This window comes from Spinacia oleracea, chromosome 5, assembly GCF_020520425.1.
Source record: "Spinacia oleracea cultivar Varoflay chromosome 5, BTI_SOV_V1, whole genome shotgun sequence".
Lineage (NCBI taxonomy): Eukaryota > Viridiplantae > Streptophyta > Magnoliopsida > Caryophyllales > Amaranthaceae > Spinacia > Spinacia oleracea.
This window is the reverse complement of record NC_079491.1, coordinates 14,344,475-14,416,563: the sequence shown is the minus strand read 5'-3', so window position 1 is coordinate 14,416,563 and position 72,089 is coordinate 14,344,475. Positions and strand designations below refer to the sequence as shown.

Genomic DNA, 72,089 nt, shown 5'->3' with positions numbered 1-72,089 from the left:
GGAAATACTTGAGATCAGTAATAGTAATAATCAACTCTTTGATTTCACACCATTCAAGAGGTTCCACCGCAAGCACGTCCCCGTCCGGCCCGAACCCGAGATTGACCCGCTTTACGGCGCTGAGAAACGGTTGGTTCCCACCGGTCCAAACCCCTTACACCATTGATACATTCATTTTAAGGTTTTTTTTTCTTTTTTTTTTCTAATCATCTTTTGTAGAATTGTAGAGTTCTTATTTTTGTTTCTTTTGTATTGATACATATGTTTTTAATTACTAGTAATAATTAATTAAGTGCTTTAATTATTAGAAAATCTAAATTTTGTTTCCTACAATTAAAGAGTTATTTTCTTCTTCCCCAATTTATTAGAAATAATTTATGGTCCTATATTCCGACTCTTAATTTTTGTATAGTTTAAAGACAAAGAGATTTTAGTTAGAGATATCTATAATTCATACGGAGTACATTATATTTAGAGATATCTGTAATTCATGTGTGTTCTTAATTATTTAGGAACGGCAGGAGTATTAATTTCAATCTTCATTTAATTTTCTCAAATTCTCTTACGAATAAAATTAGTATGTTAACCTATGTCAAAAAAAATTAAAAAAATTAGTACTGTTTTTTTAAAGATTTATTTATTTATTTATATATTTTGGGGCCAAACACTAAATATGAATGCAATAATTACTCCCTACGTTCATGATCACTAAGTTATATGCATGTGGGGATTACAAATACAAGTACCAATACATGAAATTTATGCTTATATTCCTTAATTCCTTCATTTTATATTAAGGTATTTACACATATTTTTAATAACTTTTAAATATAATCTATTAATTATTAGATTCAGGAAGATATTACGCAGGCACTACGGCAGGAATAGAGTACATAAACATAAGAGAATAACATTAATTAAAGTGCTCCGTAATAAGAAATTTCCTAATTAAGTAGTACACGTACATTTTATAATTTTTATTTAATTTTGTTGTAAATTAAAATTACCATAGTTTGAAAAGAAGCAAAAGAGTGGTTGGGACGGCACGTCAAAATGGGGGAAAATGAGGTTTTAGCTGAAATTTGTTATATCTAACATAAAATAAATAAATTTAACATAAAAATTAAAATAATTTGTTTATTGGGTTAGTTAAAAGGGTTGACTATTTGTAATGAGCAGATAAAGAAATTAAAGATCATGATGTCATGTGAGTGAATAAGACCTTTCCTATATTTCACTACATAAAGTACCTTTTTATCATCTTCTATTCTATATAGTTGATGGCTATATTGCGCTCAATCGTTGTGATTGTCATGAATATCATCTCCAACTTACATAAAAGTCACTCACTTAACAAAGTAGGAAAAACAAAAAGAGATGTAATGGTTCCAACTGGATCGATCGATCCTTAGTTAAAACACATTAGGTAATTAGAAATAGGGAATACGCGTGAAAATTTTTATTGGGCCAAAAACAAGTTGATGTAGAAGAGAGTTTGACTACACACGTACACATGCCTAACTTAACAAACTAAGATTTATCAATTGGTGATAGTTGGAGTAACCTATCGATGTTATTTGTACTTAGTCATTTTCTATTTTCATGTGGGACGCCGTGTCATTAAAGTATAGATCGACGTCGTAATATTATCATGTATATCAAATTTACACCATTGAGTACATCGATCACATCATTGATATCATTACATGTGATTTAATTTAGACCATAACAGATTGAGACTGTATGTTAATTATTAGTTTTTTGATTCGGTCATCTGCTTATATATGTTGAAATTATTATATTATATTATAGGTATGATGTAATTGGTTTGAAATGTGGGATTCCGGATCTATAAGAGTCCAGTAAAGAGAAAGCTGTAAAATTAGTTAAACAATAAATGAAAGAACATGATACATGAAACATGCAATGTTAAGCACTGGAAGTGGAAGAGTGTTCCTTCTGTCATTCACATGATCTCCGCGGCTATTTCTGACAACTCTCCGCTGCTCCTTCTTCTCACCAGTAACTCACCGTTGCATGGAGACTTCTTAACGTACACCATGCATGCTAATATGCTATCAAGTGGCCGGGTTAGAACTACGTAATATTTACTGGGGTCAAAATAAATTTGATCAACTTTTAAATTAGTGGGGCTAAATGGTACTCCCTCCGTCCCAGATTAGTTGTTACACTTTCCTTTTTCGTTCGTCCCAGATTAATGGTTACACTTCTAAATTAGTAATGACTCCACAATTATTATGTTGTCTCTCTCTTCCTACTAACTTTTTTTTTTGTCCCCACACCCTCTCTCATTCAATTAAAAAAAATACCTCACTAACTCCTATCACATCTACTTTTTTTCAATAAAATAACAATTGATAACCAAACAACCACTTATCACCTAAAACTTTGTGCAAAGATAAGTGTAACGACTATTCTGAGACGGAGGGAGTAGTAAATTTTACGACAAAAACTCCCAAAATTTAGTCAAAATAAGTCTAATAGAATGGAGCCTTAAGTAGTCAGTTGTAATACTTCTGTCATTCAAAGTTTGTAATCTTGACTGAGATCAGTGTTCACTTGTTGCCTACCTACGCAGTAGTGTTATTACATGTCCGGCTCATATAAGACTCTTACAAAAGATGGACGGTAGATTGATAGTTACACAAGTAAATAACTAAAGATGCGATGAATTGATGATAATAAAGAATACACGCAACTACACAAGAGGGGGCGATCAAGTACACGAAGTATATAGTTAAGTATACGAGTACAATTAAGTAATCACAAATTCACAAGGTTTATTCACATAATTCGATTGTTCATTTGATGAAGCAACAACAAAAACTAATGCCAGTGAGATTTGTACTAATTGGGAGTACTATTTTGTATTTTGTCATGTGAAAATGTGCGGGAAGTTCGGAAATGGATGGGTTGATTTGATTCCAAAATAGTTTATTGTTTTATTTGTTAACCAACGTATTTAATTTTTAAATTTTAGATTTGGGCCAAGTACAATGTTTATAAGCCCCGATATATTGAAATTAAATTGGGCCTTTCCCATGACATTTTACACAAGGTCGAACTGAAAATTGATTCGTAATCATGTCATTATAATAACAGTCCGTTAGTAGCCGATAATAAATAAGGGTAACGGGAAAGAACTAAACTGTAAATTGAGAAGAAAAGTAACGCCATAATATCAATGGTTATATAATTGATCAACAAACTTGAGTTTTTCTTCACAAATGTTCATTCTCATCCAATACCAACCCAAATAACAATGGATGTTAACAAGATTCATATACTTGGTATAGAAAAGTGCAATTATTAGGTGAATGACCAGTTCCATGGACACAAGTGTATCCGTGTACGATTTTTCTTGCATATTCACCGCCTACTAAACGAGCCGTAAGGTCACAAAGTCACGCCTAATTAGTCATTTAACGGTTATAATCAAATGGGAAAACACATCCACAAACTTATTTTGGAGGAAGTATTGAAAATTTCCTCGATTGTTTGAAGTTAAGAAATTAATTGGGGTTATATAATCTAAACTCTATAGTTGTTATTATGTGGTTTAAATATTCAGCAGTATACGTCTGTCTAAATAACTCACTGGAAGCTTTGGTTTGGGCAAAACAAAAGTTCATGGCTCTCCAGGAACTAACTACTCCTACAGAGCACAATACAGTTATAAAATTTTGCAAAGAAGAATCAATAAATCAGAGTGGCGCAGCGGAAGCGTGGTGGGCCCATAACCCACAGGTCCCAGGATCGAAACCTGGCTCTGATAGTTTGAGAGAAAAGCTTCCCCGCAACCTTTGTTTTTGAAACACCAAGCATCGCGTTAACTTCATTTATGCACCGTTCTCGCCACCGTGTACCACCTTAACTTATAATTTATGCACCGTTCTCGCCACCACGCCTCATCAACTAAACCATCACATTATAAAATACCAACTTAAAACATCGGAAATTGCTGAAGAAGTATAATTTAATTCAAACAAAGAGGGGCTAAAAAATCCCAAAACAAACATTAGCCAACTAGATATCCTCAACATCAATAAGGGAAAATGACAGAGAACTAGTTAGTAGTACTCCGTAATTGAGTAAAATCGGAATACAAAGTTACTAGGGGTGTGAGTGGATTGAGAAAAGTCCAATCCAATCCAATCCAGTCCAAACTTGTCAGACTGGATCGGACTTGAAATTTTTTGGATCGGACTCGGACTCAAATTACCAAGTCCAATTATTTTTGGACCGGATTTGGACTCAAACTTTCGTTGTCCAAAAATCCAATTAAGTCCAAATTTTTATGCTTTTATTTATAGATAAACATATGTAATTTAAAAACTATTGTGAATTATGTGATATTTGAGCTTTAATAACTATGTGAAACAAAAAAACAATCAAACATTACACTCCATATAAAACCCATATCAACTACTTTTCCTTTCGTTTTCTCCCATTGGATGTGATGGTTGATTATTGAGCTTTAATATATTTTAAATTTTTTGTTCTTTTTAAGAATTAGAACTTTTTTTTTGGCTAAGTATTTTAATGTGTAAGGCATACTATTATATACAATTATATCTATTGCTTAATGGGTATTTATTTTCCCTTTACGAAAGAGTGACTTGTAGTTATAGGTGTTAATATATTTCATACCTAATATTTAATACTCATATATTTTATATTATGTGTCAAAAAAGTTAGCCGGTAACAGTATTGTTTGCATTATGATCGAACTCCTTACCTTCAAAAGAAAAATAATTGTTTTTTACTTTTTATAAAAAAAGAAAAATAAACTTTCTTTTCTAAAAAAATTCTGGATCGGACTGGACTGGATTCGGACTCAAGAATTTTTTTATGAATTGGACTGGATCGGACTCGAAAAAAATTTAGATCGAATTCGGACTCAAATATTCAAGTCCAAAATTTTTTGGATTGGGTTTGGACTTGGCAAAGTCCAATCCATTCCATCCAATTTACACCCCTAAAAGTTACAATTAATGCTTAAACCATCAATCCAAAAAAATTACGTACACGAAAGACTGCCAAATTTACCTAACTAGTTGAATGGAAGTTTCGTTTCAATGTATAATTACTGAGGCTATGTTCGGTAGGGCGTAAAATGTTTTCATTGTAAAATGATTTTCCATGGAAAATAATTTTCAAGGGAAAACACAATTCCAAACTAGTTTTCCTTTGTTTGGTAACTTAAAGGAAAATGGGAGAAAATGGTGAAGATTGAGGGGAAGAAAGGAGAGGGAGGTAAGGAGGAAAGAAGGAAAAGTGATTTCCCTCCCTTTCAAATGGAAAAGGGTTTTCCACATTTGAGTGAGTCATGGAAAATTGTTTTACATCCCTTATCCAACCAAACAACGTAAAATAATTGAAAAGGAAAAAATCTTTTTCCATGAAAATGTTTTACGCCCTACCAAACGGAGCCTGAATATTACTTGATAAGTTGATATATAAGAAGTAATGTTTAACTACTAAACAAATTTATTGATAAAATGGAACTGTAATCAATAGAGTGAATCTAATTCGTTCAACCTCTGCAATTGTTTGTTTATTAAGGGCATATTGATATCATTTTTAGTTTTTATTTGTTGATTTTATGATCTTTAAAGTCAATCAATGTATGATTTAGGTTGAATTATAAACTCGAATTTTGTTATCCCTAACTATAATAGTTATATTAATTATGAAAACTGAAACATAACAGTCACAAATCACATCAAAAACATATTGTACATTACACGACATTGAAAATACGTAGCATTTCCAAATTAAGTTACTCCCTCCGTCCCGGAATACTCGACCCGGTTTGACCGGCACAGAGTTTAAGGGATTTGAATTGACTTATTTAATTTAATAGGTAGTAGTTGATAGTGGGGTATTATTTTAATGTAGTTAGTGGGAAATGAGAGTAGGTGTTGAATTTTTAATTATTTTTTGTATGGAGTAGGGGGTAGGTGGGTTAATAGGGATGGAGTGAGAAATAATATTATATTGTTAGAGTATTTCCATTTTTAGAAACAGGTCAAGTATTAAGGGACGGCCCGATAAGGAAAACAGGTCAAGTATTCCGGGACGGAGGGAGTACATACCAAGCTAAGAAATAATAGTGACGTCTACGACAAGCACTTGATGAAGAATGTCACATAATGGCATCATGCACCGCCGCAAATATAATCGCAAGGCATGTTTTAAACCAAGTGGACTTAATTAAGAGTCATTTTCCAAGATTAATTATATTAATGAATTATCAAGTAATAATAATAATGTGATTATGTAATCTCAGTTTAACCTTACACAAGTGTAAGGGAGTATGAGTACGAGCACCGACCTTAATCACATTTGCGTTGACTATATTTTTATGCCCTTAAGTGCACTTGAAAGAGTTAGTCAACGCTACTATGCTTTCATGCCGCCTTTTTTCTTGCCTAAATCCAAGTAAGTGGCTTCTAGGTGTAGCCGAAGTTTATAAACAATATATGCAACTTTAGTTATGACACTACACAAGAAGATCGAGCTGAAGAGGTCCTCCCATAAACATACAAAAAGAACGCAAGATTCTACACGTGAGTGTATAATACATATTCAGCGTGTTTTCATTTCCCTCAAAAAAAGAAAAGAAAAAGTAATGGATTAAATTTAACGGTTTTTTCATGAAATGTCCCTGAGTTTTGCAATAATGCATCAAATACCCTCGTGTCTTTCGAATCACATAATATACCCCTATTTTTGCCTAAGTTTGCACCAAATACCCCTAATCCAACCTTCCGTTAGTCCTCCGTTAAGTCATGTTTATAATTCACAAAATGCCCCTATTTATAAACTTATTGCACAATATACACCTATTTGTAAAGTTATTTGCACCAAATACTCAAATTGCACGAATTGAATCTAATGGCTAGTTTGAATCTAGTCACATTGCCTCCTCATAATTCATCAGTTTCAATTTTCAGAAGAGCAACTCAAGGTAGTTTGAACCTTCTAACTCTATCATGAAATGACTAAATTAGGCTACGTCAACAACTTGGTTGTTCTGAAGAAAAAAAACCCAAATATCATGAAACTAAATTAGGCAGAGGCAACGAATTTCACTGCCAATAACAGGTTTCCTTCCGTTATTGAAATACTCATAGTCAGAGAAACATTCTGAACAACTCTAATAACATCTACAAAATAAAATACAAGTAATTGGTATTGTGAGAAACAAGTGTTGTTGTTAAAGGCTGCATTTCTTACCTACAAGATCCTTTCCATCAACATGTATACCCAACTGATCAATAGGAACAAAGTTGAACTTTGTTTCAGGGATATATACCCTTTCAACACTGGCTACCTCAACAACTGAGTTCTCATTGATGGTCATCTCGTAGTCATTTTTAGTCGTGTTGAACCTCTTGTTAGCAACTTCAAGAGATCCCTTTGAGATGTATTAAACCTTCCCTACTTCAAAGGTGTCAAAGAACTTCTTCGCTATCGCTTTGAACATTGTCGCTTGTATTTGAGTACCCTACATTCATGAAATACTATATGAACAACTCTCAATTCAAACATGAAAGTGTAAAACATAGAGTTTGACTCATTCTAGATTATGCTTACATATTCATCAGTTAGCTCAACATTGAAGACATTCCCTTCTCCTCTCTCATTATAGAAGGTTCGTAGTGTCCCCTTGCTGGTAACTCGGACTTTGATGGTCCAGTTCCCTTGGTAAGGGTTCAAAGAACCAAGAGGGTACACTCTTCTAGTCATACCCATTCTTGCAGCAGGTGCAGCACTTCAACACACATAAAAGCACCATAAACACTAACCAAAACACTCACACTAAAACAACCATATATAGACACTAAAACAACCAATTTATAGCAAAGCAAATTGGGAAATAAGCACAAGTAACTGGAATCAGTTTGATAACTAATGATTTCTTCATTAATTAAGAAGCAGATAAAGAATAAGAATTAATCTGAAGTTCAAACATAAACAAATCTTAGGAATTAATGGTACTTTACTGAATTGATAAAGACAAATCAGGATTATGAAATTACTAGAGTCGGGATCGATCGTTTTGAAGGAAATAATGCCCTTGGTCCAAATTTGCATTTAATGTTAAGTCTAATAAATGCGGTTCAGTATTTATTAACAAGTTAATAAATTCAGTGAGATCAAGTGAACTGAATGCCTAGCTAGAGGCCGCTTCAGTTCAAGTGGAATTAATGATTTAATCCACAGCTTACTCTTGACTGAACTCGTAGGCTCACACAAATAGTACGTAAACGGATCAAGTATTTAATGACATTAAATACTCCATCTATGGATATTCGGAATCGACGGATCTTGGTTTCAGTGGGAGCAAAGATCGTCAAAGGCAAACAATGAATACTCCGGAAACGATGATATTGCCGGAAACGGAAATATGGATCGTATCGGAAATATAAATATTATCCAAGTCGTAGATGTTGCCGGAAACGGAAACATGGTACGTATCGGAAAATATTATCGGAAATGGAAATATTGCCGGAATCGGAAATATTGTCGGAAACGGAAATATTATCGGAATCGGAAAATAATTCCGGAAACAGAAATATTAAATATTTGTTCGAAACGGAAATTAATTCCGGAATCGGAAATGTTAAATATTGTTCGTATGGGAAATGAATTCCGGAATCGGGAATTTAATCGGAAGTGAATCGTACGAATTAGCATCGGACGAGACTTGCTAGACGAAGGCCCAACACGAAGCCAGGCCCGCGTCCAGCAAGCCAAGCACTCGACACAATGCTGCCAAAGCCTCGCCAGGCCCAGCAAGGCCATGGTGCGCGCAGCTCGTGGGCTGTGGGTTGTGCATCTCGCGTGGGCCGCAAGGCTGTGCGGCTCGTGCTCATGCTCGTGCTCGTGCAACGCTTGTGTTCCATACGAATCCTAAAGCTAATAGAATTCGTTCTATGATTAAATCCTAATCCTAATAGATAGAATTTGTTTAATAGAGTTTTAATAGGATTCTAATTAAACTAATTGGTATCCTAATAGGATTCTAAATCCCTTTCCATGACTCTATAAATATGTGCCTAGGTTCACAATTTATAGATGAGTAATTCAAGTATTCAAAGGTAAGATTTTCAAGCAAAAATCAGCCAAACACTTGCCCCATATTAGCCGAAATTCTTAGTACCTTAAGGGCGATTCTAGTTGGTCAATTTTAAGGCGGATCTGGACGTGCTGTGGACTTTCTACGGAGGGACGACACTTGGAGTCCTAAAGACTTGTTCTTGTTCGGTTCAGGCGCAGCTAGCGAGGGCACGCTACAAAGTGTATGCATCCTAGACTAATTATATGATTATGTGCAATTAATATGATTCCTGGCATTAAGGTTTTTCCGCATGATTATGTTGTTCATATGTATCATAACCTAACAGTGGTATCACGAGCCTCTTATTAATTGCATGATCAATTTTTATTAATATGGTTAAATTTTACAAATTTGCAAAGAATTAAAAGGGGTGATTAATTTTCGTAATTGTTAATTAATTGCAAATTGCATTTATTTAATTATATGTACGAAGTTTTTCGGCAGTTTCTTCGTTACTCAACGAAATCGAGTGATTTTTGTGTCAATTCCGCATGTAAAAGACATTCTAAAATATTGACAAAACTACTAATTTTTGGCCGAACCCAGAATTCCCAAATTCGAAGCCTAACTATGACTTTTCGGAGGTTTTAGTTTTTCGAACGCAAAAGTTTGTAATTTTAAGATGTTATATTGAATATTTGCGATTCTTGATGTTAAATCTTGAATTTTTTATTGACCTACTATATGTTTAACAAATTTGAATGCTTGTTAATTATACAACCTAATTTGTAATTGTAATTAATTTGTTGAAATTCGAATAATTTAGAATTTGATTTGATTTTCATAATTAATTGACAATTTAATTAGGTTTCCATGATTATAAACCACCATAAAAATATTGTTAATTTGTGATTTGATTTTTATGACCTAGATTTGAATCCATGTTAATCGGAAATTAATTGATTAATAAATTTTCAATTCTTCGCCCTAAAATTATGAAAATAATATGATTTATTAATTTGTGGTTAATTTTAAATTAAAAATTTTAAATTTTTATGAAAATCGCTCATAAATGTTGCACGCACAAAGCAATGGACGCTACGTGTAACCCTTAAGGGGTGTTGTATAGTGCGGGCACGCGACGACGAGCAAGGGAGCTCGTCGCCCGTGCGGTACGAATGCAACGAGCAACAAGCTAGGCAGCACGCAAGGCTCGGAGCCTAGGCATGTATGCTAGGCGATGAGCGAGGGCAATGGGCAAGGCACATGCGACGAGCAAGACGCGTGTGGGCAGCGATGTGCTGTGCCACAGCGCGCCAGGCTCGCCAAGCAGGCAGGCAGCCACGACACAGCACAAGGTTGCGCGCAGCGTAGCCAGCAATGGCTGCATGTAAAGATGGTTGTGGGCCGGGTCGGGCCGTGCTTCGTGCCGAGCCCATGGGCCACGGGCCTAATCGGGCCGGGCCCACTCCAAGCCCACGTTGTTTCATGCCGTGTCGTGCCGGGCCGAAAAGTTAAAAACAAGGCCCAGGCCCGGCCCAAGCCCACGTGCTTTCGTGCCGGGCCGGCTCGTCGTGCCTAAGACTAAATTTAACGTGCTTTGTCGTGCCGGGTCTAGTTGTGTCGTGCCTTGTCGTGCTTTTTCCAAAAACCTAAGGCCCAGGCCCGGCCCACGGCCCACGACTTCGTGCCCGTGCCGTGCTTTTTGCGTGCTTGTGCCAGGCCGTGCTTTTTTCGTGCCGGGTCGGGTCGGGCTTCGGGCCGGCCCGGCCCACAACCATCTTTAGCTGCGTGTGCGTGTGGCATGTGGCTGAGTGTGCGGTGTGGCTGCGCAAGCCTTGTGCAACGATAAATGGTCCGGGGCATAGGGGCCTCGTAGCTCGATGGGGCTTGGGCGCAAGCCGAAGTGCCTCGTCTTGCGACGATTGATACGTTTTGTTTTTAATTTTATATTTTCAGTTCGGAAATAATTTTAATTAACTTTAAAATTAATAATTTAAATTGTTTTCTCGGAATTTAATTTTGATTATTGTAATTATTATAAATTTTAATTTATACTAATTATTTTACTAAAATTAAAACCTTGAATTAATTTAAATTCATTTAATTCAACTGGAAATAAATTAAGCGGATTCAATTATAAGTTTATATGAGCTTTAAATTTTAATTAAATTTGTATGTTTCCGGTTAGACTAGGAAATACAATTTTATGTTTAAAATTAGTAAAGCATATGAATTTATTGGTTTAAGTGGGAGCAATTTTTAGTCATAAACTCTTGATTAGGTCTACAATCCTTTAAGGTTAAAACAACTTGACTAGAATTAATAAGGACTGGATAATTGGTAGATTATTGGTGCCCTTAATTAATTGATGCAAATATTTATGTGATGCATAACAATGTGTTTGACTAACCAGCTATGTGGGCCATTTATGATAATAAATGGGTGAATGGTATATATATATTGTATATGTACTGTTTTGCAGGTTATTGAAAGTGACTAGTATGGCCCAAATAGGATAGAAAATATGGTCTACGAACCATTAATTTGAATGTAATTGGTCTAATGCACCAAAGTTTATTTTTCAATTCAAATATGGTCTGCGAACCATCAAATAGTTGTAATTAGTTTAATTATAGATTATCCTATTTGAAGAAAATGAAGCCTCCCACGGTGAAATTCAAGAAGGACTTTGAAGTTGAAGCTTCAAGATGAAGTCGGGCCATACTAGATCACATTTATATCTTATGCATGCTTTAAGTTATTTATTTCTTTAAATATGTCTTAATTATGCATGAGATTGTGGCTTGATTATGTTGCATGATTAAGGATTTTAGTTCACTTAAAATCTAACCAACATAGTATGAGCCTTAAGTTCCAAACTTAAAAATTGAGTTAAAAGGTGCCATGCCAAAATAACACTTACTTGGATAACCTTTACATCAATCTTAGTAATAGTTTTCCGCCATAGCGAGGTGTTACTTATTGATTCTAAAGGGGTAAGGTACACAAATAATTGTGACTACATGTTAGTTTTGGTGAAACTCAACGATATAAGTAAGGAGTCCTTTTATGTCGTGGAAAATTCGATAGGTTTACCTAATAAGCTCTTAGACGTACCTATCAACCAAGAGTAGTTTCTAGACTATTAGCAAAAGGCTTTTGCTTACCTAAAATATTGTAGAATTGAGTTAAAATACATAATGTGCTTAATTCTTCAATGATTTAAGGATCTTGGAATAATTTTATTCACATATGCCGGAACGCATATCTTGAATAAAATGCTTAATGAACATCAAATTATGCATGTATGCTAGAATTTAAGTTTATTAAGAGAAACTGTGAATGATTATTTATTTCTTTATTCTTTTTCAATTGTAGTTTTAACTATGGCAAACAACAATTCATTCAACATCCGATCAATTCTCGAAAAGGAGAAGTTGAACGGGAAAAACTTCCTTGACTGGCAAAGGAACTTGCAAATAGTTCTTATGCAGGAAGAAAAGGAGTATGTCCTAGATGAGGCGATGCCCGAAGCCGCAGGAGAAGGGGTCACTCACGCAGCCCTCAATCATTGGATTGATGCCAACAAGGATGTAAAGTGTCTAATGCTTGCAACCATGAGTGCAGATCTAAAAAAAAACGTTCATCAACTCAGATGCTTTTACGATCATCAGTGAGTTAAGAACATGTTCCAAGATCTGGCTCGAGTCGAAAGATTCGAGACTCATAGGCAAATTCTTGAGACCAAGCTTAAGAAAGGCAAGTCCGTAAGTCCACATGTTCTCAAAATGATTGGACTCATTGAGAATATGAGTCGGTTGGATCAGCAATTCTCTCAGGAAATGGCTGTAGACACCATCCTCCATTCTCTTCATAGCAGGTATGATCAGTTCAAGCTGAACTACAGTATGAATAGTCTGGACAAAACGCTCACTGAGCTTCACGGTATGCTGAAAACCGCTGAAAAGACGCTCAAAAGTGATAAGCAAGATGTGTTTATGGTGCGTGGGGGCAAGTTCAAGAAATCTGGAAAGAAGAGGAATGCTAAGAAAGGTGGCAACAAGGCCAGCCAGACTAAGCAGCCACGCGACACCAAATCTGAAAAGAAGAAGGTGAGCCAACCCAATTCTGAATCTGAATGCTTCTACTGTAAGAACAAGGGGCATTGGAAGAGAGATTGCTTGAAGCTAAAGGAAGATCAGAAGAACGGAAAAGTCGTTCCATCTTCAGGTATTTTCGTTATAGACTGTATACTTGCTAATTCAACTTCTTGGATATTAGATACAGGTTGTGGCTCACACTTATGTTCCAATTCACAGGGACTAAGAAGAAGTAGAAGGTTAAGCAAGGGTGAAGTCGACCTACGAGTGGGAAATGGAGCACGGATTGCTGCATTAGCTGTAGGAACTTATTATTTGTCGTTGCCCTCTGGGCTGGTTTTGGAACTGGAAGACTGTTTCCATGTTCCAAGTCTTACTAAAAACATCATTTCTGTTTCTTGCTTAGATGCTAAGGGATTTTCCTTTTTAATAAAAGACAATAGTTGTTCGTTTTATTTTAAAGAGATGTTTTATGGATCTGCTATATTAGTCAATGGACTTTATTTATTAGATCACGACAAACAAGTTTATAACATAAATACCAAAAATGCCAAAAAGGATGGTTCAGATCTCACCTATCTGTGGCATTGTTGATTAGGCCATATTAACTTGAAACGCATAGAACGACTTCAAAAGGAAGGAATTCTAGAACCATTTGACTTATAGGATTATGGTAAGTGCGAATCATGTTTACTTGGCAAAATGACAAATCAACCTTTCTCTAAAGTTGTAGAAAGAGCAACTGAACTATTGGGTTTAATCCATACAGATGTATGTGGACCAATGAGTACAAATGCTAGAGGTGGTTTCAGCTACTTTATCACTTTCACTGATGACTTCAGTAGATATGGTTATGTCTACCTAATGAAGCATAAGTCTGAATCCTTTGACAAATTCAAGGAATTTCAGAGTGAAGTATAGAATCAATTAGGCAAGAAGATTAAAGCACTGCGGTCTGATAGAGGCGGTGAATATCTGAGCTATGAATTTGATGACCATCTGAAAGAATGTGGAATTCTATCAGAGTTGACTCCTCCTGGAACACCACAATGGAACGGTGTGTCGGAACGGAGGAACAGAGCCTTGATAGACATGGTTAGATCAATGATGGGTCAGGCCGAACTTCCAATAGAATTTTGGGGACATGCACTAAATACAACCGCACTCACTATAAATAGAGCTCCTTCTAAAGCTGTTGAAAAGACTCCATATGAGTTATGGTTTGGAAAGCCTCCAAAAGTGTCTTTTCTTAAGGTTTGGGGATGTGAAGTATACGTCAAACGATTAATTTCAGACAAACTTCATCCAAAATCTGACAAATGTATCCTTGTGGGCTACACAAAGGAAACAAAGGGGCATTACTTCTACAATACATCTGAGAACAAGGTGTTTGTTGCTCGAGATGGTATCTTTTTGGAAAAAGGATCACATTTCCAAAATGACAAGTGGGAGAAAAGTAGACCTCGAAGAAATTCGAGTCGAACGACAAACTCTAGAGAATGCTCAAGATGACATTAAGGATGAAACTCAGAGATCTTTAGAAGAATCTGGTGAGAATCATGGACCGTCTAGAAATGTAACCCCGCGTAGATCGCAGAGATATAGATCTCAACCGGATCTTAGGTATTTTGACGAATGAGAGCTATGACGTTCTATTACTTGAAAGTGATGAACCTGCAACTTACAAACAAGCTATGACGAGCCCTAGCTCCAAGCAATGGCAAGAAGCCATGCAATCTGAATTAGACTCCATGTCTGAAAACAAAGTTTGGGATTTGGTCGATTTGCCAGATGGCTACCAAGCCATAGGAAGCAAATGGGTTTTCAAACTGAAAAAGGAAAAGGATGGGAAACTTGAAGTTTTCAAAGCTAGATTGGTTGCTAAAGGTTACAGGCAAGTCCACGGTGTGGATTATGATGAAACCTTTTCACCAGTTGCAATGCTAAAGTCTATTCGGATAATGTTAGCAATCGCTGCATATTACGATTACGAAATATGGCAGATGGATGTCAAAACCGCTTTCTTAAACGACGTTTTAACAGAAACTGAGTTTATGACACATCCTGAAGGTTTTGAGGATCCAAAGAATGCTAAAAAGGTATGCAAGCTTAAGAAATAAATCTACAGATTGAAGCAGGCATCAAGGAGCTGGAATATACGTTTTGATGAAGCAGTCAGTGACTTTGGTTTCATCAAGAACGCAGACGAATCTTGTGTATACAAGAAGGTCAGTGGGAGCAAAATTGCTTTTCTAGTATTATATGTCGACGACATATTACTTATCGGAAATGACATTCATATGTTTAACTCTGTCAAGATTTGGCTTGGGAAATGTTTTTCGATGAAGGATCTAGGAGAAGCACAGTACATACTGGGCATCAAGATTTACAGAGATAGATCTAAGAAGATGATTGGACTTATTCAAAGCACTTATATCAATAAGGTGCTTGAAAGGTTCAAGATGGCAGACTCCAAGTGAGGCTACCTACCCATGTCTCATGGAATGACTCTAAGCAAGACTCAGTGCCCAAAAACACTTGATGAGCGTAGACGAATGAATGGGATTCCATATGCATCATTGATTGGTTCAATAATGTATGCTATGATATGTACACGCCCGGATGTTGTGTATGCACTCAGTGCTACGTGAAGATACCAGTCAGACCCAGGAGAGGCACATTGGACTGCTGCCAAGAACATTCTGAAGTACCTGAAAAGGCACAAAGATGATTTCCTGGTATATGGTGGAGATGATGAATTAATTGTTAAAGGCTATACGGACGCAAGTTTCCAAACCGACAAAAATGATTTCAGATCACAGTCTGGGTTTGTCTTCTGCCTCAATGGAGGTGCAGTAAGCTGGAAAAGTGTTAAGCAAAGCACCATTGCGGATTCTACAACTGAAGCGGAGTACATTGCTGCACATGAAGCAGCAAAGGAAGCTATATGGCTAAGGAAGTTCATAGGTGAACTTGGTGTAGTCCCCTCCATTAAAGGACCAATAACTCTATATTGTGATAATAACAGAGCTATTGCACAGGCAAAGGAGCCTAGACACCACCAAAGAGTCAAGCATGTACTTCGTAGATTTCACCTTCTACGAGAGTTCGTTGAAAGAAAAGAAGTCGAGATAAGCAAGATTGGAACTGATGACAACATCTCAGATCCATTGACTAAACCTCTACCGCAGGCGAAGCACAACTCGCACACTGCAGCTATGGGAATCAAGCATATTGGAGAATGGCTTTGATGTCCTTGTTTAATGTTTTAAAGTTTTAGAGTTTAATACTTTGTAAAACATTATTGGTTAATCATTTGCATAAATGAATAGAATTCATTTTTCCATTTAATTTGTGGTTTATTTAATGATGAGTCCCTTCAATTTGACGATATATTCAAGATAGACTGTCAGGACCAGTCCTGTGACTAAGAAATGTCTATCAAGTGAACTTGAATGTCAAAGGTTGAAAATGGTCCCTAGTTGGAGTTTTCTATAAAAATGGACGCATAGAAAACGTTAGACGATTAGAATGCAAGATGACTAGTAGTTCTGTTTCTTGAACTATGTGGACATGGCAATGTCATAATCATTTGCATAGATACTTACTTTGGGAAGACTAGTATCGGACAAGACCTATGAAACTTTACTGTAAGAGATGAAAATCTGTGATAAGGTAATTTCATTAAAATTATTAGACACTAATCCTTGATACCTGAGTGATTTGAGATTACTTGTTTGAGAACTGCTTTCACACCGTAAAAGGAGGCTATAAAGGCAACGCTTAGGTAATCACCTATCAAACGAAGTCTAATCTCAAGATCGCAAGATTGGGATTGTCCTCCCATAAATCGGGATGAGATGCTGAAAAGTTGTACAAGGCCACTCGGAGAGCTAGAAACTGTAAAATGCATGGCCGTGCTCAGATGTATCATAGGCTATGATTATCTGTTTATTTGATCAGTTGAACTCTGAAACCGAGAAACACCTCTGGACATAATAAGGATGACAACTCTTACCTTATGTTCAAGAGCAAGCATCGAGTGACAAAGGAATTAGGAAATGCACACTTGTCCCTAAGGACAAGTGGGAGACTGAAGGAAATAATGTCCTTGGTCCAAGTTTGCATTTAATGTTAAGTCTAATTAATGCGGTTCAGTATGTATTAAAAAGTTAATAAATTCAGTGAGATCAAGTGAACTAAATGCCTAGCTAGAGGCCGCTTCAGTTCAAGTGGAATTAATGATATTAATCCACAGCTTACTCTTGACCGAACCCGTAGGATCACACAAATAGTACGTAAACGGATCAAGTATTTAATGGCATTAAATACTCTACCTATGGATATTCGGAATCGACGTATCTTGGTTTCAGTGGGAGCAAATATCGTCAAAGGCAAACAATGAATACTCCGGAAACGATGATATTGCCGGAAACAGAAATATGGATCGTATCGGAAATATAAATATTATCCAAGTCGTAGATGTTGCCGGAAACAGAAACATGGTACGTATCGGAAAATATTATCGGAAATGGAAATATTGCCGGAATCGGAAATATTGCCGGAAACGAAAATATTGTCAGAATCGGAATTATTATCGGAAACGGAAATATTAAATATTTGTTCGAAACGAAATTAATTATGGAATCGGAAATGTTAAATATTGTTTCTATTGGAAATGAATTCCGGAATCGGGAATTTAATCGGAAGTGCATCGTACCAATTAGCATCGGACGAGACTTGCTAGACGAAGGCCCAGCACGAAGCCAGGCCCACGTCCAGCAAGCCAATCACTCGACACAATGCTACCAAAGCCTCGCCAGGCCCAGCGCAAAGGCCAGGCCCAGTAAGGCCATGGTGCGTGCAGCTCGTGGGCTGCGGGCTGTGCATCTCACGTGGGCCGCAAGGCTTGCGCGGGCTGTGCGGCTCGTGCTCATGCTCGTGCTCGTGCCACTCTTGTGTTTCATACGAATCCTAAAGCTAATAGAATTCGTTCTATGATTAAATCCTAATCCTAATAGATAGAATTTGTTTAATAGAGTTTAATTAGGATTCTAATTAAACTAATTGGTATCCTAATAGGATTCTAAATCCCTTTCCATAACTCTATAAATATGTGCCTAAGTTCACAATTTATAGATGAGTAATTCAAGTATTCAAAGGTAAGATTTTCAAGCGAAAATCAGCCAAACACTTGCCCCATATTAGCCGAAATTCTTAGTACCTTAAGGGCGATTCTAGTTGGTCAATCTTAAGGCGGATCCGGACGTGCTGTGGACTTTCTACGGAGGGACGACACTTGGAGTCCTAAAGACTTGTTCTTGTTTGGTTTAGGCGCAGCTAGGGAGGGCACGCTACAAAGTGTATGCATCCTAGACTAATTATATGATTATGTGCAATTAATATGATTCCTGACATTAAGGTTTTTCCGCATGATTTATGTTGTTCATATGTATCATAACCTAACACGTTTCCAGGCACCCTCAAAATCAAATCTAAAACTCTCTGGGCAGCGAATCAAACCAAAGAAAAACCCCCCAGAAATTGATGCAGGAAGGTTATCACCTTCACTGCTTACTAATCTCCAGGGTGAAGATCAGCTTAAAGAATCGAGTTACAGAAGGGAAGAAGAAGAATAGAAAATCAGAAGAGAAGAAAGAATAGAAGAAAGAAGAGAAGACTTTAGAATTAGAAACAGATTAGGGAATTAGGAGAAGAAGGAATTTTCATTATGTAATTGTATGATTATTATAATAAGCATGATTATCTATTTATACAATTGTTGACATTTAGAAATCAGCTGCAACTAACTATAACTAACTGCCACATCAGCAGAATTAGTTACAACAACTTGTAACAACCAAGTTGGCGCCTAAAGTCAAACTTCTAAGAAGTTGACTTATTTATTCCTTATCATACCTCCCTTGTTCTGAAAAACTTGACCCAAGTTTAAGGTAAAGTAAAGGTTGAAAATGTTGCCTCAAATTCAGTAGCATTTATCCAAGAAGATTCATGGTGAGGAAAATTCTCCAACTGGACCAAGTATTGCACCACAGACTGATTTTGGGACTCAATCACTCTACTGTCCAATATAGCCAAAGGCTTATACACTGTGGTTGCATTTTTCCCTTGAAACCACTTAGGAATATGAGTAGCAATAGGAAGCTTTCCATGGAAAGCTTTTAGCCTAGACACAGGGAAAACATTGTGAATCTTAGCTTCTTGTGGCAGTTTCAACTGATAGGCCACCTTACCAATAACAACTATGACTTGGAATGGACCATAGTATTTCAATGATATCTTCTGATTGGCCCTAGATTGAACTGAATGTTGCCTGTAAGGTTGTAACTTCAGCCACACCCAGTCACCCACCTTAAACACCCTATCAGACCTGTGGTTGTCTGCTTGATGCTTCATCCTGGTTTGAGCTTTGTGAAGATGGAATTTGAGAAGTGTGAGCATTGCTTCCCTTCTTTGCAAGCTCCTGTCAACTTCTGCATTATCTGAATCCCCATGTAAGTATGGTAAATGTAAAGGGGATGGTTGTCCATACACCACTTCATATGGAGTAAGCTGTGTTGCAGAATGGAAGTGGGTGTTGTACCACCATTCAGCCAAAGGCAACCAGGCATGCCACTCCTTGGGATTCTCATTACACATACACCTGAGATAGGTTTCCAAACACCTATTAACCACTTCAGTTTGTCCATCAGTTTCTGGATGGTAGGATGACGACAGAAAAAATGATGTTCCATGTAAACTGAAAAGACCCTTCCAGAATTGGCTTAGAAAGATAGCATCTCTATCACTAACTATACTTCTAGGCCACCCATGTAATTTAAAAACATGATCCAAATAGGCTTGAGCAACCTGGATAGCAGTAAATGGATGAGACAAGGTCATAAAGTGACTATATTTGCTTAATTTGTCAACCACCACAAAGATGACATCCTTGCCTGCTGATTTGGGTAAGCTTGTGATGAAATCCATATAAATATCCATCCACACAGCTTCAGGTATTGGTAATGGTTGCAGTAACCCCGGTTTTGCAGATGTATCATACTTAGCTGCTTGACACACTTTACATTGTTTCACAAAAGTCCTCACATCCTTGGTCATTCCTTTCCAATGAAACAGATTCTTGACCCTTCTCAAGGTAAGTTCCCTTCCTGAGTGACCACTTTCTGGTTCTGAATGTAACCAATTGATGACTTTTGTTTTCAAAGCATCATCAGGTCCCAACACAATCTTTTTTTTCTTCTCAGTAGTCCATCCACTAAGTATAGTGACCAACTGAAGTTGTATGCTGTAAAGTAGCAAGGACACCGACTAATCCATCATCAATGGTGTAACTTGCCTTAATCAAATCTGTCAAGTCTGAACTAACCACACAGATTTCCATACAAAGAAATGATGATCCCTGTACCCTAGACAAAGCATCAGCTGCCACATTTTCTTTTCCACACTTATACTGAATCTCATAGTCAAATCCCATTAGTTTTGAGAGCCAAAACTGTTGAAAGGGTGTAGAGATTTTCTGTTGTAGTAACCATTTAAAACTTTTCTGATCTGTCCTGATAAAAAGGTGTGCACTCATTAAATACTGCTCCCATTTCTGAACTACAAACACTATAGCCAAGAGCTCCTTCTCATATACAAATAGTTTCTGCCACCTGGGACCTAAAGTTCTACTGATAAAAGCTAAGGGGTGACCTTCCTGCATTAGCACAGCCCCAATTCCACTGCAAGAGGCATCAGTTTCAACTATGAATGTCTTAGTGAAGTATGGTAAAGGCAACACAGGAGCTGAAATTAATCCTTGTTTGAGCTTTTCAAATGCCTGTTGAGCATGATCAGACCATGCAAATGCTCCCTTTTTCAGTAAATCAGTTAAGGGCTTACAAATGAGTGAATAATGCATAACAAATTTTCTGTAATAACCTGCCAAACCTAAGAAACTCCTTAACTCTATAACTGAGTGAGGAACTGGCCATCTTTCTACAGCTGAAATTTTTCCAGGATCAGTTTCTATGCCCCTTGCTGATATGTAATGCGCAAGGTACTCTACCTTATCCATAGCAAAGTTGCACTTTCTAGCTTTAGCAAACATGATGTGTTGCCTCATGAGCTCAAACACTTGAGCTAAATGATTCCAGTGTTCTTCTCTAGTCTTGCTATACACCAGAATATCATCAAAGAAAACCAACACACATTTTCTTAACAAAGGCTTGAATACACTGTACATCCACCCTTGGAAGGATGCAGGTGCATTTTTCAGCCCAAATGGCATCACCAAGAACTCAAAATGTCTTGTATGAGTCTTGAAAGTTGTTTTATGCACATCTTTATCACTAACTCTTAACTGGTGATAGCCAACCATGAGATCCAGCTTGCTAAAAATGGTAGAACCTGCCAACTCATCTATTAATTCCTCTATAATAGGAATGGGAAACTTGTTCTTTACAGTCCTGTTATTAAGCTCCCTGTAATCCACACATAACCTCCAAGTACCATCTTTCTTTCCCACAAGTACCACTGGAGAAGCAAATGGACTGGAACTATTCTGGATGATTCCCCTTTCAAGCATTTCTTGCACCAGTTGTTCAATAATATCCCTCTGCTTCAGAGGATACCTGTGTGGTCTGATATTCACAGGCCTTGAATTAGGTTCTAATGGAATAGCGTGGTAAAAAACACCCATGTGAGGTGGAAGTTGTTCTGGGTCTGCAAAGATATCTTTGTAGGATTCCTGAAGTTCTAACAACTCAGCTGGTACAGATTGATTGAGTTTTTCCTCTATTTCTAGTTTCATAAAGGCCATGTCTCTCACTTGTAATAAACACAACTGAACTGCACTGTCAAACAATTTAGTTGATGGAGTTCCCTCTACTAATTTAACCTTTTGGGGATGCACACCCTTTAGTTCAAACTGTTTACCAAATTGAGTAAATTCCATTTTGAGTTCCTTGAAATCCCAACAAATAGGCCCAAAGTTGCTAACCACTGAACTCCAAGAACCATGTCACACCCTCCCAAAGCAATAAACATTACATCTGCCTTGAAGGTTTGTCCCTGCATCTCCCATGTAAACTCTTTACACACATGTTGGCAGTTGAGGTGATTTCCATCAGCTACTGCAACATGCTGAACTGGAATACTTTCTATTTTGCAACCCATCTTTTTGGCTAAGTCCAAATCCAGGAAGTTATGAGTGCTTCCAGAATCTACCAATATATGGAAAAGGTTAGAACCAACTAACCCCTTAACCCTCATTGTCTGGAATGTTTGGTTACCAGAGAGAGCATTAAGAGAAAGGACAGGCTCATTGAAACCCTCATCTTCTGAATCATTCGTTTCATTAGCACTGTGAGAATCCAGTTTATCATCACTACTAGAAATTTCTATTGTAAACAGTTGGGGTTCCTTGAACTGACACTTATGATTCCTGTCTTAGTGTTGGTCACAATAATAGCACAGGCCTTTAGCTATTTTCTCTGCTCTAACATCAGCTGGAATGTATTCATCAGACAAGGTATGATGAGTATTTAGCACATCGGACCTTAAATCCTCAAACTCATCAAGATAGGAATCAATAGAATCAGATTGTTTAAGTTTGTTGAACTGTTCTACAGTATTACTGCCTCTAGTATCCCTAAATCTGGCCATTAAATCCAAGCAGAATTCCCCCCAGTCTACATTTCTTCTTGAGGTTAAGTAACTTGTTATCCATTTTTCTGCCTTTTCTACCATATTAAGTGAAGCTAAATCCACCTTTTGTTCATCAGGAATGTGACACAAATTGAAATGTTTGCTACATTGCTTAATCCAGATTCTTGTGTTAGTGCCATCAAATTTAGGAAATGTAAGTTTAGGAGTACATCCCAATGTTTTGGAATGCTGGCCTTGAGAACCACCTGCTTGTCTATTGTGACCATTCTCAGAAGTGTTATCCCTCATTTGATTAATCTGATTCCTCATTTCAATCAGCAATTCCATGATTCCATCCATTTTCTTGGATTGATCTTGAATCTGAGTTGATTGATCATCAACCCTTTGAGCTTGTGCAATCAATCGTTCCTCCAACTGTCTTAGGTGATCATCCATGGCTTTCCTAGTTGCTGGCGCCAGATTGATTTTTACTTATGGATCAAGTCACACAGTTTCACTTGATTTTGAAGCTCACTTTAACCTTTCAGTTGAAATTCCAGAATCGTGAAGAACTCTCAAATCGATTTTGAGTGATGAGTTCAGAAAATTCTCTGATACCACTGATGCAGGAAGGTTAGCACCTTCACTGCTTACTAATCTCCAGGGTGAAGATCAGCTTAAAGAATCGAGTTACAGAAGGGAAGAAGAAGAATAGAAGACCAGAAGAGAAGAAGAATAGAAGAATAGAAGAAAGAAGAGAAGACATTAGAATCAGAAACAGATTAGGGAATTAGGAGAAGAAGGAATTTTCATTATGTAATTGTATGATTATTATAATAAGCATGATGATCTATTTATACAATTGCTGACATTTAGAAATCAGCTACAACTAACTATAACTAACTATAACTAACTGCCACATCAGCAGAATTAGTTACAACAACTTGTAACAACCAAGTTGGCGCCTAAAGTCAAACTCCTAAGAAGTTGGCTTATTTATTCCTTATCAGAAATTCACCAACATTCATCTCAGTCAACGAAATCAAACCCAGCAGAAAAGCCTAGAAATCAAAAGAACTAAGAATTAATTTGAAGAAATCAAACCTAGCAGAAGAAATTGCAAGAACGGTCCAAACAACGAACCAAGAATCTCAGTCGAACAGTTAGGCTCACCGGCGACCAGATATCGGAGATCGGCCTCCGCCGGCGACTAGAGAGAAGGATGAAGAACAGGGGAGAGGAGAGAGAAAGAGAAGAAGTTGGGATTTTTTTTTTGGAATTTATGCTAAAGAACATGCATTAAGGGCAAAATGGTAAACTATAACTAACGGAGGACTAACGCCCGTTAACTGCAAGTGCATTTCATGAACAATACGAAGAAATAGGGATATATTATGTGATTCAAAAGACGCGAGGGTATTTGGTGCATTATTGCAAACCTCAGGGGCATTTCATGAAAAAACCGTAAATTTAATCATTATGTATTATCTTTTGTGGTTTAACTAACAATAATTGGTATTGTGTTTAAGGAAATATGAAAAAGGATATCCCAAGAGATGGATATTTGACCCCTTACCATAAGATATAATTATAAGGTATCACCAATCAGGATTTCGTGTGCATATCTAAGAAGAGATCTAGAAACTTTAAATCGTGCTCATTCATCTTTGAGGAGTTGTATTAAAAGGGCATTTGAAATTTTAGAGGCACGTTGAAAGATACTAAAAAGAACTACCAATATATGCGCCACAAGATCAAAACTGAATAATTTGTGCTTCATATGATTCCATAATTACATTAGAAGAAGCAAAATTCCTGACCCAACATTTGTGATCATAGATAGAGATCCAAACTTTAATCCTCCCAAAGTAAATGTGGATGCTGATTATAATTCCTTGCAAGAGGCTCGTTATTTGAGTACTAACGAGATGACAAAGGTTCGAAATGACACTACTACTAGTTTTATGGCAGGTAGACGATAGATCTATACATCGACGTCGTATTTCTTACGGGTTTGGTTTATTTGTTTGATAATAGACAATTTATTATAATTTCTTTTACGACATTAGTTATTTGTAACATTATAGTTAGAAGATGAATTATTTTGACATTTTTCTTCTACATTAGTCGTTGCTCACTATCCCATTTCAACCTCGTAATTAGTGAATTAAATTAATTCATGAATGGACTTCAATACAAAATTAATTTACAAACTATAAAAAATTGATCTCGATCACAAATTTACTTTAGATATTAGTAAGGGGGTATTGTTTATTTATTTACTTATTTATTCGCACAAACATATACTTCCTCCATTTTTTAATAATTGCACTATTCTATAATAGTTTCTATGAATATATTAGCATTTTGACTCAAGTGCGAGCGTAGTGTGTGTATTGAAGTGGAAACAAACTAGAAAAATAAGAATTATTTTATAATTACTCTTTTATTATTATAGTTATTTTTGTGTTATAGTTACTTCTTTTTTTCAATAATTTTTTTTTTGGTAAAGTTCTTCTTTCATTATTATAAGCATATTTTCTCCGTTATAATTACTATTTTAAATTCATAGTAATATTTTATGGTTTTATGATAACTTATTTTTTTTATTGTTATAGTTACTCTTACAGTTATAATTTTTTATAAAATTGAATACGAATCTGTACATATGATTTTTAATATCATAACTATTTTAATTTTCAGAACTATGAGCTATTATTTTGACCCTATGATAAGCATGTTTGACAAGAGTCATGCCTAATAAGAGATTTTCGTTCCTCTTAATCTTTACATTTGATATCATGCCGGGAATTTAGGCATAAACAAAGAGAATTTTGATTTCTTTAGTTTTTAATTAGGTAATAAAATTTTTGGTTTCCTCGTTAATTAAACTAGCTTTTGGGCTCGTTCTTCGCACGGGATTTTACTCATTTGAAACTTGAAACTATTTCTTTGAGGAGATACTATAATTTTTCAAACAAATGATAAGTTACATTAAGCACAATTGCACAAACTGCTATTATAATGCTTAAAAGAAAAAATAACGGCAATCTACCTACGCATGCATATTTTCACAAAGAGAATGCCAATTTAAGCCCGCAAAAGAATGGTTTCATCTAAGATGGATCAATAATTTTGTTGTCTAAAATTGTAGAAAATAGTCTCTCATAACTGAAACTATTTTCCAAAAATTTAAAATAGTCTCTCATCACCCCCTTGTTTAACATGGTCCCTTTTCACCTTATAATCCAATCCTTTGATAGAATATCTTATTGTTGAATTCTGCACATTGATTTCAATAATAATTAAGAACCAACAGTTAAATATCAACTATCAACTACTCATATATACATATAAATGGAATTCAACTTAAAATAGATTGAAAGAGATAGAAAGTCACCAGAGATCTTGAGACAGTCGACAATGTTCAATTGTGCCTTGATAGTTTGGGATGAGAAATGCAATCCAAATGAGTATCTAAAAGTGAGGTACTTATATTCTTATTAGGGATGTTGAATTTGTAAGGGATGTTATGAGTTAAATGACAAACTCATTTCAGTTACATTGGAAGGAAAGGTGCAGGGAGAAGAGGAGAAGATTAGGAATTGAAGAAATTAATTCATTGAATTAAATTTGGAGGCCGGTTATAGAACCCGAAAGGGAGGATTGAAGGCCACGTGTCTTCAAAATATTGTTGCTTACGTGTCCGCCACATGTCTTCGAAATGATGTTGCTTATGTGTCATTAAGATGGAGATGGTTATGTTTTTTAAATACTAGGTATTGATAAATACTAGGTATTGATTGATGTGGTGAGTGGAAGTGAAGGAAAGGGAAATTGTGTAGGCACCATTTTTTCTGGTTTCCTCATTAGCATGTCCCTGCATTAACTGAGTCACCCATCTTCGAGAACCGTACAGAATACCACCAAAGACTTGCACCAACGCCCTAGAGCTACACCTCTCTGAAAATGTGTTCTCCAACAAGCCGACCACGGGGTCCACCATTGTATGCACATTCTCCCAGCCGAACCATTGACTCTAATATATATCATACTAGATCAGGTCCCGTGCACGCACGGATATTCGAAAATTGTTATTGACCATCTTTTTGTAAAATATTGAACTGAAATATATTATCACTAAAAGCTAATGCATGTGTATCTAATACGGAGTAAATCTTAAACGTATCCATTTAATCGTCTAATATGAACCTTTTTTTCCTACTACATATTACTTAATTGATATTTTACATGTTGAATATCACAATTTTACCACAATATATATTTGATATGCTTAATATGTTAATTTGACCAAAATATTGAGTAAATACTATAATTGATACGCCGACTTGACTAAAATATTACCCAAATCGTTTATACAATCTATAATCTCATAATATTTTTTTCCCTACAACATTACAACGCATTTTATACAAAGTGATAGAAAATAAAATAATAAATAAAGAAGAAATGTTTTTTAGGAATGAGTTTTTTGGCGGGAAAATTTTACAACAGGAAATAACATGTGTCATTTTCGATGTCTATTTTAGTATAATGTAATAAATGTTGGGCCTATAAATTCACCTACAACTCCACCATTAGTATAATATTATCCGCTTTCAACTAAATCCACACGAACTTCTTTTTTTTGGTCTCCTTCTCAAAATACTTCATACTAATATAAGTTGGTTAACTTCTATAAACTGGAGCATGTATACCCAACAAAAGGAGGTGAGACTTGGGATGTATGCCCAATAAAAGGATTGCGGAGAGTAGGTTTATAATTAATCTAATAAATACTTTATGTTATTTTGGTGGTGCGGCAACTCCTAAGCTTGCATATTGTGCATTTTGGAATCCAACTTATGACCGTCCATGATGGAAGTGGGAAAGGATGGAATTCAAGGCTACAAATTGGCCATCACACTTTAACGACGAGACACAAAAAATATAATTAACCTAAAATATGTTTAGGATCAACTTCAAAACTTACTAGTTAGTATTATATCTTTTGATGTTATCACACATGGAGGTGACAAATAGCATTATGATATGGATTAAATGGTACTCGTAAAATGGCGGAGATAGGTAATGTTAAGGGTGGAAAGTTGACCACCCAATTTTATGTATAAAAAAGTATATTCCATATTTATTAGAAAAAATATATTAATACAAACTAAATAACTGTTTTATTAACATGTCGATATTCCAATTTAAAAATGTCAACACCTCAACACCCCGATTCAAAAATACTGACTTTGCCACTGTTACTCTCGTATTCGTGTGTAGCAAAAACAGGTCACTTACCACTATTAGTCATTATGTGCAATAATCCAACCATTAGTACAATTTAAAAAAAAAAAATAGTGGTATAGATATGAAGATTAAGCCAATGATGATACTATACTATTCTCAATTTTTCTCAAGTAGGCAATACAACTTTCTTCCAATATATAGCAGCAGAATAATCTACAAGAATTAGAGGGGTTTTTCACGCGGAGCAATAAGAATACAAGTGTAACTCATATTAAATACGACCATTTTTAGAAAGTATACATAACTCATATTAAAAATATAAACATAACTCATATTAAATACGCCCGTTTTTAAAAAGTATATATAACTCAGCATGTTACCAACTAGATTAGATCTCGTGCACGCACGGATATCTAAAATTATTATTTGATGTTTTTTGTATAAAATGTTTAAGTGATATATTTCTCCTTATAATGAAAATGCATAATAAATAAATCAGTTACAAACTTGTAGGCACGAAAAATTTGTTAATGTCTCACATTGGATGTCAATCGGGTCAAAAGTCAAAATATTGACTCGGTAATTATTTGATGGTCAATGAAAATTGATTTATTTGGGTGAACAAATTAAATTAGCCCATTTTTATTATTTTATTATTCCCAGATATTTTTAATGGTTAAAACCCAACAAAATGTGTCAAAACTGTTATAAAGATCATGACTATCAAGTCCGAAGAAAAGGCCCAGTGTACAAAATCCTAAGAGGCTCACCCACTCTTTAAATAGAGTTATTTACTTCATTGGAAAGGAGGAGGAGGAGGAGGAGGAGGAGGAGGACGACAAAACCCAAAATTCTGAAATACTCACAGCTCCATATCACAACTCTCTTCCTACAAGAAGAACATGCATCAAGCATCTGAATTGACGTGGAGTTCCATTCTAGAAGATCAACAACATTCAAGAGGATCAATCCAGCTCGGAGGCCCTTATTCAAGAAGATCAAATTGGTTCGTGAACAACATCAAATCCTTGATGTAGAAGAAGAACAACAAGCATACAAAACTAACGTGTCGTTCTATTCTACATCAACATCATATCCTTGGACGAGATCAAGCGCGAAGGCCCTCATTCAAGTATAAATCAAACAAGTCCGTGAACCAAATCAAACAAGTCTGTGAGCTAAGTCAAATTCAAAGTGGAGATATATCGAATCAGAGGATCAAATCATTAGAAATTGTACCCAAAATATAGAAGAAAAAAAATAGTTTATTCACATACTTTGATTCTCTTATTTTGCAGACTTTAAATTTGTGTTTACAATACTCATTTCATTATTCAATATGCAACTTATGTCCTACTACGTATTACATATTTTATACTCCGTATATGCTTAACATGCTAACTTGACCAAAATATTAAATTTTCCATTTGATATACCTATTTGACTAAAATATTACCAAAATTATTTTAAACAAATTATTATTCCGTGGTATCTATAAGTTGTAATATTTTATATTCTATTTCCACACTTAAACAATTTACAAAAAAAGGATAGGAAAAAAAAAGTAGATATATTTTTAGAAAAAAAATATTAGCAAAATTTTTTACATCAAGAAATAACACCCATTCACATTTTAATATAATGTAATAGATGATCGATTGATAAATTTCTTAACTATATAAAAAAGCCGATTAAGGCAATATGTTTTGTCGTAATTTTTCCTTTCAATTATACCCCTCCTCTTTACAATTTATTACAGATTTATATCATTACCTATATCAAAAGTCGAAAGAGTTACAACAGTTTGCCTTATTTTTTATACTCCATCTGTATTTTTTTTTTGAGTTACTTATTGATCGGCATAAGTGAGGTAGTTGACAATAAAGAAATATAAAAAATTAAGTGGGGTGTAAAAGTTAACAAAAATAAAATTATTTATGATATAAGTGGGGTCATAGGAAAGTAAAAATAATAAATAATTGGAGAATGAGTGTAAAAGTTACCAAAGATAGAATTGTGACTCATAAAAAAGTATCGACCTGATATAGTAATTGTGACTCATAAAAAAAGACGAACGAGGAATGATAGATATGATTATGAGATATCGTAGTAGTATACTCTGTATTAGATAAGAGTTCATCCAAAAAAGTTCATGACATTGTAATTAATTAAGTATCAATATAATGTAGGGAGTTCTTAAGATAATTTGAGGTCGGCATTACTTCAAGCATGTTGCCTAATTAGAAAATTTAAATAACTTATAATCTTGCTATTTAGACATATGCTAATATGCATGCAGTGACAAATTTAGAAATTCCATACAAGCATGTTGTCTAATTGCAATATAGTGAATTTCGCATGTAAACGACGTTATAGAAAACAACTTAATAAATATGAAGAGTATTCCCTCCGTAATTAAATAGGAGATACATTTGACCGAGCACGGGTATTAAGTAAGAATAGTTAAATGAAATAAAATAATAAAGTAAGTGGAGTGGGAAAATATTTTAATCTAGTAAAATAAATGGGAATCATTAAATTTTGGATGAGTGTGGGGTGAGGGTTTATGAGATTAATTGTTTCATGTGATAGTGGGTCATAGCGTAGATTAGGGGTGTAAGTGGATTGAGAAAAGTCCAAAGTCCAATTCAGTCCAGTCCAAATTTGTCGGACTGGATCGGACTTGAAACTTTTTGGATCGGATTCGGACTCAAATTATCAAGTCCAATTATTTTTGTACTGGATTTAGACTCAGCATTTTGGAGTCCAAAAATCCAATTAAGTCCAAAGTTTTAAAATTTTATTTATAGATATACATATGTAATTTAAAAAATATTGTGAAATATGTGATTTTTGGGCCTTTATTTACTACTCCCTCCGTCTCATATTTATAGTCTCATTTGACCAAAAATACGGTTTTAAGAAAAATAGAATATAGTACATGGAAAAGAGGAATATAGTACATGGGTGGGGTTTTCAATGCATTTTTAATTAATATAGTACACGAGAGAGTGGGGACCTTAATAGCCAAAATTAGAAATAAGACTATCATTTTGGGACGCCCGATTTGAAAAACATGACTATAATTTTGGGACGGAGGGAGTATGTGCAACAAAAAACAACCAAATATTACACTTCATATAAACCCCATAACCCAATAATATTCTATCATCCTCTCTCTCTTTTGATTTCTTTTGTCGGCCGTAAACTGTAATGGTTGATTATTAAGATTTAATATATTTTACAATTTTGTTTTTTTTAAGAACTAGAACCTTTTTGGCTAATTATTTAGATGTGTAAGACATATGTCATTTGCAATTATATTTATTGCTTAATGGCTATTTATTTTCCCTTTATGGAAGACTAACTTGTAGTTACATGTGTTAAAACATTTCATACCCAATATTTAATTCTCGTATACTTTATTTTATGTGTCAAAAAAGTTACCCGCTAACATTATTATTTGCCTTATGCTCGAACCATTTGAGTTAACTTCTTTTAAAATTTAATTTTAAATTAATTTTATTTTAAAAAAATATATATCAGATCGGATTGGACTGGATTCGGACTCAATAATTTTCTTATGGATTGGATTGGATTGGACTCAAAAAAATTTTGGATCGAACTCGGACTCAAATATCCAACCATCCAATTTACACCCCTAGCGTAGATGGTCCAACACGTTGCATGGCACGTGCTTGTCACTAGTGTTTAGAAAAAAATGAAACAGAAAGGAGGAAACTAAAAGGTGGTCAACCAAACCTAAAACTAACTTACAAAATACCGGTCACCCGTCACCCCACACATCATTCCCCCCAAACATCCACCCCTCCTCTATATATACGCACACAAATCATTTACAAAACGCCATTATATCCCCTTCCCTCTAAAAATCAACTCTCTTTTTTCCTTCATAAAAAAAACACCAATAAAATAATTATGGGTCATCCAAATAAGCCAAAGCAAATATTTGATTCATCAAAGCTAGTAGCTCTCAACTTACTAGAATCCGTAACGGCTCTAGCCTACTTATGTGCCAAGTACACCCGCCGAGCTTCGAAAAAGCTCGTTCGAAAAGCCGTGAAGCCGAGTAATAAGAGAATACTCGGCAGGAGAAGCGGCGGTGGCGGTGGCGGTGGCGGTGGCAGGGACGGAGACTTCGGTGAGCAAAGCTTCGGTGAAGGCGGTGTATGGCGACGGTCTATCTTGATGGGTGATAAGTGTGAGCCTCTAGATTTCTCAGGTGTTATATATTATGATAATAATGGTAATAAGTTGTCTGAACCACCTGTCAAGTCGCCACGTGGCAGTCCGTTTATTGGTTACCGTTATCCGACGGCGGCGGAGAGTTATTAGGTGTTAATCACCACCATCATGTTTCTATAATTGGTAATTGTATGAGTTTTGTTTTGGATTGTTTGTGGGGACCATGGACGTACTTTAAGTTTTTACCTCTTTTTTTTATGGATTCGAAGTTTATATCATATCATTCTCGTAAATTTTAATTTTAGTTAGGCTTTATAAAATATACGTAATATATATGTTGATTAGAGGGAAACGAAATCATTATTATATGTTTATGAGAACGATATGCGTATTTAGAAGATAAACTAGAAAATTAAAGCCCTTTTTGTTGAGAGTGTGATGGGAAATCATAGTGGGATTTTGAGACTTTTTACAAAGTGTTTTTTGTTTAGTTGTTATGAACTTCTTTTTGGTGCATAGAACTTTATTTTCTTTTGTTTTCCTTTTGTTTGTTTCGTCACTTGTGCGTGACGAGGATCTTGTTAGCTAATTGATTGTGTACTTTTGGTACGACCAATATATTAACTACCAAAAACTAATGTTTTCTATTGCTATTAGTTTTAACAAATCTATAAATTTTAATCTTGTTTGATAAATATTTTCGTCAAGGATTAGAGTTTAGAGTACACTATTTTATCTCAATATATAAAGTTAATGTGTATTTATTATCGGTTGTAAGAATTTTAGTTGAGGGAATTATTAAGGGGTTAATAAGATAACATGTGAATCAAGCCTATGTAAGATCAACATAAAATGGTAATATTTTGGTGTGATTATGGAATATGTTAGTAACTAGGAAAAGTCGCCTAAAATAACAATCTCAATAAAAAAAAAGATGAGACAAAAAAAATTGATGAACTTCTATCTAGCACCTGGGTACACCTAAAGCTAGCTACATGCATCAAGACGCACCATGATGTAAGATAGGAGGATTAATAAAATACGGATTATAACCTCAACACTCAAGACATCTCAATCAAAATTTCCCATAGTTTAATTCATAATGTGGGCTTTGGTGAATTGACTAAATTCATTGCTCTAGTTGCGTATGATCAAAACTATATAAGCCACTTGATTCCTATCTTTCTTGCGAAAATGGATTCCCTTATCTTAATCGTCATACTCTCTTAAGACTTTTTCAAAAATTAATTAAGTAATACGAACTAATTTTGAACCAACAAATTATTTGTTAATAACTTAATAAGAAAGGAATTAAAAATTGGTGAAGTCAAATTTGGCATTCATCGAACGTTAAAAGTAGGTACAAAGTTCTCACACGGGAAATGATAAATCCAAGGAAAATTTTACTTCTTCCAAGGAAATCCAAATTTTTTTAAAGTTGATTTCCTTGGAAGAAGTGAAATTCTTCCTTGGATTTATCGTTTCCCTTTTCACACGTTCATCTCCCGCCGATTGTACGTGATCATCGTGCATCTCAAATAATTGCCTTATTATTAATCTCAAACATTATTAATCGCCGAGTGTTTAATTATCCTAATCTTCATCTAACTATACATACATGTCAAACATGTGAACAACTACTTTTGTCAATTTTCTTAGATAAAGTAACGTTTTCTTAGATCCAAAAATCATTATGCGTAAATTTTGTTACGCGTATGAATCGAAAATAAGAAGGGCTTTTCTGTACGAATGAGCCACAAGAGTAGACATGTAAGGATCTTGATATTGTTAAATTTTTAGAGAGTATGAAATGGCCTGGTTTAGAAAATACAAAGGATGATGAGAGCACGGTCTACTTCTAATCCCAACAAAGGTTACACACTAAAACCAATTGACAATAGTGAATATTAACTCCTTAGATCAAGCTTATATAAATTGGTATTTTCTCTCATCTTTCTCCAATATATAACATTAAGAGGTATTTAACAACACCAAAATACGTGTGGTTTGTGAGCGTACTAGAAATCTATATACTAAATACAAATAGTAAAGATACTCCAACCAAAATTATATTCATCGGCAAGTCAAAATTTTATAATTTAGGTCAATATTCTTTTCTAAAATACGAAGTATATATATGGCCTATATTATATGAAATGTTGAGCTAAATTTGACAAGCCTCTATAATAAAATGAATCATTCTTTGTTCTTGAGAAATTATACTCATCAAATTTCAACACTCGAATAATATATCTACATATTTATCATATCCAATAAGCTATATATAATCTTTTTATTTATTTATGAGGAGACGCTATATATAATATTATATGTTATCTTTTCAAAACTATTATTAATAAAATAAAGAAAACTATTTGGTAAAAGTAATTCAAAAATAGATTTCATTTACAAGAAGTAATACCTTGAATATCGTCCGGACGAAAACACTAGTAATTGATAATTTGAATGTAGTATATGGTGATGTAGTATATTTATAATGTCTATGATAACTTGATGGGCAAATCTAGTAAATCCTAATTACTTTCGTATGTTGTACTCCCAACACCAAGTTAAACGAGTCACTTGATCATGTTCATATGAAAACGAGTCACTTGACTATGTCCACTACTTTATTGTTTATGAATTTATAAGACTTGATTTTATTAGCAGTAGTGCAATATTACTCAGATTACATATTATTTTTAACAAAACGTTACGATCACCTAAAATCTATAATGACAATCTCCTTTGCCCTGGTCTCACTTTCAAAATATAAATATATGATGAACTTGGACCACTAGCAAACGTTCACCAATATTGAATCGGAAGAAAGGAAAATTGGAGTTCAAAACATTTGTTAGAAAACAAATTGATAAAATTGGGGCCCTAAGTTGATAAACGAGTTTGTAGTATTGAGGTCAATAACAAAGTAAACGGGACATTTGGCTGACTTTGAATTGCTAGTTTTTCCAAGTCATCTCTCTCTTTGCGGCTCCAAGGCCCCACTTCACGTATATGACTATTTGAAATACTAGGTCAATGGAACAAAATAATGCGATGGAGTTTGGAAAATGAAACTCATCCTAGTATAATACCCGTATAATTGCACGGATTAAAAAATATGTTTGGGCATCCAATTGGACACCAATTGAGCCACTAAGTTCAAAGCTCAATGGCTCAAATACAACAATATCTATCCCCTTTTTATTCCACGTGGCTGGTCAGCCACCAACAAAGGCCCAAGGCCCAATCACAATAAATGACCTATGAGCATTTATTATTCAAACACTATAAATAAATGATATGGACTGATCTTGTCTGATTTGATCTGAATTTATTTTTTCTGATCTAATCTGATATGAACATTTTTTTTTTTAATCTGATCTGATCTAATTTGGTCTGATCTAGTCTGGTCTGATCCGATCTAACCTAATTTGATTTTCCAGAATTAAGTTTAAACAAAAATCTACATTTATTAATATTAAACGACTTACGTATAAAATAAATGTTACACAAATTTATAATATTGTTATTATTTATTCGACTTTGCTCATGATTTAACTATTCCATATATTACATAAACTTGGACATGATCTAGATAGATCGGTTATGATCTGGACACATCAGTTCTGATTTGGGTATGATATGTACAGATCGGTTCTGAATTGGAGATGATATGTACAAATTTGGTTATTATCTGTATATGATCTGGACAGATCGGTTCTGATATGGACATGGTCTGTACATAAAATTTCTGATTTTGACATGATTTGGACAGATCGATTTTGATCGAAATAGATCGATTCAAATTTGGACATGATCTGGATATATGGGTTTTGATATGGACATGATCTTGAACAAAAAGTACAGAGTTATACATGATCTAGATAGATCGATCCGGATATATGTGTTCTGATCTACACGTATGGGTTCTGATATGGAGTCTGGACATATTGGTTCTGATTTGGACATGATTTGTGTATATCAATTCTGATTTAGACATGATATATACATATCCATTCTGATCTGGACATGATTTGTACAGGTCAGTTTGGATCTGAACATGATCTATATAGATCAGTTATGATTTGGTCATGATCTTTACATACCAGTTCTGATCTGGACATGATCTGTACAAATCAATTCTAATATGAACATTATCTCTGCAGATCAATTCTGATTTGAACATAATCTGTACAGAGTCGATATCTAGACGACCAGAGCAGTTCTAATCTGGACATATCGATTCTGATTTGGACATGATATGTACAAACCGGTTATGATCTGAACATATTGATTCTTTAAGGACTGGACATGATTTGTAAGGATCGGTTCTGATCTAGACAATATCTTTGCATATCTGAACATGATTTGGACATGATATGTACAGATCAGTTATGATCTGGATATTATCTTATCATACCGGTTCTAGTCTGGATATATTATGGTTCTGATCTGTATAAATCAATTCTGATATGGATATGATCTGATCATATCGTTTCTGATCTAGACTTAATGGTTTTCATTTGGACATGATGAATTTGAATGTTTTGTTATGCCTTAAATAATAGATTTTAATTGCACCGACAACAACATTCTTTTTTACTAAAAAAATAATAGTAATAAAATAATAATAATAATAATAATAATAATAATAATAATAATAATAATAATAATAATAATAATAATAATCTGATCTGATCTGGTATGATCTCATCTCATTTGAAGTTTTTTTTATGATATGATCTGAACTTATTTTTTCTGATCTGATATGACCTGATTAAATCTGAAATAAGTAATAAGATCATGAAATAAGGTGAAATAGACAGGGACTTATTTTAGTTATAAATTGTACTTGATAAATCCTTATTTTTCCTGAACTTATCTTATGTGAACTTTACTGTACTTCTCTGAACTTATTTTTCCTGAAATAAGTGGAATAAGTGAACAGAACAAAGCTTAATCTATATAATTAACAGTGTGTCTCATGTGTGACCAGTCACACCTCTTGATGGTGTGACGCGCACAACTAATATGGAGAAAGTTATAGAAGAGTGTTACTTGACTTCTATGCTGGTGTTACTTATACATTGTATTCGCCGTTACTTTTTTTGTTTTAATGCAGTTTCTTGAATTTCATGTTAGAGGTTGCTTGTATAGACGAGCGTTACTTGATACTCTATGTTGGTGTTACTTATACATTGTATTCGTCGTTATTTTTCTTATTTTATTGCAGTTTCATGTAGAAGGTTCCTTGTATAGACTAGTGTTACTTGACTTTCTGTGATGATGTTACTTGTACGTTGTATTCGCTGTTATTTTCTTGTGTTTACTACATTTTCTTGAATTTCATGTTCGAGATTCCTTGTTTAGACTGGTGTTACTTGATCTTTTATGTTGATGTTACTTTTAGTTATTGCATTTTCTTCAATTTCATGTTAGAGGTTCCTTGCATAAACTAGTGTTATTTGAATTACTATGCTGATGTTACTTATACCTTGTATTCGAGGTTACTTTTTTTGTTTTATTGCGTTTTCTTCAATTTCATGTTAGAGTTTCTTTGTATATCCTGATGTTACTTTATTTTCTATGTTGATGTTACTTTATTTTCTATATGTTAGAGTTTCTTTGTATATACTGATGTTACTTTATTTTCTATGTTGATGTTACTTTATTTTCTATACTGATGTTACTTTATTTTCTATGCCGATGTTACTTTATTTTATGCCTTTAACGCGTTGGGTTTATTTATAAGTGTGAACATGTCACACCATCAAGTTGATGGTGTGACTGGTCTCATATAAGACTTGAGGTTCACCTAATTCACTTTGACCCTATTTTATTTATAGTATATGAAAACAAATGTTAGTATATAATATATGATGATGTTACTTGTACGTTGTATTCACTGTTATTTTCTTGTGTTTACTACATTTTCTTGAATTTCATGTTCGAGGTTCCTTGAATAGATTGGTGTTACTTGACCTTTTATGCTGATGTTACTTTTAGTTATTGCATTTTTTTTCAATTTTATGTTAGAGGTTCCTTGTATAAATTGGTGTTATTTCAATTTCTATGCTGATGTTACTTATACCTTGTACTCGCGGTTACTTTTTTTTGTTTTATTGCGTTTTCTTCAATTTCATGTTAGAGTTTATTTGTATATACTAATGTTACTTTATTTTCTATGTTGATGTTACTTTATTTTCTATATGTTAGAGTTTCTTTGTATATACTGATGTTACTTTATTTTCTATGTTGATGTTACTTTATTTTCTATACTGATCGATGTTACTTTATTTTCTATGCCGATGTTACTTTATTTTATGCCTTTAAACGCGTTGGGTTTATTTATAAGTGTGAACATGTCACACCATCAAGTTGACGGTGTGGCTGGTCTCATATAAGACTTGAGGTATAATTAAAGCAAAGTGATGGTTAATGAGAGATGAGCAAACCCCCAATGCTCCATTCCTATATATGCCACGTCAATTGTCACATCACACCCACTCAAAAGGCAAGTAATCAACTCACAACTTCAATCAGGCAAGAAAAAAAAAATCAAACTAGCCATAAAAGGATATATAACCATTCACACCAAAGGAAATAGCAAATTTGTATTAAATAAATGGAATATAAATACAAATAAATAAGGATAACATAAAAAGAGTACCAATGATGTCTTGGCCTAGTGGTTAAGACTGAGGGCCTGTGTACAATAGGTCTCAGGTTCGAGTCTCCCCGCCCCCATTTGTAATTTATATTGCCCTCGTGGCTCATTCGCACAAAAAAAAAAAAAAAAACTTTAAAAAAGTAGGTTGAATATCTTAAGAGTGGAAATTTGAATAACATAAATATAATGTCGGACTATTTCTAGACAAATCTTCTAATTTATGAAATAAATTGAAAAATAATTGGAATCAATCTAACAAATATAGAAAACGTCATTTTTAATTATGCGTTTGATGTATATTTAATCAATTTAATAAAAAAAAGTAGGTACTTTGTTCAAATGGTTCAACCATACAATACATAACTTACGCCACATTATTTGCGGAAGTGGGAGTTTTTCCCTCTTCTTTCTCAGCTCTGCATATACCATTGCCCTAAACTGATGTCAGTGCCTCATATGCCAAAACTGGAGTCATTGAAGGCCGATGACATCCATGATCGAGAATCTGCTAAAACATCTACTGCATGCAGAAGATTTGCCAACAAATGTGTCAGAACTAGACCTGGTTATTGGACGGGTCGGGGCGGGTTATTAGTGGGTCGGGTCATTTGCGGGTCTTATAAAAATACATACGGGTCAGGGCGGGTTAGGGTCATAAGGGTCAGGGTCGGGCCATGGTCATAGCCAAAAGCTAATAGGGTCTATAGCGGGTCATGGTCATAACCACAAGTTACCAGTTGTAACTTCTCCTCCAACAAGTTGTTGGTCTCTGTGACAAAAAATGTAATCTCAGTAAATATATTTCAAAGCAAATATCTACTACAGAGTACATATTTTAGGCATTTTGAAATCATTATTGATTATTGATAGAGTATAAAACTAATCTTGGGGCTTCAATCATCAGCTTAAGTTTTTGGTTGAGTTGGTCCTCTGACATGGTATCAGAGCCAACGTGACGCAAAGGTCACGGGTTCAAATCTCATCCACCCCTCCTTTCAAAGCGGAATATTTCGCGCTAGGTATGAGGATGCCTATGTTGCATCTACACTTCAAGCCCAAAGGGCTTTCATGTGAGGGGGCGTGATAGAGTATAAAACTAATCTTGGGGCTTCAACCATCAGCTTAAGCTTTTGGTTGAGTTGGTCCTCTGACAATTATAATTACACATCGAATGAATTGAAAAGTTCATATACTTCGCAGCTCAGTAGATTATTTAAAAACATGGACCACAATAAGAAAGCGTTTCAAGCAGGCAGCTGTAGTTGATGGGATGCATGTAGATGAAAGCCCAAAAATGCTTTATTTTCTTCTGCTAAGATTACAGCAGCTGCACCGCAACTTAACCAATTGCAAAGTACATTGATGGTCACACAGAGTTCAAGTAAATCAGGACCTTACTATTTCATAAGTGGCAACAAAAATGGCTGATAGAAGCAGCAAAAACAAATTTCACAGCACCTCATCAAATCATCCAAGAACAAAGTCAACAAAAAAATTCCAATCAAACCTACTTCATCAAAATAGACAATGAATTAAACAAACTAAATTTATATGGAAATGAAATTATATGTATTCTCCAGCATTACAAACAAAAATCCTTAGCAAGAGAACGACAATAGTAGACAAAGTAAACCCAGTAATTTTAGCAAATCCAAATCCAACCTAATTATTTTAGGGCGATTTAACCTAATTATACTGAGATAGGATCGCGTATGGAGGAGGAGGAGAGAGAAAAAACGTTGGGTACTTTTTTTTTGGAACTTTTTAAATTTAATTTCTATGATTTTTTAGGCAACATGGGTATTTTTCTTGCCCCTTATATTTTTTGTGTAAAGTTATTGGGCTTTTAAGAAAACCCTATAAAAGCCCTATAAGAAAATACCCTATAAAGACCCTGTCCAATAATAAGGTTAAGGGTCAAGACCCTTTTAAAATTGGCCCGACCCTTATACCCATTGGACTACCCTGTCCAATAACCAGGTCTAGTCAGAACCTACTTCATCGACTAATTCAACATTGAAGAAGCTGAACATTGAAGCAATCCAGGGCCAAGAATCATTTACAATCAATCATTCTTTACTGGACTCGTTAACTATCAAAGGATGACCAGTTGATCAGTCTGAGCACCAAGTCCCCAACCTATCTTAGAAAACTTGTAATCAGTGAATGTGGAAAATTGAAAAACATATCTGGCGCTCTGCAGCATCTCTCTTTCCTTGAGGAACTGAATCTTTGGCATTGAGAAGAGTTGGATTTGTGGGATGGGGAAGAAAATGTTGGGGGGAGGAACTGTAGCATTACCGTAAGACGAGCAGCCTTCAAGTTGTCCCAGGTTTCACTAATTTTAATGCAATTCATCAATGATTTCTCCAATTAAAAATGTCTCAGTTAGTAACTTATTCAAGACCATCTATGCGTCAGGTGTGCATCTCATGTAAATGGAATGCTCCTGCTCCTCCCCTAAGGTGTGTTCAAATTCAAGGCTCACTGACCGCCGGAAGTGGCTGAGCAAAAGCCATCGCTGCTGTTAAGTTGGGTCGAAGGTACGGGTTCTAAGAAGTTACTGTAGAATCAGACTGCCAAATGTTGATCAATCGCCAACTTATTTTTGATCTTGACTCGGTGTTGGGTGATATTTTATAATTCAGCATTTGGTTTAAGTCAAATTAATTAATCTCAGGTGAAAAGCAAGGCCAAATTTGTAGTACATCACCTCACTAGGATGGGAGATTCACCGTCACTGGAGATCTTCCCATTTGTAATTATAGACTCATTGTCTCTTGGCTAATGAACTAAGATAGATTCTCACTTAATTCGTACGTAGTATAATATATTGAAAGAGAGAATTCCATTTAGATGAGATGCACACCTACTCCCATCTTCTTAATTCTCCACATGATGATGACACTCCATAGTCTCCATTGCATGGGATCTAGACTTGAATAAATCCTTTTTGAAATTAAAAAAATATGCATGTATGAAATCAGTAATCTTAACATACGTACAAAACGCATTTTATGTATACATATCAAAAACCAAACAACATAGTACAATCAACTAGCTAGCTAGCTAAAAGTGGAAAAACATATCAAAACCAAAAAAAACCGAGTTAATTAATTGCATTATAACTAATTTGAATATTTGATCACCCTTTCGTTTTCCGATTAAGGGGATCCGATCGAACCCGGGTTCAAGCCCCAGGAGCAACATCTTTAACCTTACTATGAAGATACCCACCATACTCCCTTGCATAATCTTTTACCTCTCGAGCGGTAGAAGCAATCCGGTTCCTTGCATAATCAAACCGGTCTGATCCGGGCGGGTGGAGACCTCGGGAGTATCGATACACCCACGACAAAGCGGCTACGGTGGCGATACCGAAGCCGCAAAAGCAAAAGAATCCTAGGAGGGGGACGACGACGAGGACGAAAACAGGGAGCCAAAAGGGGCTGGAGAGAACAATGATGGGTGCAAAGACGATGAAACCGAGGATGAAGGCGGTGACAGTGAAACCAGCTAGGAGGAGGAGGATGCCACTAGTGATAGCTAGGGTGAGGAATCCGATTAGTTGGGTGGATGGGGAGGTTTCTTGGAAGCGGTGGAGGAAGGTGGTGTGTGGTGGTGGAGTTGTGGTTGTGAGTTGGGTTGTGCGGTGGGGGCGGGCGGCGGGGGAAGCCATTTTGAGGGAGGGGAGAGAATGTGAGAGGAAGGAAGGAAGGGAGGGAGAGGAGAAGGAATAAGAGGAGGGTGGGAGCCGGGAGGGAGTAAAGAAGGGAGGAGGAGGTGGGGAGGAGTGACACGTGGGAGTGGGTTATGGAAAAGGGTGAATTTTAGGGACATGCAACCAAGCACGTGGTACAAGGGAGATTATGGAGATTTTTTATCACTCTTGTTTTGCGGGGTCATTAACTTAAGATGATTAATTGGATGATGTAGTTTAGATCGTATGTAGTCTATGGTCCTAAATCCTAATTAATCGAATCTAATATATATATGTAAAGGGGAGTTTTTTTGAAGAGCATTTAGAACGCCCATATAGGATTGTACAGTCACAAAATCAAAATTAATTTTATAAATATTGATTATAATGTGATAAAATTATTATTATTATTATTATTATTTTTAAAAAAGGGTAAATTATATTAAACCATAAGATAAATATTGATCATGATATGATAAATTTTTTGTTCAAAAATAGAATTTCAGTATGAATATACTCTCTATATCATACGTAGTATATAAGGATACAGAGAAACGATGGCTTTAAACCACAACATAAGGTAATACGTATACGAATAGCTACATTAGGCCTTAATATTTCGGAAAACCTGCAATTGTATTCTGGTATTTTCTGTTATTTCTTTGGTGCTGGTGCGCTACAATATCGGAGTTTACCTATTTAGATTATGTAAACCTGGAGGTTGTTTGTAAATATTACAATCACAACGTGTTGATTATAGCCTCTGAATTTGCACAATTACGTCGCAATTAGCTTTTTTTTTGAATTTGAATTTGAATTTGCCTGATACAGTAAGTTTGGAGGAACAATTGGCATCACTCAGCTGGGGTGTTTTATACAAAAAATCTATGATTAAATGCCCAATTAGTCCACCAATCTTGAGATGGGTTTAGTGTTCCTCCAATGTTGTTATAATTGCAAGAGTAGATTATCGCTTGATTGATGGGCTCATACACCCTCCAGTCTCCAAGGCTCTAACTAAATTTGGTACTCCATAGACACTCATTGGTTTTGCATGATTATTACAGAGTAATTAGTAGTTGATCAATTAAATTAGGTAAATTGTAGTAGCACGGGCATTGCGGGAATATTATGGTCTATATAAGTTAGGACTAAATGTGTTATGTATGAAATACGTACTACAAAGGGATAACTTTTCCTCTTATTATCCTATGATGGAGAGAACTTAATTATGGATTTCATGTTTTCATGTAACATATTTGAACTATTGCATAAACATTATACAACATTGCAAAGAAAAAAGAAATAAAGATATGGACATGGATATTGTGTTAAAAGATAAAGGGATAATGGTACGATAGTAATTCCTATCATAAAAATAAATAAATTGTGAGATCTATTATTCGGTTAGCATGGTAAATCCGTGCATCGCACGGGCTTAATTCTAGTTGTTAATGATATGCCAGCATCAAAAAACATACGTAGTTAATGACCTTAAAAAATTATTACTCCGTAGTAAAGAGAAAGGTTATATTTAGATAGCACTTCCTTTCTTTTATATTGGAATACAGTATAATAAGCCGTTTAAAAAGCACAAAATGGATCAGTTTTTTGGTGGTGGTATGTGCCTCTGATCACTAGGGATGGAAATCACATCCGAATCCGAACCGAGTCCGAGCCGATCCGAAGGAAAATATCCGATCCGAATTCAAAAAAAAAAGTCCGAATCCGAATTCGATTAAAATCATCCGAATCCGAATGGATATGGATCGGATATGGAGTCTGCAGAGACTCCAACACGAATCCGACCCGAGTCCGAATCCAAGTCCAAATCCGACCTGAAATTATTTCAAAGTGTATAACATTTTTTAAAAAGGGAGTTCCTAATTTAATCTAATATATTTAATTAAAGCGCATATATTTGTAATTCATTAGTTTATTAGAAACACATTAGATTTTGGTAAATGAGAAATAGGATTTCTAATTTATTTTAAAATTAAGAAATACAAGTTATATGTAAGTAAAGTTAACGCATGATTCGGATTTGGATTTGGATATGGATGCAATTTTTTGAGTCTGAATTTTAAATGGATTTGGATTTGGATTTGGATATGGATGCAATTTTGGAGTCCGAATTTTAAATGGATATGGATATGGATGTAATTTTGGACTCCAAATTTTAAATAGATCGAATTTGGAGTTTACTACATCCGACCCGAATCCGATCCATTGCCATCCCTACTGGTCACTGTATATATTTGTCAATCGATGTTGGAATAGATGAAAAAAATCCTAATGTATGTCTTAAGAAACTTATCTCATGGACAATCTGTAAATAAACGTATAGGGACAAAGTTCTTCATCTATTCAAGTACAACAATCGACTACTAATTTTAGGGGTAGTGTTTGCATTAAATTTATTTATTTTTGATTGGGGAGAAAAATATCATTATTCATTAGCAATATGACATCTACATTGATAAATAAATATGTACGTCTAGCACATATTTAGAGAAAATACATATCAATTACAATTTGCTTCCTAAAGACAATTTGTATACGACTCTACCGTTTTCTAATTTGAAGCAAGGATTGATTTTCGATGTCTTCACATCTTCTCAAGTAGAGTCATTCACAATCTGCCCCACAAATTATTTCGAACGACGAGTTGATGACAAACCTTAAACCGGTACGAATCCATATCACCTTCCCAATTATTGGAATCTGGAAAATTGAATTCGCATCCATGGATGAGAATCAATAACCTATAAAATTTAGGAAAAGGTCAAGAAAAACTGTAAACAATCCTGAAAATTGAGAACAAACCAACGGAAAATAAACGAAAGAAAAGACAAAATCCGAAAAGAAAACAAGAAGAAGGACCGAAAAATAGTCTAATTTGAAAAGAAATTAGGGGTGTTTAGTTTGCAATAGGTAAAGGGAATGAATTGAAGAAAGGGGAAGACGAGGAATGGAAAATAACCCATTTTGATATGCAATGTTGTTTGGTAAGTATTATTTTTTCATTTAGTTATCTTTCTTCTCTCACCATTAGTCCACAACATTATTGTCGTCGCTCCTCGTCATTGATATTTTTGTCACTTCTTTACAGTTGCCGCACAACTGTCGGCTCATCCACTCCTTTTGTTTGTTTTCTTTGACCCCCTACTCTCTCCTTTATATTGTTGTCTCGCAATGTTGTTAAATTTGATGATTTAAACGTCAAATTTGACCATAAAATTAACTTTAGATGTTACGTTTGTATGGTTGAATTCGACCATTTTAAACCATGGTTATGGTGGTTGGTAGATTTTGGGGTGATGAGGTTGGTTTCGGGTAGTCGCGAATGTTTTTGGGTGCGTTGCAGTTGTTTTCAAGTTTTTTTACGGTGGTTTCAAATGTTTTGCGGGTGGGATTTGATTTTCTATATCATTCAAGTGGTTGTTATTGATTTTTCGATGGTTTCATGGTAGTTTTTGATGGTTTTAGGTGCGACAAACGGTCGGTCATGGTTTTAGGGTGTCTAGTTCCGGTTGCTAATGGTGGTGGGGGTATCTGGAGGGGTGGGGCCAAACGGAAAGAAAACTATGTACATTATTACTACAAGTTTGAACCGTATAGGCCCAAACCAAAATCCGAGTTAAAATAAATCCATTAACCAATAATAGTGATAGTCTAGATGTAACACCCCGACTTCTAAACACCATTTATTAGGTTAATTATCTTTAATTAGCAGCGGAAACCCTAATTTAGTCGGAGCGTCACATGCCGTACCTCCCTCGTGGGAAATACAAGGCGACATAACCTTTTTACATTTACTGGCTACTGTTGAGTAACAGTAATTATACTTCACTTCGATTAATTCTTTAATATTTACATCGAAATCTAAATGAAATTTAATAAATATTCCTAACATTGATTAAACATAAATATTAAAATCCAACTCAATAATTGAAATTTGACTTAGAGTTTAATTAGTTCATCCATTATTACTAGTGATACAAGATTATCTTTATTAAACATCAATCGTGAATTTGATGGTTGCATCCTCACTCTAAGGCATCCCATGATCTTCTTCGTACCTAAAACAAAAGCAACATCGTGAGCCGAGGCCCAGTAACATACTACCCTAACGACGTAAATTCATTTCAATTCATTTTACTTAATTTGCAAACAGGGAGAATAGAATATAGTAAATCACTTTTACAAAAGCATAGTAATAAAACATCATTTATAACTTGAAACTTTAGTAGTTCCCATTATCTTTCATAAAACCTTCATTTTACTTGGTAACTGACAAGTTAGTCTTGCGGGACGTCTCCCACCTTGCGATAGTCCTCAAGGAGCACTCTCCCTTGTTGGACATACGCTCGTACCTAATTAGTTTCTTTTTTTAGCTTGCGGTAACCCTCAAGGAGCACTCTCCCTTGTTGGGTGTCCCGCGGTACGGCGGTACGTGCACGACCTAGAAATAGTAACCCCACTAACTGCCAGAACCGGTTACACTTTTATTTATCATGTTTCGTATCTTATTCGTAACTCATAAACATCAGTCTTATAAAATCATTCATAAACATATTTGAATATCATCATGCATAAAGCAAACTTTATAAATACATTTCATATCCCACAATCCAATAAAAACATATCATTATAAACACATTTCATAATCTCATAAAACACATTTCATAAAGGGATTGTGGGTGTTAGCAATAGATGTTACCTCAACCGAAATTTTATACTTCCCGTTCGATGGATCGTTCTTCCTGAGCTCCGAACGCTATTTATACTTGTAATTAGAATATAAAATTATTAATTAGTCATTGTATAGTACGATCATAACTTAAGTAGTTGAAATTTATTTTTCTTTAACCCTTTCATAAAACACTTCGTAAAACAAAAGAATAAAACAAGGTTCACTTACATCTTTTAGCTCATTGGTTAAGAAAAGTTCCTAATGGTTGACTTTTGACTTTTATGTCTCCTGGTTCTAAACAAAATCAGGAAATTGGAAAAGTAGCATTTTTGGTCTAAAAACAGAGAAGTACGAAGAAGGAGGAGGAGCTGGGCAGAGGTTTGCGTGAGGTAGCAAGCGACACAAGGGTAAGGGTGTCACAGGGAGGGATTCAGGTGGGTGCAGCAAGGTGGCGACGGTGATTCTGGGCAGCAGTGGTGGCGGTGGTCTGCGTCGGTGAGGAGAGAGAAAAGATGGTGTACATGATTTTGGGTTTCGATTTCGGCAACGGTTTGCTAGAACTAGGATTATAATGGTTTCTCCTGGGTATTATTCAACGAGAGAAGGTATTTAGAATGGTGTTCGGTTGTATAGGTGGCGGTGCCGTGGTGGCGACAATGTATACGAAACAGGGGAAATTTTTTTTATTTATTATTTTTTTTTTGACATAGGAAAAAGATACAAGAAAAGAAAAACTAACTAAACATAGACCTAACATCAAAAAGATTAACGAACTGTAGCCCATCCTTTGCTGCTGTTGTTGCCAGAACATGCGCCGAATGAACTTGATCTCGTTGGACCTTGTTGATCACACAACTCCTAAAAGTCTTACCTAATTCAAAAATGGACTGCACCGTCCATTTAATACTAATATCCGGAATGACATGTCTCTGCAAAAGCGAGACCAAGATAGTTGAGTCAGTATACACACCTATATTAGCCAGGGAAGAGTTTTTTGCCCATTGAAGTGCACGTAAACAAGCCATTGCTTCAACATGTAATGCTGATTGTCCTAAACCATAGTCACAACCCCCCAACGATTTCTGACACTGCAATTCTTGGTTGTTGAAGAACCCAACCCATTCCCGCTCTTAACGTAGTCTTATTCCATGATCCATCAATATATATCACCATACCAAACATAGCCGGAATTTCGAAGCCTATATTTGCAAAATCAAAACCTGGTGGATAAACAGGCGAGTATTCTGGTGGATGAAGAAAACTCAAATCTTCATTAACTTTCCCAATAAAGGCCTAATGTTGCTCTCTAGCTATCTTGAATTGTAATTGACAAGCCTGTATATCACCCTCCTCTGATATAAAAACTCTTGCATTTCGAGTAATCCATAAACCCCACATAATTGCAATGAAAGTAACTATGCGATCACTTCCCTTTCCATCCAAGCTAATAAAAAGCTGGATATATTTAAGAATCCAATCTTGAATTTCCAGATTCTCATTAAAGTTTGAGAATATGCCTAGCATACTACTCCTCCATACATCTTGAGCCAATTTACATAGTCGAAAAATGTGTTGTGCGTCCTCACAAACATCTATGCATAAATCGCAAGAAGTATTTAAAGTTATACCTCTTCGTCCCAAGCCTTTTTTAACTGGAAGACCGTCATGCATAATTTTCCAGATAAACAACTTCCACTTTGGCAGGATTTTTAGAGCCCAGAGTAACTTGAAAAAAGGAACAAACCTATTTTGACCAAGACCAGTGTGAGAATTATTGTTAATTTCAGCCTCTCGTAAAAAAGCGTAACCAGATTTCATTGTGAAGTATCCAGTTTTGTGTTTAGTCCAATATAACTGATCCACTGCTGATCCTGCTGGAAGCTCCAGAGACAAAATATCATTTACATCCAAATTATCAAAGCTGTTTCTAACAACGGGAACCTGTGTAGCTAATATCTTATACTTATTTTTCTGTAAATCGAATTTGGTTCAGTGAGGAGTATGATCAGATTTTATGAGTATTTATAGGGAGTTTAGAAGAAAGAAATCACGTAAGCTATGAGCTCATGCTAATGGTTTTTCATGCTAATGGTTTTTCAAAACATCCAAATTCAATACCATGGAAACTTTTAGATAGGAAGAATAAAACCGGGTACTTTGCCATTGCTGAGTTAGCTGGAGCAAGCAGCATGTGAGACATTTATCAAGAAACATTGACCTTCATGGTCTTCCATTTACACGTAAGGGAGGAGTATAGAGCAAGATGAAGAAGAAGATGGACTTTTGTTCCTTTGTTGACTTAGGGGTAAAATCGTAAATTCTGCCACTTGGATAATTTTCTGATTTTGGGTATGAGTGATTTGGTTAAATGGGCTTAACTCGTCATACCAGTCCCGTGATTAGTTTTTTTTAAAAAAAAAAATAATATCATAAATCATTATATTTAAAAATTCCTAAATGAAAAATAATAAAATTATTCTACTAATAATACGTTATAAAAATTAAAAGTTGACGTTTTTAAGCTAATGATAATAATAAAATATTAATAAAACATGTTTTGAAAATGTGGGGTGTTACACTAGACTAATATAAAAGTAGAGTTAAAACATGCAAGTAAAAAGCTCTCTCAGAGCATCAACACTCATGGGGAACCCATGAGTTTCTCTCCCCTCTTCTCATTGGTCCACATCACTTTCCACTAACTTTATCACATAACCTTCCCATTTCACAATTTCATACCTACATTCATTAACCTCCCCATTTACCTTCTCTCTCCTACTTTTCCATACCCCACTACCTTTTCTCCCTCCTACTCTCCATACTCCACCAATATTAATAAAAATTATTTGATTCAACACATTAATATTAGATAATATTAATTAAATCAAAATTTGGTAATTATAATTAAATAATTACCATATAATTAATCGGATTAAATCATTAATTGTAGTACGTTAAAAAAGCGTTATTTACACTAATTTAATCGTTAATTGCTATTTACACTAATTTAATCGTTAACTGATATTTACACTAATCCAACGGTAATTTTTTTTTTAAAAAAAAAAAAATTAAAGTTGGATTGTTTGAAGGGAAGAAACACACGTGGGGGAGTAATCTCCCATCAACTTGGGACCACTTTTGGGACCACTTTTATGTGGGAAGCTTCCCTTTTTATTAACCTCCTCTTTTGTTTTATGATTATGAGAAACATTCCACAATGGTGAGAACCCTCCCTTTTCCATTTTCTCTCAAATGGGAAGGGTGAAATCCCATGAATGTTGATGCTCTCAACATTCCCATCCTAAAAGAAACTTGGCTTGCAGTCACCTCTACGAAACCTGCTTCTTAAAAATCTACTCCCCAACAATGCAAGTGCAAATGATGGATCATCCTAAGGTCGTTATGGCGAAAACCATGACCAAAAGACGTAAAACACGTAATAAATAAAAGTTGAGTACTACAAGATAAAGAAAATCCTATAACTAACATGCTTCATTCCAAAAACAATAATGGAAATCACATGCAAAAGCCAACTAATAAACATTTAATCATCAAGGCAAGACTCGACTCAAGACACGACTCATGACTTATAGATTAATTAGAATAAGCATCGAACGGGCCCTTGAAAAAGAAATGTCCAGTGGATAAGTGTTGGGAGCCAACCGAAATCTAAAAGAAATAATAGTAACCCTGTGTCACATCTGTGACGGAATTCCCTACACGTAAAAGAAGCAATACAACGTCTTGTATCACGAAATAGAAGTAACTATCCTACGATCTCGTACTTTCACCATTGTTCATACTCGAGGTGTATACGTTCCAAGAGTTTTGAAGCTTATTCGGTTTCACTTTATGTTTATTAATATTTTATTAAAAGCCAGACACAATCAAATAAACAATTAATAAATGAACAACCAAACAATGTTTTTTTTTAAAATCCTTTCGGACTTGTGAACAACACACAACGACTCTAATGAAATACTCCTTTGTTCCTTCTCAACATGATTCTACATGTGAGTCCACAACATTATGTTTGTTAACATGCGGGTTGTGCACTAGGCACAAATGACTCCTAATTTAATTCACATTGACAATGACTCATTAATGTATACCCTACATATGTGGTTACTGAAATTGAATACCCTACACATGTGGTTTCTGAAATGGTATACCCTACACGTACTGACTAATCACATGTGGTTACTAACTAGTGCAACATGGCACGAACGACTTGGCCCATAATATGCTAGACCTTACGTACAATAGCATAAATAACTTGTTTGCATGCGAATAAATCATACATGCACAAAACATACTTGGACTGCATGCTTGCTATAAACTTCAACAAACATAAATAATACAAACATGCTTCCTCACATACTCAAACATGAATCCAACAATCCAAGTAAACGTGAATCACGACAACATAGACATGACATGTATTCACATGATTTAATTGGGCCGCTCTAGACTTGTACGTACCTTGAATACCTAACTAGAGGGGCCACTTGGTGATTAACTTCCAATTAAAATAGAAATCATCTCCGATCCTATCATGAAATAAATAAATCTTAATTAATCTTCATGATCATTAAATTTTCAGCAACATTATTAGGTTATAAATCGCTTGAATTAAATAGAAATTAATCGTTATTAATAAAAATATTAATTCTAATTAATCACTTAAAACCCTAGCATGAATAATAATTAATTTCATGCATAAAACCATTAAAAATTGACACTTTAATGATCATAAACGGATCTGAAAATTCATATTGATTATCATAATTAAAATCAACATCTAATTATGCTAATCAATTAATCATGTGAGTTTAATTAGAACCCTAACCCTAATTCAACATTAAAATCTATAAAATTTATAAAAATGATGCTTTACTTTATAATTCAAATCTGAAAATTAATAACTTTATAAATATTTTCAACATCAATAATCCAACATAAAAAATCCATAATTTGGTATTCATAACCAATCCCAAAATAATTTAAATCATCAACATAATAATTAATCATAATTTAAAAACGATAATTTAAATAGAGATAGGTTAGGAAGAAGAGAATCATACCGGTCGGCTAATTAGCACGACAACGGTGGTGGTGGTCGATGGAAAAGAGAGAGCGAGTAGGGGTGTGCGGTGCAGCAGCGCGGGTCAGGCCACGTGTTGTTGTTACGTTGTTGCTGCTTATGTGCGGGCGACGCACGCGGGGAAAGGCAGAGCAGCGCTGGCGCGCTCGGGCAGAGGGACGTGAGGTGCTAAGCGCTAGGCGAGGGGACAACATCACACGCACGAGCGAGGGCTGAAGCAGCGACGAGCGGTCGTGAGGCCTGCTGGGCGCGCTGGGTGCTCGGGCTCGAAGAGGAGAGAGCAGTGGAGGAGAAAGTGAGAATTTGAGGGTTAATGAAATTAATGTGTAGGGATTTGTGAGATATCAAGGGGTATTTATAGGTTTCGAATCCTTGATTTAAGGCCTAACGGTCCAGTCTACTAACTTATGGGAGAAGACCAACTCCTTTCGGGTATTGGTTGGACTTAAATATCCCTTGATGAGCTAGGTTTAAGAAGGCTCCTTTCTGGTTTCACTAAATCAAGACTGAGCTTGCTTTATTTGTTTGGGTTAGTAAGAATTGGATTGGGCTAGAAGTTTTAATTTTTTTTGATGATTCAAAACTAAATTAAATTTCCCAATTCAAAATACAAACCGTCATCTCTCTAATTTACGGGTTTAACAGAAAAATGGTTGATTAGGGGTTAATGAGTTTACGACGTTAACGCCCGTTAATCGATAAAGGTATTTGGTAAATTTTAAGAAAACTCATGGGTATTTGGTGCATTATGAAAAATTGTGGTGCCTTTCTACTCATTTCTCCTTCACATAAGCATCACAATTCTCTCACATTTACAATTTCACTAGTGCCCTTTGGATCTCTAGTCCTCGGCCTCCCATTTTAACTTTTGTATAACCAATTAACCATGTTTCTTTAAAATCTTCACGGTAATTCCCTCATCCCCATCGAGCATTAAAATTCTAGTAATGAATATCCACTTATGTCGTTTAATGTCACCCCTAATTACCCAAATCCACCGTTAAGCTTTCCAAAATCAATCAATCAAAAAAAACAAAAAAAAAACAAATGAAAGAAACACACAGGAAAGTTTGTCTTCCTCATTACCTCGTTTCTCACACTTTCTCTCTCTTCCCTAAATCTCAATTTCCAAATCTTTCTCCATTAATCAAAATCATTCCCCCAAAAAATTAAAATTAAAAAAACCTCCCAAAAATAAAAAAGAAGTAAATTATGGAACCTCGACGAGTCCCCCAAAATAACCCCAAAATCCGCCAAGTTGGTTTCACCTTCAATTCTCAAACCCAAAACCCTCACTCTCAACCTCCTCTCTCCACCACCATCTCCGGCGGCGCCGTTGAAAACAACACCTCCACTCTCTCTCCTGTCATGATTCCTCCTCCACCTTTTCTCGATACTTCCACTTCTCTCCCTGTTCCCGTCCCCGCAGCCGCCGCAATCCCCGCCGCCCGCCGAGTTTACGACGATTCTCATTCCTACCTTGCCGCTTCTTCTCCTGAGTCAACTCAGCCTGATTTATCCGAAGACTGGCTTCGTAGCAGTTCTGGTAAATATAGCCTTGCTTTTGATATGTCTGGTGTTAATTCTCCCGTTGCTGATGAACAATCTACCGAGGGTGCTGAAATTACTGTTGCTAATCATGGTTAGTACTCCGTAATTCTATTTATTAGTAGTGATTTTTTTTATATAAAATTTAGATTCGAGTTGAAAATTTTCTGAATTGATCTTGAGGATTTATTTATTGTTTGTATAGAGTTTTGAAATTAGTTGTAAATTTAATTCGGTAATGAGAAGTGCTCTGCCGAACCCTGCTCGAGTCAAACCGACTCTGCATTATATTGTTGATGAGTTGCAAAAAATAGGTTCAAATTGGCTAATATATAACGTGGGGGAATTGTAGAGTATATGTTGAATTTTTGATTTTTTTAATGCTTTTGGAGCGTCATGAAAAAGTACAGATTCGAATTTATTTTGAAGATATGATGATAACATTCCCTGCAATTTGATGCTCTTTTGGAAGCAAAAATGGGGAATATTAATTGATTACCAGCGGTGTCAAATTGTATACTTGTCAACATCTATTCCAACTGAAGTGCTTTAGTCTTTAGGTTTTATTCTCGATAAGTAGATTCCGGGGAATCGAGGATAGTGTAAGCTTTTTTATCTTCCTTTTTTGTTTCCGGGGTTTAGTTTTTGTACGAAGAGCTCCTTTGTATTTAAGCTTAGTTCTAGACCCTGGGTAACTCGTTTCATTTAGAGCATTGTGGTATTGCTTAAGTGTTTGGAAGCGGAATGGATCGAGATGAGGCCAAGTAATAAACTCTCTGATTCTCACTATTTGTGCATTCATTCTTCCCAATTAATTTTTAATATTGGTTTATCGATTGACTAGACAAGTAGAAATCATTTATGCATTCGTTTTAGAAACTGAAGTAGTTTTTCAGTAGTTCAGTTGCAGAACATTTTGCAGCTTTTTTTTGGTGGTGGTGGTGGTGGTGGTGGTGGTGGGGGGGGGGGGGGGGGTTGTTAGTTCCATTTCTTTTCATAAACTCATTTACTCCATTGTAAATTGCCTATAGTAAGTTTCTGTTGTTTTACATGCTCCATGTTGCAGTTTTTTTAATGAAAACAATGATGCAGAGAAGGGAGCAAATGTATCAGAAGTACAAGTGTCTCACGAAGACAAGAAGCTTTCCTCAAAACCATCTAAGGATAAACTTAGCAAAGCTGAAAGGCGTGCTTTACAGGAGGCTCAGAGAGCTGCCAAATCTAATAAAAAAGGTTCACACTTTTTCACGTCTTTTCATATATGGGATAATGGGTGAGTGGAAGGGGTGTCACAAAGTGGTAAATATGGTGCGCCATTTGCCTAAATCATACAGTATACCATTAGTCTAAGTTTTGTTCACTTGTTGTCGAATATCATGCTTAAAAAAAGATAATTTTGCCAAGATGTAAAAATAGCCTTTTCAGATGCAGTTGGCTTAATATAGTACGACTTTGAGTAGGTACCTCATCTTCACATTTTTTATCTTCCATCTTTCCTGTGCATTACTTTGACGAGATACCTGTTTTTATGCTTTTGTTGTAGCTTGGCATTTAACTGGTCAAGAAATGAAATGAGAAAGAAAGAATATTACTCTGTAGCTTTTCTTTTTGAAACTAAGAAAGCTATGTTCCCTCTGTTATAGTGTCCTGTGTATTGTGTAAATGCTACGCGATATATTTACTATGAGGAATATTAGTGACTTAGAGTAAATTCTATAGCTTTTGGGGTCAAATTCTTATTTTTTTCCTGTTAGTACAATGGATCATTGAGTGGGGAAATTAGACACTACATATCATTTTAGTGATTAGATTTCCTCCCTCGTTCCACAAAGATGTTCCTCTCTCACTATAGCTCCAAATACCAAGAGGAAGAAGAAAGAAGAAGAAAAGTGGGGTCAATGAGTTACTTTTGCGTACAGAAGGGGATTTTATAGTGTGGCTAAGGCTAAAATGGGAAAATTTCTTTGCCCAAATAGAAATAAAGAAGAAGCGGTAGAACTTTATGGGATGGCTAAACGAAAAAGGGAAGAACTTTGTGGAACAAAGGGAGAAATTAATAATTTTAAATTAAAAAAGGTTCAAGTACTATAAGATAAGGGGGAGTTGATGTCTTGCTATCATTTGTTAGAACAGATGCAAGAGCATAGACGAGACAAAATTGTTCTATTTATATTAGTAGAGTTGATTTGGCAAATGGAATGACCATCTTAACGAATTCAGGGAAACTCGTAATCTATATAGCCTTTAAAGACTCAGTTAGCGCCTTAACAAAGTTTTTTGATATGGAATAATGCTTCAAATATCGTATGCAATTATTGTTCAAAATTTGGAATATGTTTGAATACTTACCTTTAAATACTGTGGTATACACAAGCATTTAGCAAAACATTGATTGATTTGACTTAATTTTGGGTGTGATTATTGCAGCTGCGGCTTCTGGAGTAGCAGCTCATGTCACTGGAAAACCGACTGAAGCATCTAAGCAACCTCCACAAAAGAAAAATGTTCCTTTGAGAACATCCTCAGTACCAGTTTCTGAAACGAAAGGAGGCAATCAACCATCAGAGAAAGATAAGAAGAAGGATATTCCCCATCCTCGGATGCAATATGATGACAAGAGCAGAGTGGAAAAGGCTAAAAAGCGTTCTGTTGTTAAGCAAACTGAAGTTAGAAACAGAGTGGAGCTCTTTCGGCATTTGCCTCAGTATGAATATGGAAATCAGATCCATGACCTCGAGTCAAAAATTTTCAATCATGATTCAGTTCATCCTGCCGTGTATAAGGTAATCTACCTTACCAGTTATGTTCCCTTTTTTCAGTTAGAAGGAACTGGACATTGTTTATGATTTTTAGCTGTCTAGTTATTGGACCGTGCGCTAGCGCGCACGATCCCCCAAGGTATAAAAAAAATTGTTTCGTAAAAGGACATTTACAAATTTATGGCGAACTCTAGGAAAACAAAGCTAAAGCTCGATTTGCTCGTAATTGATAATATGTGATTATAAATACGTTTACAAGAGGTTCCATTTTTATTTTATCATTCCACGTGCAATATTAAGCTCTCCGAAATTGTTATTGTAGTATTCCACATGAAACATTAGCAACGTGCTTAGGTTGAAAATGAAAAGGGGAGCATCTCGTAGAAAAGCAAAGACAAAAAGAAGGTTGAAAATAGACATTACACTATTGATAAGAATAAGACAAAAGAAAAACAAAGAAAGAAATTAGGGGTATGTAGGTAATTGCACTATTGGGTGAATAGTAATAGAAGTTCAAGGCTTTATAAGTGTTAGGATCATAAAACATGCTCTTATTTAGAGTTGATTTAGTGGTGTTAAGCAGTGTAGATTATATCTTAGATATATGCTTGCTGTCAGGTTTCAGTTAAATGAATTAAAGGGCTACAGTTGTCCCGCGTCGTATACGTGTCTTCATTGTCATCACTGCCATAACCCAAACAAATTAGAGAACACTTTATAAAGTTTTAGTGGAAAAGTGAGGGGAAATGCGGTGCTTGAGTGTCAATCTTATGCTTAGGTTATTTGATCTCTGTTTTATATTAATATACAACTGAATTACTAAATCTTTATCTTTAAAGCTGCTTGTTAATTATATAAAAAAGTATGTATTGTGTATGTCCATGATCTAAGGAAAAAAATAATGGATGCCAAAGATGAGACAGTAATACACAGGAGAAAATAAAATTGACTTAAAGGGAGAATGGAGTGCGTTGGAGAAGTTCTCCCGCCCTCTTTTTTTCGAATCCCGGTTTTGCTCAAAGCCAGGTTCAATGTAGTCATCAATAACTACTAAATACGCCCTCCATCCTGAAATTACAGTCACATATGCTTTATTTAAAATTTGTAGTTGAATTTTCTTTTTTGAGATTTGGTCTTTGGTCCATTTTTTATGATATTAGAAAGAAGAATTTAAAAGCTGCCTTTTATGTCATTCACTTATTTGGGTGTGGTAAATCATTTTCTGTGCAGAGGGATTACTCCCGTTGTCCTTTGTATGGTTGGTTAAGGACGGAAAACAGTTTTCGTAAGGGTGGATACCATTTTTCTTCCACCTCTCGTTCCATCCATTCTCCCTCTCTTGTTTTCATTTTGCAAGGAACTGAACAAAGGAAAGCTAATTTGTGAGTGTGTTTTCCTCTCAAAATAGCTTCCACGGAAATCATTTTAATTAAAAATGTTTTCCTTCAAATAAGTCAAAGCCCTAGCCCTTAGCATAATTAAGCATTAAAAATTGTAGCTTTTGAACTAAAATCACTTTTGTCTCCGAGTATTATGCATAGTATAAGAGAAGGGAATTGTCATTGTGATTATTGATTAAATTACACACTTAGAGGTAACTTGAGCAAGAATAAGAGGAGAGTCATGCAAAGAATCAACATAGGGGGAGGGAGACTTTAGGAAGGAGCATTATAATTAGGTTGTTAGTTGCTTGAAGAAGTTAATTAGTTAGTGAGGGTACTAGCACTATAAATAGTGCTTATTAGAAGAGCATGGATCATATGAATATTGATGAGAGTTTTAGTTAGCTTTTAGAGTTTTAATTGGGAGAGAATCAGGCCTCTCGAAAGCTTTAATATCCTTTACTTTTTCTGTAATCCCACATTATTAATAAAAATCATTTTCTTCTTCCTTATTTTTTGTCATTAACGGTGTCTAAGCTAAGTTCGCTCTTAGCTAGTCGGTTGGTCTTTTAACAGAGGATATGAAGGAGAGAGAAATTATGAAGAAAATTGTTAACTTCTATTGCTTTGTTTTAGCTTGTAGTTGGGAGTGTCCAATCACTCAAAGGCCTGACACTGTAGCCACCATTTGGTGATTTAATTGCATCAAATTACAATCAACTATCAATTTCCCCCCATACTCTCATCTTTCTCGCTCCAACAGTTCTGATTAATGTAATGCATTGGGTATAGGGGCAAGGAACATTAAAATTGTGCTTATGTTGTATTTATTTTTGGAAATTTATTTTCATTATAATTTATTTATTTTGGAAATTAATTGTCATTATAATTCAGTTAGAGGTAACTTAAGCAACAAGAAGGGGGGAATCGTTTAACCTATAAACAGAGGATATTAAGGAGAGAAATTGACGCAGAAATTGATTGAGTTCATTTTACTTTGGAAAATTTGTAATTATTAATCCAACCTTTGCCCGGTTTTCTTTAATTAAGCCTACCTATGCAATATTTCTAAATAATCCAACCTTTATGACCCAACTACTATTATTAAGCCTAGCAAGTTAATAACCTGCTGTAACCGGTATTCACCCTTACGTGGCAATATAACCGTTACAATTTACTCCCTCCGTCCCAGAATAGTTGTTACACTCTCTTGGGCACACAGTTTAATGCGATAAGTAGTAGTGTGGTTATCAATTGTTATTTTATTGAAAAAAGTAGATGTGATAGGAGTTAGTGGGGTATTTTTTTAATTGAATGAGAGAGGGTGTGGGGACAAAAAAAAAGTTTAGTGGGAAGAGAGAGACAATATAATAATTGTGGGGTCATTCCTAATTTAGAAGTGTAACAACTAATCTGGGACGGACGAAAAAGGAAAGTGTAACAACTAATCTGGGACGGAGGGAGTAATTTTTTTTTTCCCCTCCTTTTTTTTAATTGTTATTCTAATGTTCGTTCCTCTCTCCTCTGCGATTTAATTGCTTCAGCTCTGCAATTTTCGTTTCTCTCTCCTCTGTTCATCATTTATCTTCTACCTCTTCTCCACCATTGTTGATCCCTCATACCTCTCCATTCGAAGTTCGTCAAAAATAATCAGCAATTGCTATGACTGGGTTAAACCAATCAACTGTTGGATCTGGGTTAAGGGTTAAAAGGAGAGAAGGGTTAAGGGTTTTTTGAAAAAAAAAAAAATTAGAAAATCCTGTTTAGGTGGCACGTGATGTGACGTGTCCAAAATTTTAGGAGGGAAATCAACTTTAGGTTGTCAACGTTTTTAATGTTGACTTTGTAACAGGTAACCGGTCACCCAAGCTTAATAATAGAAGTTGGGTCATAAAGGTTGGATTATTCAGAAATATTGCATAGGTTGGCTTAATTAAAGAAAACCGGGCAAAGGTTGGATTAATATTTACAAATTTTCCTTTTGCTTTTGGTATTTGTAGTTTTGGGGTGTCCAGCCACTCGAATGACTTGGATTTTAAACCCCATTTGATGATTTAATAGCATCAAATTACAATCTACTATCGATTTCCCCATATTATCTTCTTTGTTATTTCAGTAATTCTGATTTCATGCCCTTTTCAACATTATAATACTGTTCATAAGAATGCAAGATTATTAATCTCTAGTTTGCCCTGCGTGGCTGCTTTTTTTTTCAAACCCTGTGCAGTAATTGTGAGCTATCTGGAGTATTTAGAGTTGGATAATAACTTTTCGTTGGGCTTGAGATGCTGTTCTTTTTATTTTATATAAAGACGTAATGTTATTATCGGGCAACTTATTACCATAAAAGCCATATTAACAGATGTTCTAGTGTTAAAGCCATCAAAGTAAAACAACTCAGCTAACCAAACAACAGGAAGGTCAAATATGAAGTGTGCCTTACGGAGGTTAATTCCCCTGTCATCCTATATTAGAAAGCTTATTGTCAATGTGCTTCTTTCCCTTTAAGGTGTGTCTCAATCTGAAAGTGAAACTTAGAAAATGAAGTACTGAGCAGTTCCAAATCCATCCAAAATAGTTTAAAATTTACTTCCCCCGTTTCTTTATTGTTACAACTTACACTTTTCAGACATACCAAGAACTCAAGAAGAGGGGGGAAGAAATAAGAGGGGTATTTGACCAACATAGTTAATTAAGCTAATTAACCACCAGTCCAACACCCCTTAAACTCATCCCTGTCAATTTATCGAACCACACATCTACATATCCACCACCATATCTACGGATGCACCACCACCTACCCTCTTTGACAGTCAACAATAATAATAAACCACAACTGCACCAATCTATCTTCTTCCCTTCATTCTCATCACCAAATTCTCACCACCATTTACCACCTTCCGTTTTTTTGAACACAAAAGAAGAGAAGGAGAGGGAAAGAAGATTGAGAAAGAGAACACCGAAGCACAACCGCACCCTCTCGCAGCCACCACGACTTGCAGTAAAATGCGGCCGTGTTGTAACCACAATCGCCGTTTCGTCAACAAAAAGATTTGTCAAATTGCCATAAACCTAACTTTCTCTCTATATATGGCGCCTTCTCTATCTCCACAGTCCCACCCCTTCATGATACTTTCCTGTTCTATTGCCAAGAAATACAACTTCTTTGAGCCGTCAGTTTCATTCAACTTCACCTCCGTTGTATCTCCTTCTTTCACCCTTATGTTGGTTTCGGTGTTTGGGGTTGTAGATTTGGAAGGGAGGTGTCTATATGGTGGTTTTGCAGAAAGTGAGTGGTGGTGATGGTGGTGGCGGCGGCAGTTGTGGGTTAGTAGCAGCCTAGCAGGGAGGAGATGGAGGGGTTGAGGAGAGACACAGAGAGAGAGTAGGGAATTATAACCATGGGCACGGCCGATTGGTTAATGAAATACCACAGTTTGTTGGTTTAAATAATGTCAATTCGGTAATGTTGTAATAAAAACTGTCCATTTTGAGCTGTGTTGTAAGTATTGTGACATTTCCATTTTCGGGATGTATTGCAAGTATAAAAATATGTTGTAAGTACGTGTTATGACTGCTATCTGGCTAAACAACATTCTGTTTTTAATGGCAGGTTGGTTTGCAATATTTGTCAGGCGATATATCTGGAAGTAATGCACGATGTATCGCGATGCTCTGTGCTTTTAAGGAAGCTATTGAGGACTATCATACACCAGCAGATAAAATTATAACTAGAGATTTAACTGCAAGGCTCAATAGCTATGTGTCATTCCTAAGCGAATGCAGGCCTCTCTCTATTAGTATGGGAAATGCAATAAGATATCTAAAGACTCGCATTACCAAGTTGCCTTCAAGTCTTTCTGAGTCAGAAACAAAAACTGCTATATCTTCAGATATTAATCGTTTTATTCATGAAAAAATAGTTGTAGCGGACAATGTTATTGTGCAACAGGCTGCCACAAAAGTTAGGGACGGCGATGTTCTTCTTACTTATGGTTGTTCCAGTGTTGTTGAAATGGTATTGGTTTATGCCCATGAGCATGGGAAAAAGTTCCGTGTTGTTATTGTTGATTCACGACCAAAGTTTGAAGGTCAAGGTTTGCTTCGAAGGCTGGTTGCAAAAGGTTTGAGCTGTACATACACGCATATTAATGCGGTTTCCTATGTCATGCATGAAGTCACGAGAGTTTTTTTAGGCGCTGCGTCCATATTTTCTAATGGAATTGTTTATTCAAGAATTGGAACTGCATGTGTTGCTATGGTTGCTCATTCATTCCGTGTTCCAGTATTAGTTTGCTGTGAAGCCTACAAGTTTCATGAGAGAGTCCTACTGGATTCCATTTGTGCCAATGAACTTGGTAATGCACTTTCTTGACTTATTGAAGTATGCTTCACAAGTGTTTTCTTAGGCCTCATCCAGATTTTCTAATGATGGGTATGTTCCTTGCAGGCGATCCCGATGTTATTGCAAAGGTACCTGGTAGAAAGGATGTAAACTATTTGAGTAATTGGATGAATAAGGAAAATTTACAACTCCTACATTTACTGTGAGTATCCTATATTCTTTTCATTGTTTTGGATAAAAAAAGTAGATCCTAACATCAGGCCTAATGACACTAATTATGCCATTTACAGTTATGATGCTACCCCCTCAGATTACATATCTTTGATTGTCACGGACTATGGCATGGTAAGTATCTTTATGTTGATATGCAATTTTTGTTTTTTATACTGTTTCCTTTCATCTATCTTGCTATATGCATAGGACTCTACTCTTTTTGAAGATTCATATATCAATTTTCTAGAGATATATCTTCTTCGGATTTATGTTAATGTGCTGATTATCCTCTTCGGATTTTCCATTGGGTGTTCCTCATTTCTTTATCATATTTAGCGAACCTTGCCTTTTCGAATCACAACTTCTTCTGAAAAGGCACCATCTTGAATTTTACTGTCTCTAGGTTCTTAGACAAAGTAATTTCTCCATATCTTATAGCTTTATGAGCTGTAAGTGTATGCTTGTGCTCAGCAATTATTAGCCTGCTGATCAAGAATAGTAAGAATAAACAATTGGAAGTGGGTAGAGATTAAAAAAAGTAAAAGATATTGTTGGTAAAAGGAGAAGATTATGACGTGGAGAAATAAATGAGCGAAGTGCAAAATGGACAGTGTGGGGATGATTTTGGGAAGAGAAGGGAGTTTGCCTTGAACCCTGGAAAGGTTTTAGAGAATCCTTTGGGAGAAGCGGGAATGGATGGGGATGCAAAAGTTTGCTGGCATGGCTGTTGTACAATAGCAATTGCCGAGTTATTCGGAAATTAACAATAACTACATGGGATGAACAATATTAAACCATTTCAATTTATTGAACTTGGTGCAGTTTATAAAACGGCTACCTTTGAAGTCTCTGTAAATTCCCAATTTCTAATTTCAGAATTTGTTGCTTACAGATTCCACCTACAAGTGTGCCAGTGATTGTGCGTGAATATGGGAAAGAACACCTATTTTGATGTGCAGAGACTGTGTTTGGATACTTGTTGATACCAAGGCTAACTAATGTAAAGGTGTTTGGTTTGAGCGTCATTTTTAATGTCGCAAATTTGATCCCGTATACGAGTGAAAGCTCATTTCATGTAACCTTGATAAGCATCTGCACCAAACAGTTTTGATCTCAGCATTCTTTGACACAAATTATTGTCAATGTACTATCTTTGACTTTGTTTAGAATGATTTAGTGTCGACTAGAATAATAAAATCACAGTTTGAGAATTAAGTGTGTTCTAGTTTTACAGTCTAGAGTATACTAAGATATGAGGTGTAATTCTTTTTTTTTCTTTTTTTAACGGGGTGTAATTCTTATATATATATATACCGAGTAACAAAATTTTTGTTTGAGAGTGATTATTATTATGATGATTAGTGATGTATGAACCATTATTATGATATCTGAATTCAGATAGATGTAGGGAAAACTCGGTTCTGATTGTGATACCCATTTGTTGAAGCCTCGAAGGCAACTATTACAATAATCCAATTTAATTACCGAACAACAAAAACCAGTCTGTGGTAAACTCATTTTTGTTATGTTATCCTATTCGGTTTACCTCAATTAAGTGGATTGTATATGATTTTTTGAAAACATAAAGATTATAAACATACAGTCTTAAGCCTAAAAAGTTTTGAAGGAAGTTCAAAGAATCCCAGTCTAGCACAATCTGCGTTACCTTTCCTGGTATAGAACTTTTTTTGGACTCGTTCTTCTGAGGAAAGCCTTGATCTCTTTGGATTATAATGCCTATCTGATCACTTGAAACAAAGCTGCAATGTGTAAACTCTTTTGCGTTTGTGGCAATGAAATAGGATAAGCTATGGATTAGGTGGTTACATGCGGTGCAAGGAGCTACAATAACGTCATGACTATGGGCCCTGTGCAGATTTTCAAAATGAGGCCCTCATTTATTTAAAATCAAAAGGAAAAAGCATTAAAAAAAAAGACTGTGTATTACTCAATAAGGGCTTAACCGATAACCACTACTCCAACTTTGTTTTTCTTTATATTTAGGAAATTAGTTATATTATATCTGGAATTTGGGCTTCTTCCATCGCTCGACCAGCGTGCCCTCAAAACCGCCCTTGGGTTACATGCTTACTGGAGTAGGGTTGTACTCAGAATACTTGGCGGCTTTCATTATCAGGAAACTACTCCAAGTTACGTTGATAAAGCGCGTGACATCTCTATGAAAAAAACTAATGTGCTAAAGTCGGGTTCACAAACTTGGTTAACTGTCATTCACAAACTTGCTGCTAAGGATAGTCTAGCATTGTGGATCATTTCATTAGACTCTCTTCGTGTTGTGTGTGGCACTAACATAAATCATCATCAGCTTTTTAATTTTTCAACGCGCTTTTTGTGATGGCATATTGGCATTTGAAGTAGATTTTTATCCAATTTGCAGATTGGTAGAAGTGTATTTTGATACAAAGGTAGTTGAAGCTGTTAAAACATAAGAACAAGCATTATAGGACAATAAATTTAATATATTTTGGAACTTTATTACACCGAGATAAATACATACCAAATGCAACTTCCTGCAACAATCAACTCAACTTCTCAAATACATGAATTCAAAGCATCCTTCTATTACAATAATCATGTCTGATATATATACATGAATGCAGTATACAAATAATCTTACAACAGGGTCAGCTGTTTGAGCTGTTAAACATTTCTCACTTTACAATTTGCCAATAGTTCCTTATCAGACTCTGTTATTTTGGTTTCTTGTCAAAACCAGTTTTGCAATTCTGGGATGTAGTTTCAGTAGCCAACTCCATAAGCATATCATAGTCGATTTCAGTTAATTTGTATTTCACCTTAACCCCACCATCAGTCCATGACTTAATACAAAGTAGAGCCTGCACAGTCGAAGTTGGCAAACCAAACCTTTGCCTGTCAAGTTCATCCCCTTTGCTGGAGAACAGTTCTTCAGGTGCTACAGATGTTGCTTGCATTGATAAAAAGTCCCGGGCCATTAGAGACAATCGTGGATAACGTCCACTATTCGCTTTCCACCATTCCAAAACATCTGTAGTTATCGGAGCTGGAGGCTCTGACAGATATTGGGTCAGCTCATCAGTTGCGACGCTCATGCTCGCCCTCCGTTTTTTTCGGGCTATTTCCTCTGCGAAAGATACACTACCACCTTCTTCCTTCTCTGAAGTACCATAAATATTGTTCACAGATGAAAAATGAGTGGTAGAATAATTTCCAAGGAAATGGCTTCTTGCTTCCTCCAAATTGTTCTCCGAGTTAAGTGTCTCTGGTATGAGTTCGACTTTGATCCGAGGATCAAGAATTGCTGTCATGTAAGTAAATATATTGGAAACCTGGTCATTGTAACTGCTGGACTTTAGGGACATTTCCTCAGCCGCACTCTTTAGCCAATCTGGATAATGGCAAGAATCTTTGCATGCTGCAATCATGTCAGATATATGATCCATGAAAAACAGTACTAGGCCTATGGTAGGAACCTTGTTTGAACATATGTCGTTCGTGGTCTTATAGAAGGGTTCTAAGTATCCATGCATAATGGTAACTGCATTCCTTTCGACAGAATTCAGTAGCATTCTATTACCTAATGAGTCTTCATGCTTCCTTATGACACCATCCATTGACTTGCTTGCCTGCACTATAACATAAAATTGCATTAAACACAGAAAAAGAAACAGGTAAACAAATGAATATAATTCAAGAGGCTAATCCTTCAACTAATGCCCACACATGTGGAAGCCCAAAATGAATAGGATACGTCAATAATCAGTTAAAGTATACTTTTACAAACATAAATCACAGAATCAAAGGGATGAATCCATGAACAAGAAACGCAGACCTAGTTTCCCTTGATATTCAATTTTGGGTTTTTCAAATGTTTTCACTATAGATATAGGAATTTAATTAGTTAATATTTTCAAGTTGCATCCTCCTAAATTATGATAACTGGCAACTTAGACTGACAAACAAAGAAATATGTTTCCTAAAATCTTGTTCTTGTTTTTAAGAAAGTTCTAAACACTTAAAACACAGTTATACTCCATGTAAAATATCCTAATTATGTGGAAGGTACTCAAGAGATCAGCTTTGCTACTGAATCAAGCGATATTCCAAAAATGAAATCTAAAAAGCCAGAAAAATCTTGTATCATCCTTAAGAGGAATAAAAAAGCGTACGATGCTTCAAGCAGCCAAAATCAAAATTTCTTCCAGACACTAAACTGTCACACATTCCGCAGGTGGAAATGTAACAAATGTAGATATCACTCACAGCATGGCTTAAGAGAAAACTCAGCTTGATCAAACTCAACATACGGAGTATAAGAAACAAAAAGGTAAACGAAGGAAGTCATGCATTTGCCTAAACTCTGCTCCTAACGGCTTAACGCAATAGCCACAAGTATGTCACACATACCTGTCATATAAGACTGCTGGAGTTAACTTCTGTTAGCACTTCCCCCTTTCTTACCCCAAATTGGTAAAGAACCCTACTGTACTTGAACAAAGTTAACTTGGATTCAAATACAAATAAGGAGCATTTTCCTTGAAGAGAATTTTACAATTACTAAAGCCATTTAACCATGTTTTAATTTTGCAACACCTCCAGATCCGTACAAAGTAAAAGGGGAATAAGTGAATATACAAACTAGGGAAACAAGGGAGCTAATTTCTTCTGTAGACAACCTCTATACCTCTTTCCACCTCAAAAATATTTCCATACAATCTTCCTATGGACATTTCAAACTTCACTATATCAGTTACATACTTACATGCAGTAAAGGAATTCCCTCTGAAATGTATTATGTTGGATGTGGGACAAACTCAACACAACAGTGGTAGAGACATAATGCACAGAAAGGCGAGATTATAGAAATCACATAAATCTATATGGTCCGGTCCATTAATCATCTAATTGGATTTCCGTTCTTGACAGGTGCAAAAAGAAAGCAAGTTAGATATTACCTAGTTCAGATGATATGATTCAATACCTCAGTTTCAAATGTTACGTTCAGCTAGAATGATGCTTACTAATTGCCAATTGGATATCATTCAGAAGCAAGAAATTTTATCTACATAATCCCATTTTTCAATCCCCGAATTCTCATAAATTCATTTTTGGTGCTTTCTATTGCCTAAACTCCTAAAGCGAAGCCGCAAATTCCATCAGTCACTCTTTCTTTCTACCTCGTATTTGGCATCTCAAATTCTCAATTTAGCTAGCGCTCATCTCTCTTATTTTACAGAAGGTTCTCACCTTGCGGACAATATCCATCATCTGATAATGTCCATTCCAACGAGCAGAAGTGTCAAGGGGGAATCTCCAGATGCTTTCTTGATAAGCTGCTGTTGACTGCAAAAAGTCCTCCATGATTGCAGGGGAAGCATTCATCTCTATAACAAACTCCCTGACCTTAGAGATTATTTGTTTTGTTGTTCTTAAACCATCTTCTATCACCATGTTCAGTGTCTGAGCAGCACAGGGGATATAGCAGAAAGGTCCCACCTTTTGCCCATCCATATCTTCTTTTAGTTTGTGGCATGCATGCATCGCACTCTCGCTATTATCATGTGTGCAAGCAACGACTTTATCATCAATATTATAAATCTTCAAGACCTTAACCAAAGCATGATATATCTCAGCACCACTACATGGATAAGGTATGCGACAAATATCAAGAAGGACCTTTTGGAAAGTCCAGCTCTCATCAATCCAATGGCACATAACACTCATGTAATAAATTTGTTCATAAGATGTCCAGAATTCAAGCGCAATTGCAACCTTAGAGGACACGTGCTGCAAAGTTGTCTGTACATCTTCCTGCATACTCCTGAAAACTTCACATAAAACACCCTGGAGTTTCTCTTTAGACCATATCTGAACGGAAGGGTTGGCAAACTTGAAGGAGTTCAGCAGCCAGGTCTCCTCTAAGGTTGAGGGAGGTAGAGAAGACGAAGTTAGCCACTTAATAAGCAGCCAATTCAGGTGATCAATATCAAATTTTGGTGTTTTGACTTCAGATTGATGTTTCTTTATTACAATTTGACTGGTCTGTGGAGCAGTACTTGGGATCATTTCCCCAGAATTATCATAACCTGGATGACGACTACCAAGATGTCTTCCCAAATTGCCTTCACAAGGAAAAAATAAAGAGAACAGTGTCATACAATGATAAAAGATCAACGCTCAAAAGGATCTCATTCATGACAAATGAACCAAAACATTAAAAAAAAATGAATATTCGATGACAAGGTCATCATACTAAGTTGGAAGAGATATCACTGGAAAAATAGTTATAACAAAAAGAAGAAGAATAATGGAAATTACACAGAAATTTCTTAATTTCACTTTTAAGCAATTTGATTGTATTTGAACAAATGAGGGACAGATGAAAGAAAACACAAGAAAGATGTTATGTTGCTCATTTTTGCCTCAAAAAAAAAACAGTGAAAAGGAACATCAATTGTGTCATAAGCACAAGAACTCACATCAATCTCAACATTTCCCTTGTGAACTTGCTAGAACTCAAAGGGAAGGAAAATGGATCAGCCAGTAAATATCTACTATATTGATGTTTTCAATTTTTCATGGAGATGTAGAGAAAAGTTGGAGGGGAGAAATTACCAGTTGCAGTTGCAATGGAATACATCTGTCCACAAAACTTACACCTACGGCTCTTTCCGTCAGGAGCAGTCTCAAAATATTTGAGATATACTGATGTCATAGTCTTCTTTCGTGGTTTTGGTGATATATTGTCATTTCCTTTTTCAGAAGAATTCAATGCCACATTAACTGCATCTATGCTTGCAATAAGTCCCACATCCATCACAGACTTTGGCTCTATATCTACAGAACAAAACAAGAAACACAATCCACTGAGATATCATGATTCACATCACTTATTGAAATTATAAGTCATTCACGTATACTGCTTCCCCTTTTTTTAACTAGCACACAAGAGGGTGTATTGAAAGGGTGTACAAAATTGAGAACTTAAGGTGAAGCTTTGACAAATGAATGATCACATAAGCTAAATAAGATCAGAGGATTCATAAAAGGAATAAGATAATTAACATTGTACCAAGCTTCAAACTGTAAAACATCCAGCATTACGAATTGAAAAGCTCGCCAGCATTTTTTATTTTTTAAGCACTCATAAACAGTTATCCAGAGGGAGACATGACTTTTTATCTGAATTGTGTTCATTGCTTTCAGTGGTTGGTATCTTAAAACACAATAGGTTCACAAATTATATGACCAGGGGACCTTAACAGAAACTTCGCAGCATATCAAAATCTTCAATACAATATGAACTTGAGGGTTTCCTGGAAGAAAAAATCAAAAATGAAAATGCTTCAAACAAAAATTACTAAGAAAGTTGTTTAAAATTTTGAAGCTCACTAAGAATCCTCTCTCACTCTTATGTTCACTAAGAAGACGAAAGTAGATTTCCCTAAGAAACTCCGAAAGTACATTAGGGTTCTGAATAAGCCCAATCTCTTTAATCATTCAATTCACTCTGTTGAAAAGTGTTGACAGCCTTAGACTCCCAGTATAAATAATAAACACGCCTAAACTACACCTAATCCATCTCGAAACCCATTGAATTATCCTAAGTAATTCCTAAAACAAGTAAAAAGATTAAAACAAATCATAAACAAGCTTAAAATATGCCTAAATCAAACCAACTAACATGCATGCCAATCAGCCTAATCATGCTAAATGAAACACAGCTCGTTCTCTCTCTGAACAATTTCAGTATCTCTTGTAATTCGGATATAGGCAGATATCTCGAATTACGTCTTATCACTCTTCCTATAAGGGCTGCAGAGATTCTTTTTTCCAGTCTAACAAATAAGAGAGCCACACATGATCACTATTTATATTCTACCAAACACTAATACTAAAGGCAGGTATCAAATACTTCATATCAACTGTCTAACAACAAGTGAAAGATTGACATAATCATGGAAGGAGTTTTAAAATAACCCCTCATACTATCTAAAAAACTTCAAGACGCCTTGTAGATGTGAATGCAATTTTATGATCTCCAAAAATCACACAGCTTGTTATCTTGCACAAAATTGGATCATGGTGGGCAAAACTTAATTCTGTGGCGCCTATAGAAATTGGACTCAAAAAAGGCTTTACCTTTCAAGTTTCTGAAAGTTGTACTACCATTCCACTCCATAATCTGCTTCAGTCCCAAGCAAGGAGTCTACCTCTGATGCTCAACAAAGTAGCACAACAACAAGACAAACCCTCCAGTAGAACATTGAAATTTTTTAATTCATTATTTCTCATGGCGAGGAGCCTCTCACACAGTAAAATAAATCTTCAGAAAGCAGCACGCTAATAGCTGCAACAGATAGCGTATTGCAACAACCATTAATAAATATCTGAAATAGAAGAAGTTCAAGTTATTTCTCTTTCATCTTTAAATTTTAGGCACATTACAATTGACTAACTTCAATTATGCAAAATTTCAAAAGTTCAAATTAGTGACAAGTCAATAATTAATAGAAAAACATAGAAATCTCCTCGAGTAATAAATAAATTAAAACAAACTAAAGCAACAATTAGATGATTATACTAGCCTTGTACAGAAATTTCGATGTACCTCGGCCATCAATGTTGATCAGGTGTGAGATTGAGAGAAACATCAAGCTAAAATCGGATAAATTCTATTTAAAAAAAGGGAAATTACATTAGCATGATCACAATTCAGCTCCAATTTCAGAAGCAGAAGAATAATATACAAATTAAGAAAGTAAATCGAAGAAAAAGATGACGAGGAACGCAGAGAAAGATAGAGAGAGGAGAGAGAAAGTACCGATTGGCGGCATTGGAGAGAGTAGCAACAACAGCAGCAGCTTGTTCCTCCTCCCTGTGGTGAGGGGAGGGGAGGGGAGGAGAGAAATGAGTTTGAGTTTTGGAGGAAGAGAGAGAAAATTGAAAGAGAAGCGGGAAAGGAGAAGGCTTAGGCGCCAGATCTGATAAGCCAGCCGATGAAAGAGAAAGAGAAAAGAGAAAAGAGAAAAGAGAAAAGAGATTGAGAGAAATGAGAGGAGCCGCGACGCTGCTTTGGGGTGGTTCTCATTTACTCCCACGGCTTTGAGCTGTAAACACCGAGCCTCTTTTTAGCTATCGTAGTTTCGCAAGGAAAATTCATTTTGATTTGTAAATATTGAAAATAATACTTCACTTCTCGAACTTTTTATACTTGCAACGTTGTTAACTTTTACGCATGTCTATACAAAACTTTGATTATTAATATCTTTAATTCTCCGTGATTATGTTTGTTCACCCTAATGTTTTGATGATGACAAAGCAAACTCCTGACTATTGGTTAAGTTATGTTGTAAAATAGGTTC

General features: G+C 35.5%; 4 protein-coding genes, 1 long non-coding RNA gene and 1 other non-coding gene across 11 annotated transcripts; 3 read left to right on the top strand and 3 right to left on the bottom strand.

Moving 5' to 3' along the window:
• The first annotated feature begins 3,724 nt into the window (after positions 1-3,724).
• Positions 3,725-3,796, top strand: TRNAM-CAU (transfer RNA methionine (anticodon CAU)). The gene has a single exon. It is a non-coding gene; the product is annotated as a tRNA-Met (tRNA).
• Positions 3,797-31,961: 28,165 nt separating this feature from the next.
• On the top strand, positions 31,962-32,756 carry LOC110789500 (uncharacterized). Its single transcript, XM_021994180.2, has one exon. It carries the CDS (start codon positions 32,038-32,040, stop codon positions 32,452-32,454), a length of 417 nt encoding a protein of 138 aa, XP_021849872.1. The 5' UTR covers positions 31,962-32,037; the 3' UTR covers positions 32,455-32,756.
• Positions 32,757-41,969: 9,213 nt separating this feature from the next.
• Positions 41,970-42,675, bottom strand: LOC110789473 (oleosin G). Its single transcript, XM_021994140.2, has one exon. The coding sequence runs from the start codon at positions 42,654-42,656 to the stop codon at positions 42,168-42,170; it is 489 nt and encodes a 162-aa protein (XP_021849832.1). The 5' UTR covers positions 42,657-42,675; the 3' UTR covers positions 41,970-42,167.
• A 3,905-nt stretch (positions 42,676-46,580) lies between these two features.
• On the bottom strand, positions 46,581-48,030 carry LOC130460689 (uncharacterized). The gene is made up of 3 exons (XR_008920698.1): positions 47,602-48,030; positions 47,401-47,457; positions 46,581-46,759 (listed from the first exon to the last, which is right to left on the bottom strand). It is a non-coding gene; the product is annotated as an uncharacterized lncRNA (long non-coding RNA).
• A 5,281-nt stretch (positions 48,031-53,311) lies between these two features.
• LOC110789486 (uncharacterized) lies at positions 53,312-64,061 on the top strand. Of its 3 annotated transcripts, none has more exons than XM_021994156.2 (7): positions 53,312-54,119; positions 55,118-55,258; positions 56,453-56,808; positions 61,780-62,524; positions 62,617-62,713; positions 62,802-62,856; positions 63,617-64,061. In XM_021994156.2, the coding sequence occupies exons 1-7, from the start codon at positions 53,690-53,692 to the stop codon at positions 63,674-63,676; spliced, it is 1,884 nt and encodes a 627-aa protein (XP_021849848.1). In that variant the 5' UTR covers positions 53,312-53,689; the 3' UTR covers positions 63,677-64,061. The 3 variants fall into 3 exon arrangements, with proteins under 3 accessions (XP_021849848.1, XP_021849851.1, XP_021849850.1); XM_021994159.2 differs by lacking the exon at positions 53,312-54,119 and adding an exon at positions 54,635-54,789; XM_021994158.2 differs by lacking the exon at positions 53,312-54,119 and adding an exon at positions 54,645-54,789 and having other exon boundaries at positions 55,092-55,258.
• A 1,122-nt stretch (positions 64,062-65,183) lies between these two features.
• On the bottom strand, positions 65,184-71,861 carry LOC110789484 (putative AC transposase). 4 transcript variants are annotated; one of them, XM_021994152.2, is made up of 6 exons: positions 71,549-71,861; positions 71,336-71,399; positions 70,867-71,114; positions 69,340-69,561; positions 67,972-68,846; positions 65,184-66,350 (listed from the first exon to the last, which is right to left on the bottom strand). In XM_021994152.2, the coding sequence occupies exons 3-6, from the start codon at positions 70,904-70,906 to the stop codon at positions 65,436-65,438; spliced, it is 2,052 nt and encodes a 683-aa protein (XP_021849844.1). In that variant the 5' UTR covers positions 70,907-71,114; positions 71,336-71,399; positions 71,549-71,861; the 3' UTR covers positions 65,184-65,435. The 4 variants fall into 4 exon arrangements, with proteins under 4 accessions (XP_021849844.1, XP_021849845.1, XP_021849847.1 ...); XM_021994153.2 differs by having other exon boundaries at positions 70,867-71,074; XM_021994155.2 differs by lacking the exon at positions 71,336-71,399 and having other exon boundaries at positions 71,549-71,839.
• Between the last annotated feature and the right edge of the window lie 228 nt (positions 71,862-72,089).

Bases quoted from the DNA above. Each gene is read 5' to 3' on its own strand.
- LOC110789486 (XM_021994156.2), top strand. From the start codon at position 53,690: ATGGAACCTCGACGAGTCCCCCAAAATAACCCCAAAATCCGCCAAGTT. The intron at 62,714-62,801 runs GTGAGTATCCTA...TGCCATTTACAG, and splicing joins TTACAACTCCTACATTTACT to TTATGATGCTACCCCCTCAG. The intron at 62,857-63,616 runs GTAAGTATCTTT...TGTTGCTTACAG, and splicing joins TTGTCACGGACTATGGCATG to ATTCCACCTACAAGTGTGCC.
- LOC110789484 (XM_021994152.2), bottom strand. From the start codon at position 70,906: ATGGAGTGGAATGGTAGTACAACTTTCAGAAACTTGAAAG. The intron at 69,562-70,866 runs GTAAAGCCTTTT...TTTGTTCTGTAG, and splicing joins AACTTTCAGAAACTTGAAAG to ATATAGAGCCAAAGTCTGTG. The intron at 66,351-67,971 runs GTGAGAACCTTC...GTTATAGTGCAG, and splicing joins TGATGGATATTGTCCGCAAG to GCAAGCAAGTCAATGGATGG.
- LOC110789500 (XM_021994180.2), top strand. From the start codon at position 32,038: ATGGGTCATCCAAATAAGCCAAAGCAAATATTTGATTCATCAAAGCTA.
- LOC110789473 (XM_021994140.2), bottom strand. From the start codon at position 42,656: ATGGCTTCCCCCGCCGCCCGCCCCCACCGCACAACCCAACTCACAACC.